The sequence below is a fragment of the Capsicum annuum genome, chromosome 8 (genome assembly GCF_002878395.1).
Source record: "Capsicum annuum cultivar UCD-10X-F1 chromosome 8, UCD10Xv1.1, whole genome shotgun sequence".
Lineage (NCBI taxonomy): Eukaryota > Viridiplantae > Streptophyta > Magnoliopsida > Solanales > Solanaceae > Capsicum > Capsicum annuum.
Genome location: NC_061118.1, coordinates 57,245,287 through 57,317,375, shown reverse-complemented (window position 1 = coordinate 57,317,375; position 72,089 = coordinate 57,245,287). Strand labels below are relative to the sequence as shown.

General features: G+C 33.7%; 1 long non-coding RNA gene across 1 annotated transcript; it reads right to left on the bottom strand.

Moving 5' to 3' along the window:
• Positions 1 to 20,385: 20,385 nt before the first annotated feature.
• On the bottom strand, positions 20,386 to 52,374 carry LOC124886731. The gene is made up of 2 exons (XR_007044011.1): positions 52,083 to 52,374; positions 20,386 to 20,882 (listed from the first exon to the last, which is right to left on the bottom strand). It is a non-coding gene; the product is annotated as an uncharacterized LOC124886731 (long non-coding RNA).
• Between the last annotated feature and the right edge of the window lie 19,715 nt (positions 52,375 to 72,089).

Here is a 72,089-nt window from a genome sequence, read left to right as displayed (position 1 = left end):
ATGCTGAAGGTTTCAACCAACTCTTTAGTGGAAGGGCTATTAGCATCTGCATCATCTCTTTTGAAACATTCCTTCTCCCCGTGTTCATCATATTCTACTCTCGATTGAGATAACGCTTGTAAAGCAAGCTCATAGAGTGGTGGATGTAGCCTAGCTGCTTCACTTGTTCCTTTATTTGGACTTGATTCGGTTTCTGTTCTTTTGGGAATCATATTATCTAAAATTAATAGGAAAATAAAATAATATATTATTGTTGAGTAATGCATCATTAAGAAAGGATAACAAAAAATCAAACAAGCAAAACAGTAAAATAACAGTTGCAACAGATCACCAATCTGTTGTACCAGGTAGTATATCTGTTGCAGTGGATGAGTAATTTATTGCAACAATACAAAATATATCACTCATCTTTTAAGATAGATAAATGGTCTGTGCAACAGATCACACAACTGTTGTGACATTATTTGTTGCAATATGTGAGTGATCTATTAGAATAGTTAAATAATTCGTGCTGAGTAATCTGTTGCGATAATACAAAATAAACCACTCATCTATTGAGAAAGATGAATGGTTTGTGCAACAGATCATACATTTGTTGCAACATATGAGTGATCTGTCAGAACAGTTAACTAACCTGCAACAACGGTTGAGTAATCTGTTGTGACAATACAAAAAATATCACTCATCTGTTGAGAAAGATGAATGGTTTGTGTAACAGGTCACACATCTGTTGCAACACATGAGTGATTTATTGGAATAGTTATCAACGATCAATATTGTTTAGATTTCTTCCAACATAGGGTCGTCTATCGCGGCAGATGAATGATTAGTTGGAAAAATCAAGTCTTGAACATTTCCTGTAGGAAGAGTTGATAGGATTTTATCCAATAGGAGGTTCATCTGTTGCATCAGATCATTAATCTGATGGTTCATCCATTGCACCAGATGATTAATTAGTTGTATCATATTTTTTATCTGATGCTTAATCTGTTGCAACATATGGTAAAGTTGTTGCATCAGATAGTTAATCTGTTGTATCAAATTATTAATCTGTTGCATTAGAATTGTAATCTGATGGTTCCTCTGGTGCATCATATGGTTGATTTGTTGCATCATATGAGAAATTTGTTGCATCAGATAGTTAATATGTTGCACTAGATGGGTAATCTATCGGAGGAAACAAAAAATAGTAGCACGATTTTATTCAACAAAAAAATAGCAATTTTACCATTTTTACCAAGAACAAGAACAGAACAAATCAACCCAAATTGTCTTTTTGTTTTTATAAACACAAATAATAAAAATCAAACTTTAAAAAAATAGAACAAACAATAAAATATCATAATTCACTTCTAAAAGAGAAGAGAAAAAATACTAGAAATTAGGGTTTTATTCAGACTGCATTTCAAATTAATGCAACAAATATTGAAATTGTTAACCAATACTATAAGAGAAGTTGGCTCAAGTTCCTCGTTTTCTTCAAAACTAAAAAGGCCATAAATTTTTACCTGTGAAAGAAGAAAAGGAACGATGAAAAATTCCAAGCTTTGTGGCCGGAGAGTAAGGCTGTCATGTCAATTGAAGGTTGAAGTCGAAAAGGAACTCGAAGCCCAACTATTTGTCGTCGAATGTTGAAGTTGTCGAGGATTGAAATGAGAAATTTACAGAATAGTTAGTTGGGAGAAAGTTTAGAGAAGCTATCGAGAGAGGGATGAGAGACAGGTTGATTTGAATTAAAGAGGGGAACTCGAAGCCCAACTATTTATCGCCGGAGGTAGAAGTCGTCAGGGGTTGAAGGGAGAAAATAGGAGAACTCGAAGCCCAACTATTTATCGCCGGAGGTAGAAGTCGTCGGGAGTTGAAGGGAGAAATTTTGTAGAACTGTTAGTTGGGAGAGAGTTGAGAGAAACTGTCGAGAGAGAGGAGAGAGTGGTTGATTTGGATTGAAGAGGGGTGTGGGTTGGGTTGATTTGTGTTTTTGAAAAGATTAGAAAGTTTTGAAAATATTAATCAAGTCCACAATTAACTTAATCAAGTTTCCTAATGAGGTTTGACCCTATCTGTTGGTCAATGTCACCAATTCTTCATTCAAGAATTAAAAGACACCTCTCCTTCAATTTTCTCAAGTATCTAAGTAGGCAACACAAACAAACATGTCGATCTGCTACTTGTTTATCATTTTATGTCTATTTTATTTTTTTATTAAATATCATTAATTTTTTAATACTTAGATGATTAATTAAGAGCAGTATTTAGTAAAATTACAATTGAAGTTGCTAAAATAGACATGTCATAAATGTCAATTTTTTAATTAAATATTATTATTTTTTAATACATAAATGACCTACAATAATTAATTAGGAGTGATACAGTAAAATCAAGGTTGAAGGACGCCGACTTAATTTAAGACATCAAGAGTTAATTTATCATTTGTCGATTTTATCATTTTATTAAATATTATTAATTTTTTAATACTTGGATGACTCATCATAATTAATTAGGAGCGATATTTAGTAAAATTATGGTTGAAGCAGATGCAACAAACATGTCATAAACGCATATTTTTCTTATTTTAATTAAATACTATTAATATGTTAATACATAAATGACTTACAATAATTAATTAGGGGTGATATAGTAAAATCATGGCGCAGCTCTTGAAGCAGCCATATCGAAACCAATGTTTTAATTAAATATTATGAATTTTTTAATACATAAATGACTTAAAATAATTAATTAGGGGTGATACGGTAAAATCACGGTTGAAGGAGGTCAACTTAATTTAATACATCAAAAGTTAATTTATCATTTTATGTTTATTTTATTTTTTTTAAATATTATTAAATTTTTAACACTTAGATGACTCATAATAATTAATTATGAGCGATATTTAGCAAAATTATGGTTGAAGCAGTTGCAGCAGACATGTCTTCTATTTTTTTTAATTAAATATTATTAATTTTTTAATACATAAATGACTTTTAATAATTAATTAGGAATGATATAGTAAAGTTACGGTTAAAGCAGCTGAAACAAACATCATAAATATCTATTTTTTAATTAAATATTATTAATTCTAATATATAAATGACTTATAATAATTAATTAGGAGTAATATAATAAAAAATATTATTAATTCTAATATATAAATGACTTATAATAATTAATTAAGAGTAATATTATAAATTACGAAATAATTAGAGATAATATAGTAAATAATAAAGCAGCTGGTCAAAACCAGCAATTCTATTATTTAGAAATATATATATATATATATATATAGTGGAGAATTCTTTATCTTCGTTACATATTAGACTAGTGTCATTTTTTTCTAAATTCATAAGTTCTGCTTCTAGATTTTCTAAATGTACCGCCTCTTGTGTATTTGTTTCTTCTATGGCGATTTTGATTTTTCCTTTTTCTAGGATAGTTAATCTTTGTTCTAAAATAAAAGATGTAGAAATAGAAACTCTAGCATTAGTAGATCCCGGATACATATACTAATATAAAATGTTTATATTCTCCAAATATGTTATCCATTTTTTGTTGAAAAATGGGCGGAGCCGTCTTTAATCCAAACAGCATAACTAACCATTCAAAATGTCCGCCTGGACATGTGAATGTTGTCCATTCTATGCTATCTGGGTGCATTTTGACTTGTCAGTAACCTGACTTACAGTCAAATTTACTATAAACCTTTTTATTTTTTATTCTATTAATTAACTCACTTTTATCTGGTAGTTTGTAAGCATCTGTTCTGGTGTTATCATTTAATCTTTTGTAGTTAATTACCATACGTGCTTTGCCTCTTATTTGTTCACTATGATTTCTTACCATAAATGCAGTCGATCTATGTCTAGAGGTAGATCTTCTTATTACTTCTAATTGTAAAAGTTCCTTTATTTGTATATCAAATTCTTTAGTATCTTCATTATTTGCTTCTATAGGTGCTGTTTTTATAGTGTATTCTGAATTAATTGTATGTAATTTACACATTATCTCATTAGCGTCCCAATGGGCTAACGGCCTTTCTCCTATTATTTTCATTCTATCTAATATAGATATTATATTTTCTAAATCTTTTGGACTATTTATTATTCCTATTTTATCCATTCCTTTTCTGAAATTATAGAACTGAGTTTCTATACTTATTAGGGTATAGTCTTTTTCGATATCTGTTAAGCATTCCTGTCCTTCTGCATTAAACAAAGTATAATTTCTAACTTCTTCTAGGTTTTCTTTTATATTTTTGTTTTCTTTTGACAGGTTGCTATTTTGGCATTGTTTGTTTTGGCAATTGTCGCAACATGGTTCTGGAAGCAATCTTGTTTTACTGGTGTTTAGTGTTCTATATACTGTTGGCAATGTTATTGTTTGTACTGGTGTATAAGTTAAATTTTTAAAGAGCATTATTCTGTCTCTTGTTAAGAGACATCCTCCTTGATTCTGTATACAAAATCTTAGTCCGATAACAAAATCTGATCCTATATTTAAATCTCGTGCTAATATTTTATTAACATTGTAAACTGGGTTATAGAATTTATTGCATGTATCTTTTTGTGTAAGTCTAATAATATTATGGTATTATTTTGTTTTAGTAGAATTTTATCTGTTTGACTTGAAGGTATATGCCTCGATAATCCTTCAGGTTCACTATGATAATTTCTTGATTTTTCTAGTGCTTTATTGTAATTTATATCTTCTTCACTCATGAAAGTGATATTTCTTCTAATATTTTTGTTATTTCTTGCAAATCTTGGTTCTGCTCCATATTAGGTTGTCTTCTGCATATTCTAGATAATATATTATTATTTCCTATTCTATTCTCTGAAAAACTTATTCTTTGTCTTTCTTCTCCTTGTCTTTCATTATTTTCGATGGTTCTCCGTCTATTTGATAGAAAGTCCATTTTTGTGGTTTTCTTATTATATTTTTTCGCTCTTGTTTAGGAGTTGATGTGCTGCTATATTCAGAATTTTACCTTTGCTTCCTCCTTCTTGTAGTTTAATTGGTTCTTCTATTGGCATTCTTTTACCGACTGGTTTTATATTATCTCCCCTAAACTCTGTATCTGGGTTTATCTCTCATTTGTTTTCAGCATGAGACCAATAGGACAACCTCCTGCAGACAAAGGCAAAGGTGTAGCTTCGTCTTCAGAGTCTTACCAACAGACAATGTTAGGTAATTTAAATTTTAGACCACTAGAATCCTGGATTAACCGAAGTAGATATGACAAATAATGGAGGAATATTCTATATAAGTCCAGACTTCCTAATGAATTTAAAAGAATTTGAAAAAAACATTAAAATAGGAATCCAAACTAAAGGATACGAAGAAATGAATAGTGAAAATAATTTATTAATGTGCATAGGTTTTATTGGAAAATTAACTTTAGTTTCTTTGCCTTTAATTAAAATGTCTATCTTTTTGTGTAAGTCTAATAATAATTCTATTATGGTATGGCCTTTGTTTCTTTGGAATTCATGTACACATTTTTGAGTAACATTTATTAAATTATTGATTACTATGTTGTTTAAATCTAAATCCTCTATCTCTTGTCCTAATTCATTAACTAAGTTATCTTCTTCTGATTCTGAAGAATCATATTTTGAATTATTTTTGTCATTTATATCAATTTAAAAGGTCAGGAAATCAAAAACTAATGGATACGTTATCTTTCTTTTTGTTCACTCCAGTATCTAAATGCTGAACAATTATATATTCCCATATATCTTTAGTCTTGTCAAGGTTTAAATAAAAAGCAAAAAATAACAATGATTGACTGAAATTTTCCATTAAATTAAAACAAAAGAACAAACGCGAAGATCGAATTAGGCCAAAACTTTGAGCCCATCACTCTCGACTCTTGAGTCTTCAATCTCCGTTATACCGCCAACAAACGTGACAGAATAAATAACATATTTTCATCCTTAATTAGAGGTCTTATGTTCGAGTCTTGGGATAAAAAATACTTTAATAAAAAAAAAAAAAAATTTATTTATTTAAATGAGACTTACTGACCACAAATTTAAATTAATCTAGCTAATATATTCCGAATATCAAATGACTAAAAAATGAGAATTACTGATATTACTTGCTTGAAATTCTTTTTCCATCGATTGGTACTCCCAAATTAAACGACGCTCTAACTAATTGAAGCGTATTACACATTTTACAATTTTAAATAATCATGATTAATGACCAGTCGATCTCCTCTTAAATTTTGATTGGAGCTAGTTAACTAGCTTGATGTTACGTAACTACATGATTTTACTTTTGATAGGTAATAACATATAAACTTTATTAGATTTGAAAGCTCATTGCTAGAGGCCTGTGTGTAGACACATAAATTAAATTTCAGAGTAATTGAACACCAATTAAGAACATGCATGGTTGTTGTTATTGGTCCCAATGGGGTGTTGTGTATATGTGTTGCATTGAACAGTGATAGTTTGAGGGCGTGTGTGGTATCTAGTAGCTGCAACACTCTTTCGTTCCCCCACTTTGAGCCACCAAGCACTAGTCACATCTTCACTTCTGTCCCCAATCTATTATCCTCATCCCCACCCCCATAACAATTTAAATTATACACACTGAGTTCAATTTTTATTGATTTTTAGCTTTAAAGTTATTGTAGTTTTAAAATTATGGAATACATTTACTATTCATAGAGTTTTTTTTATTTTTTTTTACACATAAATTTATGTTTTGGATCAAAAAAATCAGCGAACCCAGTACTACTAACTACTTGAAACATAGGTTTTTTTCTCTGCACATCAGTCGAAAATTTGTGTTATTAACATGTTTTTCATTCATTTCCCACAAATCAGCTTACCGAAAATACATATGATAGAAAACACTCTCCTTAAAATGTTGAGAAGCTTTTTAAATTTTCATGTAAAAATATTATATTATTTTTTCTCTTTCTCACTCATTAAATTAGAATGTTTATTAATTTAATGAGTGAGAAAAAGAAATATATATATATATATATATATATATATATATATATATATATATATATATTTATAACAATGAGTGATTTTTACATGAAAATTTAAAAAATATATACATATAACCTCTTGTACTGATTTTCATTAATTATCGTAGGTCATCTATATATTAGTGTAAACAGATATAATACCGCAAGTGCACAAAAGTTGATAGTATCATTCCCCAAAATCCCAATGAAATGGTAGGCCCAGCCTAGATACGTGTCCATGGTGAGCACATCTACATGCAAACAAATTTCGTTCAAAACAAGCGTACCTAAGAGATATTTAGGATAACTAGTTTAGGTTGACGTGACTCGCGTGTTTACTTTATTTTAATGAATTCAAAAATTACGTTAAATAGAAAATTTATTGAAATATAATAAAGATGAATACAATAATTAAATTCAACATCTTTTGAATATATAAAGATGGAGAATTTATTTAATTAAACCTAAGATTTATTAAAAATAAAATCTTAAAGCCGATCAACATTCATCTGCCTCCTGTAAACTGTAACAAAATAATAAACTAATGGAGATATTAAGACAATACAATTAAATCTAATCTTTACTTAAAAGAAATTCCTCAAAGTTGACCAACATTCATCTACCACTTATAAATTAAAATAAAACAATACGATAATAAAGAAATCAAAATAATATAATTAAACTTAACATTTATATAAGAAATCCCGCAAAATCAACCGATATTTATCTATGATCTGTAAACTATAAAAAAATAATACAATAATGATCACAAAGCTTCAATTTTGATGAAAATAATTCTTGTCTAAGCGAAAATCTTGACTCTAAAGGACTTGAACCAAAATAAAGAAGATATATATATATATATATATATATATATATATATATATATATATATATATATATAATTCTATTATATTGAGAAAAATAGTGAAGAAGTTGAGGGATAGAAAATTAAGCATTCACCAATCTAGACATGCAATCGAATCAAGTTAGATGAGCATCAATCATTTTCTCCCAATAGGTAAATTGGTTTCTTCTCTAGTGTAACCTAAATCTCAATATTTATAGAAGTATTTTTTTAATATAGTCCTATTTTAGGAGTATTTTTTAATTGATCAGTACAAAAAAAATATTAATAATTCTCTTTTCATATATTTTAGGAATCCTATATACTTTTGGTGTCTAGTTAATATAATAAATAATTAAATAATAAATTGAATAAAATAGTGAAAAGACAATTTTGTCTAAAAGAGATCACTTTTCTGAGGGGTTTCACACTTTTAATATATTATAGATTATAGATTATAGATATAGATTATAGATATAGATGTAGAGGTTCCAGGCCAAAAGTGACACTTTTTCTATTTAATTTAAAGAGAGGATATATTTTAATTAATGATAATTTTATTTTATTTTATTTCTAATAAAATAATTTATAGCAGTATAAATATCTATGATTTATTTTACTCTATGGGTGTGTTTGGTATGATGAAAAATATTTTTTGGAAAATGTTTTCTTATTTTCTCTTGTTTGGTTGTAGTTAAATGTTGAAAAAATGTTTTCCATAACAAATTACTTTCCACCACTTGAGGGAAAATGACTTCCCTCAAGGATTAAGGAAAGTTATTTTCCGAAAAATGACAAATGTGACTTATGCCCCACCTCCACCCGTTTTCCCCATCCCATCAACACTAATAATCACATTACTTGAACATATTTTGTCACTGTGCGTTGCTTCAATTTTCACTACTTGAAATAAAAAGTAGTGAAGCCGATTTTTTTTCTTGTTCAATGCTCGTTGAATGTATTTTTATTTTCATATGCATAGGGGAAGACTTAGCTATGTTACTTTTGCTAATTGCATATTTCATTTTGTCATCAATGTAGCTTGTTTCACAAGGTTGAATATGCTTGTCGTTCCGTTGTATTTCTATTGATTGTAGTATCCTGAGATTTTCCTAACAAAATGTTAAAAAATGTCTCATATATTTGCTAATTAGCAGTTGATTAAATTTAGTGATTGTAATATTTTAATATTCGATATTCATATTATTTGCTATACTAAAATTAGTTCTTACAAATTGTTGAGTTGCTAGAGGCACTAATATACTAGTTAACAGTTAGTAATGTTTTCTAAAAAATATTTTCTACTCACTAACCAAACACCATAAAATATTTTTCAGAAAATATTTTCCACTCACCAACAAACATGAGAAAATAAGTAGAAAATCAACTTATTTTCCAGAAAAACATTTTCCAGGAAAACATTTTTCATGGAAAATATTTTCCATCATACCAAACACACCCTATAAATTTTAAAGTTCTTCCATATTTTTTAAATTTATGTCCAATTAAACTACGCCATATATATATTGGACGGAGGAGGTAGTAAGTTAAATTTTTGGCTACTAATGAAATTTAATTAGGGTACCCTACAAATTCTAATATTTTGTGGCCATGGTTTTCTTTCAGCCTAAATCAAGGGGCCCTTTATACGAATGAATATTAAAAGATCCGTATCATTGCGCATTTTTATAAATCACCATCATCGTGATAACGGATAAGTCATTTACTATACAGTGTACACGATTTTATAAAGAAACTTATGAATGTGTATATATAGTTGTTTACACATACATAAAAGTTCTTAATTGATGGCTTCTCTTTTCTCCTTTGTGTGGTTTGTCTGAACCAAAAATGGATAAAATTTCACGGAGATGATATCTCCACATTAATCTCATATATAAGTCCTTTGTACCTAGGGAAAATTAAAAACTTTAAATACTGTATATTATCATTGGAATACAGTTAGTAAATAAGGATCGATCATGAGAAGAACAGTATGCACTATAATTGGACTACAATAAGATAAGGAGTACCAAAATTTCCGCTATCAATGAAAGAATAACACGAAATAGATGTCCAAAATGACATTACCAAATAATTAATGATTGTTTATGTACACATCATGCAAACAATCAAGTATTGTCTATGAACTGATAATTCAAATATATACTATCTATCGGCTCTACTCTACGTGTAAGCTTACTAATGGGAAGAGAAAACATAAAAGAACCAACAAACGTTTAAGAAGATTTATGTCCAAATAATCTTTTTGTTTGGCTCTTAAATATAAATTATGTAACTAAGATAAATAACATATTACAATCATTTGTTTCTTAATTTAATCTTCATACAATCAATCCAAGGTCATTTTTAATTAGAGTAAAACCAGAAGAGGTATTTAGGCATATGTGTATTTTCCTTCATGTGTCTTACGCGTCAATCGTGTATATATGCAAGGTTTGGTGTTGATGATATCGGCTTATTATCACAATTCAACTAACTTGTATGTTCGAATTTGGAATTTTGGCTGATACGAATTTTACTTCTCCAAAATTGATATTTACTTTGTATTATTTTTCAGTAACATCAATATTTTTATACATATGTTAGAGATAAATCAGGATAGATAAGTTTGGTTAGCTATATTTTAGGATAATGGCTTAGTGTCATACGTTAGCTATACTATCTTCCTATTCTTTTGCAGTTTGTTGTAAACAACCGTGTATATATTCAGTTATCCTTCTCAATAGAAAACATACAGAATTCTTTGAATTATCTCAACTTGTAACATGGTATCAGGGCCCACCATGGAATCTTCTTCTCAATTTTCAGATTCCACCTCTATAGCAGTAACGACATCAACCACTCCAAGTCTTTTTGCTACTTTATCTCATGCTCAGCTTTCTTTTTCCATAAAACTCAAACCAACAAACTACCTGACTTGGAAAACTCAATTTGTTCCTATCATCAAATGTTACAATCTATTCAATCATATTAATGGTACACCAGTACCTCCCTTCGCTATCATCAATACCACAACAAATCAATCAGAACAAAACTCTAATTATCTAAAGTGGTTGTAAGAAGAACAACTTTTGCTAAGTTGGATCTTATCATCTTTAACTGAGGAAATTTTTTCTTATGTGACTGGTTTAGTTATTGCCTTTGAAGCTTGGACCGCTCTTTCAAATGCCTTTGGCATAAGCAACAGTGCTAGAAGAGTCCAATTGCACATCATCTTGCAAAACATGACACTTGGTTACAAATCACTAGCTCAATTTCTTCGCGAAGCTAAAGCTATCGCTGGCAAGCTTGCCGCGGCTGGCGCATCTATATCTTCTGATGAATTCAATGCCATCATTTTTTTGCTTACTTCCCTCTGAATATCATCCTGTCATTGTAACGTTATCTGCAGAGAAGTCACAGGTATCATTTTTTGATCTTTCTGGTAGACTTATGGCTCATGAGATTCTATTGCAGAACTCTCACAAACCAATCTCTGTTGTTGCCAATGTTGCTCGACAACCCACTTCACCTGCATGTCCATCTAATCAAAGCTTCCAGAAAAATAATAGTTACAGAAATAATGATGCGTCCTCAACTGGAAACAAGAAGTGGTTTCCTAATTCTTGCCAGATCTGTGGACTGAACAATCATCAAGCTAAGTGGTGTCGCAAATGTTATAATCGTGATAATATCACAGTCAATGCCTCAAACGTTATTGCTTCTTCTAATGATTGGTTTCCTGACACTGTTGTTTCTCATCACATGACTCCGGATTTGTCTGCACTTGAAATCTCAGAGGAGTACAAAGAGCCTGACACGGTCAGTATAGGTAATGGACATGGTTTGCACATTAAAAACATTGGTCACAGTACACTGTCTTCTAGTAATAATCAGTTTCATTTGAAAAATGTTTTACATGTGTCTGCCCTACAACAACAATTGTTGTCTGTTAATAAATTTGCCAAAGACAATCACTGCTCTTTTAAATTTGACTCTGTTGGGTTTACTATGAAGCATCAGACAAATAAACAAGTGTTGTTGAAGGGACCAGCTGCTGACGGAGTATACAACCTTCCTATTGCTGCATTCAAGAACCTTATAGGCTAGACTAAGGCTTTTAAATCAGTTCGGACTGTTGCACCTGATTTCCATGCTCATCTTGGTCGTCCTCAACAATTAATTGTTTCCTTTATTGTTAATAAGTTTTGTTTGCCTAGTCATTCAATAAAATCATCAAGCCTCTGTGAAGCTTGTTGTTTAGGCAAACATTGTCAGATTTCCTTGCCTATCACTGGCTCTATTGCTAGTAAACCATTGAAATTGATTCATGGAGATGTGTAGGGACCATCTCCCAACTTATCCTTTTACGGAGAAAAGTATTTTGTTTTATTTGTGGATGACTTCTCTCGTTATTGTTGGTTATTTCCATTTAAACAAAAATATGAAGTTCTTTCTACTTTTGTCGAATTCCGTAATTGGTTGAAAAACAGTTTCAAACCAAAATCATTAATTTTTAATCAGATTGGGGTGGTGAATTTTGTCCCGTTAATACTTATCTGAAGGAAAATGGTATTCAATATCGCATTACTTGCCCTCATACCCACCAGCAAAATGGTCAAGTTGAAAGAAAAATCTGACACCTAGTGCATGGATACATGCCTCACTCTGCTTGCTCATGCTGCAATTCCATCCAGATTTTGGAACTTTGCTATTCACACTGCTGCATATTTAATTAACGTGCTCCCAACTCAAGTGCTTCAATATGTCTCCCCATTTGAAAAACTTCATGGAACTCCACCAGATTATGAATTTCTTCGCCTCTTTGGCTGCATGTCTATCCTTTGGTACGGTCCTACAATAACCACAAATTCTCTTACAAAACTGCGCCTTATGTTTTTCTTGGGTATGCCAAGGATCATCACGGGTATGTTTGTTTCAATCCTCATGATAATAAAATTTATCTCAGTAGACATGTACGTATTGATGAAACCCGTTTTCTATATAAGGAGAAAAAGTTGCCTGATTCCTCTATTCTAGGCGCTCCTTTAGAATAATTTAATTTCACTCCTTAGCTCACCTTAATTGCGTCAATACTGCCAACTAACTCCATTAAACTATTATCTTCTACACTTTCACCTAATTCTACAAATCCTTCTAACAATAGTAACTTTGGTTCTAGCCTATCATCTTCTAGTGCTTCTCAAGATCCTATTAGTCCTCCTGCACAATAGGTCATTCCTGTTCTTCCAACCCTTACCGAACCATCACAACCACCTGGTCGTAGTCACTCAATGGTTCTGAGGCCAAATCCTAAAAAAAAAGACATTGGCTTTCATGTCTGTTTTGGATGGTAAAGTTCAGTCTTCTCTGGTTACTCTTTTGGAACCAACATGCTACACAAAAACACTTAAAGTTCCATCATGGAGAGAGGCCATGAGCTCTGAAATAACTGCTTTGATACAACATCAAACATGGAAACTTGTTCTGAAACCATCAAATTCTAATATTATGGGTTACAAATGGGTTTTTCGACTCAAACACCATCTTGATGGCGGCTCGCTTGGTATCCAAAGGCTATAATCAAGTTGATGGAGTAGATTATGATGCCACTTTCAGTCTGGTTATCAAGCCTACAACGATCCGAGTTATTCTTTCCTTGGCAATCTCCAATAAATGGACTCTTCAGCAATTGGACATTTCCAATGCATTTCTCAATAGAACCTTAGAAGAAGATGTGTATATGTCTCAACCTCCCGGCTTTATTGATCAACGATGTCCTAATTATGTGTGTAAATTAAAGAAATCAATTTATGGCCTTAAACAAGCCCCACGGGCTTGGTTTCAAAGACTTAGTTCTTATCTTCTAACAATTGGTTTTGCAGGCTCTTATACTGACTACTCGCTCTTTATCAAACACCACAATAGTGATGTTCTTTATATCCTCGTCTATGTCGATGATATTATCATCACAGGGAGTAACTCCAATATAGTTCATACTAGCATAACTCAGTTGTCTAAAGAATTCAAGTTGCGAGATATTGGAAAACTTCACTACTTCCTGGAATTGAAGTTAGATATCTCAGCAATGGTATTATTCTTTCTTAACAAAAATACCTTCAGAATCTTCTCACCACTACTCACATGGAATATGCCACATCTACCAAGTCTCTTATGGCTAGCACATGCAATTTGCAACTTTATGATGCTTGTCTAACTCATCCTGACTTGGCATTTGCTGTGAATAAATTGTGCCAATTTTTATCTGCACCAACAACCACTCACTGGACAGCTTGCAAACGTGTTCTTTGGTATGTCAAAGCAACCTTACATCAAGGACTGTTTATTACTCACTCACCCAACTCCCAACTTCAGGCCTTTTGTGATGCTGATTGGGCGGGCAACCAAGATGATAGGAGATCCACAGAAGGTTTTGCTATGTATATGGGACGGAATCTAATATCTTGGTCCACGAAGAAGCAACCGACAATTGCTCGATCATCAACCGAGGCTGAATATCGATCCGTCGCCAATACCACAGCAGAAATAATTTGGCTTCGTTCTCTTCTTCAAGAACTTAAACAACCAACCCATTAACCCACGATCATCTGGTGTGACAACATTGGAGCTTCATATCTAGTAGTTAATCCATGTTTTAAGGCTCGAACGAAGCATGTTGAAGTTGAGTTTTAGAGAACAAGTAGAGGCTGGTCATATATCAGTGCAATTCATATCCTCTATCAATCAATTGACAGATATATTTACTAAGCCCTTATCCACCAGCCGGTTTCCATTCATCAAAGGCAAGCTAAGAATCTTGGACAAACCTTCTTAGCTTGAGGGGGATGTTAGAGATAAATTAGGATAGATAAGTTTGGTTAGCTATATTTAGGATAATGGCTTAGTGTCATACGTTAGCTATACTATCTTCCCATTTTTTTACAGTTTGTTGTAAACAACCGTGTATATATTCAGTTATCCTTCTCAATAGAAAACATACACAATTCTCTTAATTATCTTATCTTGTAACATGTGCACGTCTCCGCCACTAAATAGCTTGTCAATCATTTGTTTTGGTACCAACCTGCTAGACCCCCACCCCCATATCCTAGGCCCCCATCAAATTAATAAATCCTTGTTGTCAGAGGCAAGTATTTAGAAGAGTGGATGCATTTGACCATGAGAGTAATATAATTAATGAGGTAAATCAGTAATATGGCCTCCACAATATTCTCATGTTTCATGTTAAGTGTTGGAATAGTCTTAGTGCAGTACTTAGAATAAGTTGCAAATCATACAAACAATGCAGGAAAATGAGCTGTTGATTGTAACAAGAAATTTGACATTTAAACGCGTAGAAAATTAGTATTACATATTGTATCTTGGAAATCTTTCATTCTTTTATAAACACACTTATGGCCACATATTTTTTAATTGTATTTTATCTTTGAATAATTTTTATACTTGGGGACCTTTAATTATTTTGATTGACATTTAGACATGGCCACCTGACAAAAGGACAACGTTAGGTTTTGAATTGTTAGATCTATAGTTTGTGTAGGGCTTGTTAACTAGTACAATTAGTTTGGCAATATATTGATTTTGTAAGTTAATGTAAATCGAAGAACACTGATCAGAACTGTTTCATATCAAGGTTGGATAGGGCAATACTCTTCCTCTCATTGCTCTTTATACAATTGACAGTTGAATATGGTACTTGCTTAATAAGGGTCAAAGAGATAGAGCCGACCTGACTATATATATATATATATAAAACCAATTCTTGACTTAGTAAGTCTTATTCATAACAAACTTTATTTTAGAGCTTTAATGGTGCTTACACTACTGTCCATACTAATATATGAATTGATTCAGGCAATCGAATTAACAAAAAAGAGTGGCACAAGTCATATCAACTAATGGATCATTTTATAAGAGTAACCTTAGGTGGGTGAACTTGAACTTTTAACCTCACTTGCGGACTTGCCCCATGCCAAAACTTCCAATTTAACAATGTTTATACATGGGGCAAACCTTTTGACCATGAAGTTTTGCTTATTACAAGCGGCAGGGGTTTTCCCATTCAAGAATATTGTTGGCTGATATAATTTCCTGTCAACCAGCAATATTTGTTATGTCCGTTTATAAATTATAACAATCAAGTTAACGTTAGTTCACATTTATTATAGATTTCAATAGATCTTACTCGACATATTTCTTCCATTGTAGTGTTTTCACACCCTCTTTGTAAAAGTTTTGACATCTCTTGTCATTATTTCGTTAAGATACTCATCCTATTAAAAGTCACCACATCCAAAATGGTTTAAATATGTTAATGATGTATGATTGGAATTTCCAGAGCATGTAAACTTAAGTAATACTATATCATATCTATGAATTTGGCATTTCATACCCAGACTTTAATATAGTTAATCTTCAATCTTTTTTCTCTTGAAAATTCTGTTGTAGGTACATTTGGACAATAAGGATAGTGTAAATTAAACCTCCTATATCCATTTTTAGAAACCTAGTTCCCACTAATGGTAACTAATCTTCATTTTTAGACATTACTGGTGCTAACATTTAAGTAATTATTTTGACGGCAGCGGCCGACTTGGGATGTTTTCCCCAATAAGGCAATGGGTTGTTCTGTCTCAGTCTTACAACAGGAAAGAGATAATTTAACAAACTAAACCTTTGACTTTTTAATATTTAAGTTGCCCTTTCTTTCCCTTTCTCAAATTCTGAATTTTCAGTTATGTTTCGTGTTTAAATATATTGACTAAAATAAAGTCGAAATCTTCTTTATTTTTTTTGAGGTTCATTACTCGTGAATCCAAATCTTACTTTAGATATTGTTGTCTAAATCTTACAAGACAATTTTATTTTATTTTTAAATAAATATGATGATTAAAGATTACAAATTTAAGACAAAAATTTGTAATTCGAATCAGTCCATAGAATATTCAAATCTAGAATCAAACCCAGGGCAGGCGCCTTCCAATTTCTATTGTTTGTTTATTTGTGTCAAACTTATTGGTTCCAAACTCGAGAGTCGTGAAATCTTCTTCCTTCAAAGATTGATCGGATAGTAGCATATGTAAAATTTTACCTAACTAGCTAACATATTCCAAAGAAATGGTAAGAGTGATTACAATAAGCAAAAGATTAGAATTTGTCATTCACAAGTAAATCAAAAAGCGTGTTTGAAATACTATATAGCCAACATCCTTAGTAATTGAGCGTTTCTTACTTTTGAAATGAAATGATTGATAGAATTGATACTTTATATAATGATAACGAAACTAACTCATATTTAAACTGAATAATATGAATTTATCACATGCTCAATAAATTTTTACGTCAACAACGCCAGGTAATGATCATCTTTTTGCTTCATGAAGATCGAAGGAATCAAAACTCGAAATGGGGGTAAACCTAATGTTGTGTGCATACCCCTTATTTTCCATGTTGTGAATACATCATAAAAGGTGTTATAATGTCAACTTGAGAGACTTCAGTGGACTAAATTTTAATATATAGTTGGACTGACAAGGAGGTCGGCCGAAATTTAGCAAATAAGTGAACAATGACAAAAATATGGACCACCGATTCTATGCACCTTGATATTGGGAACGCAAAAAATGACTCCATGCTACTCTACTCCATCGTTCTATTCACTTCACTTGTTTAGAATATACTGCCCAACTGTTAGAGAATAAAAAAAGTATATATTTTATTATAATACTCACATTAATTGGTGAATGGTTTCACTGGGCTTAAAATATAAAAGTTAATCTTAAAGATAAAACAGGAAAAAAGTTTTTTTTTTTTTCTTAATATACGAATGTTGATAAGTAAAAGTGAGAATTTCTCTTTAGTACAGTAAACTGAGTAAAAGACAAAATAGATTCTTAGCTGCATTTTAGATGGCGCCAATTGAAAACACCTATAATAGTCACTCGTGTCAAAGAAAATGCTTGTTATTTCCCTTTCTGTGTAGTCCTAATGAACGTTATCACTATTACTTGAATAAAAATTGTTTAATTATTTTAAAATGAACAAGGAGTTCTATACAACTTACATTTACTCTATCCTCTATTTAATTTTTTTATAATATATTAGTCAAATCAAAGTGTTACTTACTTTCTTCGTTCATTTTTATTTGTCCACTTTTATTTCCCTTTCTGTGTAGTCCTCATGAATGTCGTCGCTATTACTTGAATAAAAATCGTTTAATTATTTTAAGATGAATTAGTCCAATGCTATATAAGTCCCTTGTTAGTATCCATTTATTCAATGTGTGACTCAAATTCTATTTCTTGTAATAAATCGGAATAAACCATCACACTTTGCATTCATCGTCCTCGACGCCCATTGCTAGCCCCGATCGACACTGTCATATCAAAATCACCATCCATGCACGGTTGGACATGGTGGGCGATGAGTTGCTCTGAAGTCAATGATGAACATCACAATCACACCCTAAATGCTAGCTATTGAAGCAAGAGAGTCCAAGGCTATACAAGCCCCACATCAATTCCTCATTTAACGTGGGACTCAAGTCCCATTTCTTGCAATAATATCACAACAGCTATGGCGATGGCGATGGAAGATTAGACCAGACATCCAATGGTCTCGGTTGAATAGCCATATCTAAAGCAGGAGGAGGGAACAGACTTCATAGTACCAGCATTCATTAATATCTATCAAGGACAGGAAGTATTTATGAGATTAAGGTCATTGGAGAAACTCAAGTCTAAGCCTCGCTAGCATGATATGATGTTATTAGTAGGATAAGAAGCCATAAAAAATTCTTACAAGAGGTGTGGAGCAGAAAAGGACCACTCACATAAAAGGAGCAGTAAATAATACCCTAAAACTTTGACTTGTATCATCTTATGTCTGCAACATCTCCATCAACCGAACCATTATAGATATTGATGTTTTACCCGATAATAATCCAACAATAAATGCTTTTAAATTTGTCCAGTCTAAGTAGTGGTCAACAATAATCAAGGACATTACAATTGACATACACACACACATATATATATATTTAAAAAATTACCTTGACTTTGAGACAATGAGAATATGTTGTCACGTTAACAATGAATCACTGGCTATCACTTTGTCAACAATTGACACTCTACCTTTCTTCCTTCTGATGACAGCAAAAGTAACTTGCCACCATCAACAGTGAACTTCATTGTTTTTAGCTTTATTTAATTTGCAAAACAACAGGATGCGGATAGTTGAAATTAATACATTTTAGTACTTGAAATGTCAAGAAGTGATAGAATATTCCCAAGTTTATCAAAGCATGAGCGAAATTGGTGGTATATATTGTTTTTAGCCTCCTACACATTCAATGCTTGCCTTGCACTTGCAATGGAGTTATTGTTCTTGTCTCCTGAATAAATGCACTAACAAAATTTCAATGCTAGCAATAAAACACTAAAGTCACAGCAGGTTGCCCCTGCACCATCTTCATTGGAGAATCCGCATGTTCAAATGTCCAAATGTTAAAGACCAGGAATAAGTAATAATATTTTTTTTTTTCTTGGTACGTAAGTGATATGGGTCATTTTCATTAGGTACATAAGTGATATGGGTCATGCCATCACATGAATAAGTGACATTTTCAAGATCAAACTTAAAATTCATCCATAGGAAAGAAGGAACCATGTTTCTAATTCAGAAAGATCTTTCTTTAGGAAATTCTAAGGGAAGCTTGGTAAACAAAGCATTCCACATATCATTGAAATTACTACCCTTTCCGGAACCCGCGGTCGTTGGAATTGCTATCCTTTCTTGCTATCCTTTCCTGAACCGTGCGTGAACGCAAAATGCTTCATGCAGCACACTACCTTTTTTTCCTTCCCCTTTTTTCTTATTTTGGTTTAAGAAGGGGCATCTTACAAATCTCCTATGACATTGCTTTCAAGGTAGATCCGTTGATTCATCTGCCCTATTCACATGCAAATCATGTGTGCTCATGTTGATGAATCTTATGGTATAGGTTCTCATTTGCATCATAGTCAAAGCTCCCCTTCTAGTAGCTAGTGCCCACACTGACACACATGCTATTCTATCATATAACAGAGTCCTGATGGGGTTACATATTCTCCTTTCTGAATGCAGCAATAACTATTCAGGTCATTGAATAATAAATATATGTAAGAACTACAAGTCACATGTCTGCACCACATTAATATGGAACGGCCTTAGTCTTGCTCATCTGTGAATTCACTGAATCCACAAAGCAGACCATCTGAATTAATCTTCAGGTACTCAATTACTCTGGAAATAACTTGTACATCCAGATTCTTTCGGAAAGGTTCAGTCAGAGATGGCAAGAGACTACATAAAATGCTATTTGGCCTGATGGATGCTATGTTACATTATAACAAGTGGAAGAAGAGAAACTATGATTTTAAATCTTTCTTGATTCACTTTTTTGGGTTGGAGAACAATCACTTGTGAGAAATTTGTAATGAACTCCAACAATTCTCTTTCTTGAACCTTGAAAAGTAACGGCACAAGGACGAACTAAACACAAGTCATATCAGATGTAGAAATTCAGCTATAAAACATTAAATTGGTTCGTATGCAACTACAATTCAATGAAACAGACTAGAAGCATTAATATTTTTTATTCATTTACCATCTCCATGGATCAAGAATAAAACAATGGACTCAAGAATCCTCCTTTTGCCAGTTTCCATGACTGGCGTGGTGCATCTAAACTCAACCAAATCCAAATGTCCCAAATTTCTACTCAATACATGACAGCACAAGCAAAGAGTGCTCTTTCTTACCCTTTTCTCCTCTTTGGACCAAGTACAAAATCATCACTATCTCGTTCTTTGATTTACTACACGGAACTTTGATGCTTGCTGCAGCACTTTGGAACTCAGAGGTTTCTTTAGACTAGCTGTGGCAGAGACTTAACCTGTTTCCCCCTGGGAATTTGATTTTACATTCCTGTTCGCCAGCGCCTTCTTTGCTCTCTCGGATGACAAACGGAGCATTTACCATCAACCTGCACTTTTGACTCAAGTGTATGTACTTCAACATTCTAGTAGAGTTGATTTATTAATTGTAGGAGACATTCCAAATACACGAATCATGGAAAGAGGTATATAAAGGTAGAATTTACGGGGAACCAAAAAGTGAAAAAGAACATGTCTAAAATCACTATGCGGTTGAAATCAAGCAAAGACATAAATTAAGCATTAACATGATCTGTGAGGTATGTAGTAAAAGTATAAACATATAAATCAAAAGCAAAGATCACAGAATTCCTCCTCCTAGAGCAAATATTGTATTCTAAAACATCAATATCTGGTTCACCATAAAACTCATGTTCACTGAATCAGGCTACTTTTTAAGTAAATTCAAGCTCACGAAAAAATGAAAACAAAAGAACCAAGACTATGCGATATTATCCCACTAAAGGTGTTTCAATACTCCAGTCCCACTTGGTTTCGGTCCTCGTATTAATTACACTTTACAACTTGTGAGCTAGTTTGGATCAAACAGTTGCTAAAAGAACTAAACTTTGGAGAAATCGATAAGATGAAACTTGTGTGTCGTAATCAAGCGGCCCTTCATATCGTGTTCATCTAGTATTTTATGAAAAGACTAAGCACATAGAGATTGATTGTCGCTTTGTCAGATATTCTCAAGAGATATTGTTATAAAATTTGTGAAGTAAAGTCATCAACTTGCAACATCAAGTCCCTCATCGGTCCTCGTATTAATTACATTTGTAACAAGCTAGGTACATATGATTTATATGCACCATGAAGAGTATTAGAATATGAGTAGGAATATAAATAGTATATCAGAATATGAGTAGAAATAAGAATAGGATATTAGAATATAAGTAGGAACAGGAATAATATACAAAACCCCACTTGAAAAAGAATTGTAATGTAGTGTCTATAAATAGGGTCTCAATGTAATTATATAGATACACATATCAATAGTCATATTTTTTTCTCTATTATTTCTCACACTTATCAACTTCAATTGACTCTTGTTGGCATTCCTAAAAGACGTCTTCAAGTGAGAGAACTTATAAATTTGGCTTCAGATAATTTTAATGGGCAAAATGGTCTAATGGACCCTTATACTTATAAGAGTTTGTATTTTAGACCCTCTTACTCACCCCTTTGCCAACTGAACCCCTAAACTCAATAGAACTCAACATTTTAAACCCTCTTTTCATCTAGTCAGTGGTGTGTGTAATACAACCGCTCCACGTTAATTTCCACGTCATTTTTAAATGCTATGTTAAATTCTACGTCATTTTAAAATGCAAAGTTTGAATATCTTTGATAAATCCACAAAAATCCATTTATTGCTCTTCAAACTTAAACTTCAAGCTTATCCACGAAGTGCTTTAATTTTTCAATATCCACTATCACTCATTTTCAATTCAAGTTCAAATTTTAACCCCAAAAAAATGAAAAGTTTGAATTGGGAAAGTGATTTGCAAAAAGAAAAATAAAAAAATGAATCTCAAATAAAGGGGAAGGAAATTTCAAATAAGGAAGATATATTGTTATTTTCTTTTGGGTGCGATGGGGGTGGGGGCTGAAGAAGAAGAGCAGTGGAGTGGGTGATGTGGACGGGGGTAGGGAAGACGTGGTGAGTACAAAGAAGTACAGAGAGTGGGATAGTTAATAAAAGAATAGTGGGTGGTTTGGTGAAGAAGATGAACAATAGGGATGGAGAATAAGGAAAAAAAAAGTTGGAGAGTGGGTGGGTAGGAGAGTGCCATAGGAGGTGTGTGTAGTTGGGGGTGGGGGGTGGGGGGGAGGAAGAAGTTTATTTTTTCCTTTTTAATTTTTTTTTATAATTTTACTATTAAAATGGTGTTCACTTGCTCCTAAACGCGTGTAGTCACACGCTTTGTCCAACTCAGCCATCTTAATACCACATAAGCTTGGTCAATGACCAGAGAGATTTAAAATATTAGAGTTTTATTGAGTTTAGGGGTTCAGTTGGCAAAGAGGTGAGTAGGAGGATCTAAAATACCAACTCAAACAAGTACAAGGATTCACTAGACCATTTCGCCATTTTAATGTGTTGGGAACTTCTTATAAATGTATGGATGAATATCGAGAATAAAAAAAAGGGCAGCCCGATTCACTAAACCTCCCGCTATACGTAGGTCCAGGGAAAGGCCCCACCACAAGGGTGTATTGTACGCAGCCTTACCTTGCATTACTGCCACAGGCTATTTTCTAGACTTAAACTTGTGACCTCCTAGTCACATAGCAGCAACTTTACCAGTTACTCCAAGGCTCCCCTTCTAAGATGAATATCGAGAATCTAAAAAAAAAAAAAAAAAAATCAAGAGGCTTTTGATATGGTGAGCTTAAAAAATGGTAGAGGCTTGCATCAAAAACTTGATATTTCTAGAGCTAGTGACCACACATCAAATTTTTTAATTGTTTTACTCTTTAGTTTAATATAATTATAGATATACTTGATAATATTGTTGAAACTGCACATTCTATGGAAGAAAAATCCAAGACAACAAAATATATTAGAGTTGCTCAAACGTATAAGGTTGCATTCATGCTATCCTCTTGAATTTCGTTTGGCGAAATTTGCTTTGCTTCTGCCAGTTGCCATTGCATCCGTTGAAAGAACTTTTTAGGCAATGAAGTTATTATGGTTCCTTTATGGAAAAAGATGTGTTTAGTGATGTTTCAACTGATGATTTTGTTTTATTTTTTCAAGCAATGAAACTTTGTCGAGTGGTATGTAAATGTCCTTGGGAAGTATTAGCAGTGATATCTTTTTGGAGTTTGTACTTAACACCCTAGATATAGATTGATACATTGTGAAGGCATAACTTTTTGCTCTACTTAGCACCGTAGTTCTAGATTGACACATTGTAAAGGGCTAATGTTTTGCATTACTAAAATTACTCCTGTTTGTTCCAAGTAGTTTGTGACAGAACTAATATTTTGTATATATAGACTATATACTATTGCATCCATTGAAATTGTGGTTTGTTGGCTTATTTGCACGTTTATATTTTTATTTTTCGAATCCTCTGAGAGAAAATTCTGGATCCGCCATTGCCTTAAAAACAAACAAATCCCATTTTTATCTTCCTTCAACTCTCGCAACCTTCTCTTGGCAACTTCAATAAGTAGCATGGTATTGGCAATATCTACTCTTTTTTTGTAAGCATGCACTAAGATTGTTTGTTATTCCTAAAATCTTTCATCAAATGCAAGATGAATGTAACCTCATAGGTTTGAGTAGCTTTAATATATCTTGTCACCCTGGATCTTTCAACCAAAGAATATGCAGTTTCAACAATATTATTAAATATATCTATAATTGTATCAAACTTAAGAATAGGACAATAAAAAGATTTGAAGTGAGATGCCCAACGAGTATCCTAAGCTCTAGAAATATTATGTTATTGATGCAAGCCTCTTCCAGTTTTAAGCTCACCCAAAAAAAGTTTCTAACACATTAAAAATATATGAAACCAAGTTCTCACACTTGAAGACATCTTTTAGAAACACCAATAGGAGTTAACTAAAATTGATGAACAAAACAAAGAATGGAATAAGTCGATCTATTTACTTTCTGAATCAACATGTTAAGACATTGATATCACATTGCATATTGCTTGTTCCATTATAGAATTGTCATGCACAAAAATAAACTCAAGGAATTTTGAGAAAGAAAATAAAACACTAGTACTTTGACATGAACAATGCCAAGAAATCTCTCTATCACAAATCTTCTCCCATCAACATAAACAAATGTCATTTGCTCCTTGTGTGAAATATCAAAAGATTCATCAACAAATAAGGAAAAAGGAAAAGTAGTCTCCATTTAGTTCCCTTTTATAATAGCCTTAATTATTTCAGTTTTGCAAGCAATCACAATTTCTTTTTGAATCATTAGACAAATCTTTTTATCATTTTGAAGAGCATTTTCCAACACAAAACTACGAATTTCATCACACTTTTGAGCATAAAATGAATCTGTTAAGTGATAAATGACTCCAACATATCAATCCTTAATTCGCAAGAAGCTTTACTATATCAATCGAAGCTATTAAGCAAATTCGATGTCCATGCTTATCTTGATTAGATTGTTTCTCAAATGAAGCATCAATAGATTGTTGTTGCCGCATTAGATACATTTCGTTTTTGTCTGATTATAGATGCTAGTAGTCCCACCCTCATGTGTTTCCAAACTAGCCTTTTTGTTCCAACTCCTAAAACCCAAACTCGAAAATACTTCACCTCCACCTTCACGATTGTTATTTCCCTTTAATAAATAATAATACAAAAGAAGAAATTGCACCTTTACTTACACTATACTCTAACAAGGGAATTCATCAAACCATTTACCATTAAAACGACACTTATTTCTAGAAATATTCGTCTGAGGAAACTCTTTTCATTGAGGTTGGCTAGGTTTTTCTGAAGATAAGCTCTACTAATCATGTCACAATGATTTGGATAAAATTCCAAGATTTGAGTTTTTTCACCCGGATCAACAGCCATTAAACAACTTAAACCAAATTCTAGAAGAATGCGATGGTACTTCTTAGTGATTCACATTTTCTTCTGGCATAATACAAAAGCATGCCCTTAACTTGACCTCGGTTCACAACGATGACCTCAAAATTTGGATGTGCACAAGTAGACACTTAAACTTGCATAAAGTTGAACAAATAGACACATGCATCCTATGTGACATAATACATGTTGGACGCCATGTAGGACCTGAATTGGCCACGTAAGATGCCACATAGGATATATGCATGTACTTGTTCAACTTTATACAAATTTAAGTGTCTACTTGTGCACACCCAAAATTGGAAGGACACATTTATGTATTACGCCGTTTCTTCCCAATTAGGTTGACTGTGAGCAACAAAACTTGAATTTGATACCTAAGAAAAATACTTTTTCATTGACTTTTGAATCTATATAAGATATAAAAAGTGTATAGTTTATAAATTAATCATAAGTCTGACCAAATTTGTCTGTGGTTCCAGACTTCCAATTAAATAGTAACAGTTTCAATTCTCTACTCTCTACTAAACAACTGGGAAACAACAACGGTGGCTGCTAAAGTGACGGTATTAGGCAACAACACTATAGCATAGACCTTCAAAACTAGTACAGCCTTTAAAAAATGGAGACTCATTTGTTATGTAAAACTTTTGCTGCAAAATCTGACTTTAATTTCAAGAAAATTGAAAGGAGGGAAAGGGTTTTAACTTAAGGTGAAGAAAATGATTCTAGGAATTGAGTCTTTTAATTTTCGGGATTAAAAATCCCTATTCCAACACTTTTTTTTTAAATAGTTGCAGTACGTAGTCCAATGGCAGACCCACATGGAGCTCGGGGGTTTCATCCGAACCCCTCACTCGAAAAATTATAGTGTATAAAAAAAAAAAAGGGCAGCTCAGTGCACTAAAGCTACCGCTATGCGCGGTGTCCGGGGAAGGGCCCCACCACAAGGATGTATCGTACGCAGCTTTACCTTGCATTTCTGCCAAACCTATTTCCAAGGCTTGAACCCATGACCTCCTGGTCACATGGCAGCAACTTTAACACATATTGTGTGTATATGTGGATTAAATTTGCAGGTTAGGTATATATCACATATTGAACCCCCTCAACACAGCATTAGTGCACAGTTCAACGATTAAGGGGGTTCAGATTTCCCCCAAATGTTACGAGTCAAATCTCGTTGGGTGGATAGGCCTGTGAAGTTGTGTTATCTACTAATATTACGCCATTATTGACATCACCTTCTTTCCCATTTTTCCTGTTAAAATTACTCTTTGTCAACTTTTTCAAATAGTTTTATATTACAAGTTTATGGGTTTCTTTAAAATGCTAAATTAATATATAATAAAAATTTAGTCAATAAATTGACTTCAAAGTAGATAGTATTATATATTTAGTAAACTTTTTAATAAAATTATTAAATTTAAGCTCGCTTATATATGATCCGACCCGTTCATATCTAATTCGACCTTTAATTTGCGAACACTATTAGCATGTTTACTTACTTTTTTCGAATCCCCTGAACGAAAATTCCAGAGTGTAGCCTACGGGATTCGAACCTAAAACTCTGGGGTTCATTAAGAAGGCCCAATATCATTGAGCTATCTTTCGTTTTTGGTTCATGAGGTTAAAAAGTAATGTATGAACATAAATATAGAAAAGCTAACCTAGAATGTGCACTGGTTCATTTCATAGGCATACTTTATATACAATGTATTTTTTTATCGAGGGGGTTCAAGTGAATCCCCCACTGCACTGCTAGGGTGGCTATTGGGTTGGTTGGGTCAAATTTGGATAGGGTAAAACGGCTTAAGATAACAAATGGGTCGAGACCCAACCCAATCCAAATTTGCTTGGGTCAGGTCAGGTAATCGGTTATAACCCGACCCGCACAATTTTTACCAAGCTTATTTGCTTTATTTACTCTTTTATAAATTTTTAATACTTAATAAAATTATTTTTTCTTTATTATGGAAATATATAAAATAACAAATAAAAAATTATTTAAAAATATATTGACAAGATTTCTCAAAAACCAATTTGGGCTACATATCAACCCAATTTTTTAAGGAGAAATTTCATTATATACAAAAAAAATATATAGTTTACAACAAAAATAGCCAAATTTTTATTTACAACAAAAATAACCATTAGGCCATTTTTTTTCCTTTTCCTTTTCTTTCGCAATAGTAATTTTAATAAAAGAAACATTTTTATTGTTTTTTTGTTGCAATTTTCTTCATCAAAAAAAACTTTTTCCTTTTTTTTTAAGAACCTTTTTCGTACAACCTTTTATCATGTATCAATATTGTATAAATGGTGTATAAACATGTATATATGAAATATAAAAAGTTATGTAGTGTGTATGTAATGTATCGATATAGTATAAATAATGCACAAACGTGTATCAATATTGTATAAACGATAATCGATATTGTACAAATAATGCACAAATATGTTCGACATAGTATAAATGGTGTATAAACATTTATCGATATTGCACAAATAGTGCACAAACGTGTATCCATATTGTGTAAATGTGTATAAACGTTTATCAATGTTGTATAAAAGTTATGTATCAATATTATAAAAACGGTATATAAACGTGTATTGGTACATATCAACATACACTGATTGTCTCTAGACCCCACAATTCACCTAAACAATTCCATTTCTCCTTCACACCATTAATACCAAACTACTCCACTCCAATTCTGATCCATTGGAGAAACACACAAACAACAACACTACACAAAAAATCAGCCAAAAAGATTCAATTCACCAATATACTCCCTGCGGGTCACATTAGGATATATGAAAACATAAATATCCCTTCATTAGAAGTCAAAATTTTTAGATGGCATGGTATACACCAATTTACAAAACACAATATTATTACTATTCGATGGATTTGTGTGCCACCCGTTAAATGGCTTCTCTTGTTTCTTTTCATTCTTTCTGAAACTGAATCAGCCAGTAATATTCCTTCACTCCATTTGTGAGAAATAATGGAGAAAATATTATTGAATTGTATGTCACAACATTAGACTCTTTTTTCAACTAGGATTCTATATCTAAGTTGATAGGACTTTCCAATAATATTGTCGCACCCGTGGCGAATCCTTCAAAAATACACTATTTTTTAAGGATCTGACACACACTCGAAGACATTTTTGAAGAGTCCGAGCAACTTACAACAACAACATGCCCAGTGTTATCCCACAAAGTGAGGTCTGAGGAGGGTAATGTGTACGCAGTCCAAATCATTACCTCAGATGAAGTAGAAAGGTTTTCGATAGACCCCTGGCTCAGGACAGAGAACAGTATAACAAACAAAAAACATAAAACATAATAATATAAACACATTGTTATCTAATTATGACAACAAGACAACCACAAGATAATACTATAAATTATCCATTCGAAATCATAGATATCACTGAAACACCATGAACAAGAAACTCCAGACACAGATACAAACAAAACACTCTTCCCTACTGTTACGGACGAACTCCTACCCACTAATACTCTACCCTAATTCGCATCCTCCATACCTTCCTATTAAGAGTCATGCCCTTCATAAGTTTTAACCACTCCTTATTATGCCTATCACCTCCCTCCAACATTTCTTCGACCTACCTCTACCCCATCTAAAATCATCTATAGTCAGTCTCTCATATCTCCGTATTGGAGAATCTGTGCACCTCCTCATCATATGCCCGAACCATCGTAACCTCACTTCCCGCATCTTTTCCTCTACCGAAGCCACTCCCACCTTCTCCCGAATATATCTCATTTCTAACCCTCTCCCTCTTAGTAAGTTTACACATCCATCGCAACAACCTCATCTCCACCACCCGTCAACTTTTGGATGTGAGAGTTCTTAACTAGCCAATACTCTGCTCCATACAACATAGTCGATCGACTGTCACTCTGTAGAACTTACCTTTAAGTTTAGGAGGCACCTTCTTATCACACAAGACTCCCGAAGTAAGCCTCTATTTCAACCACCCTGTACCAATACGGTGCGTGACACCCTCATCAATCTCACCATTTTCCTGAATCATAGACCCAAAATACTTGAAACTTTCACTCTTCTGAATGGCCTGAGAATCCAGCTTCACAACCACGTCAGCCTCGTGTGACAAATCAATAAACTTACATCCCAGGTACTCTGTCTTGGTTCTGCTCAACCTAAATTCTTTAGACTCAAGGGTCTGTCTCCAAATCTTCAGTTTATCATTAACTCCTCCCGAGTCTCGTCAATCAGTAGAACATCATCAACAAATAGTATACACCAAGAAACCTCCCCTTGAATACACTGTGTCAAAACATCTATCACCAAAGCAAATAAAAATGGGCAAAGAGTCGATCCCTAGTGCAAACTTGTCAAAATAGGAAAGTGCTCTGAATCTCCTCCTACTGTCCTCACAAAAGTCTTCGCCCCATCGTACATGTCCTGAATCGACCTAGTGTATGCCACGAGCATCCCTTTAACTTCCACAAAATCTCTATGGGACTGTGTCATACGCCTTCTCAAGATCAATGAACACCATACGCAAGACCTTTTTCCTCTCCCTAAACTGCTCCACAAATCTCCTCACGAGGTGAATGGCCTCAGTAGTTGAGCGACCTGACATGAAATCGAATTGATTCTTGAAAATAGTCACAATCCTCCAAAGCCTCTACTCTACCGTCCTTTCCCAAACCTTCATAATATGACTCAACAACTTGATACTCCTATAGTTGTTGCAACTCTGAATATCCCCCTAGTTTTTATATAAGGGAATCATTGTACTCCATCTCCAAGCTTCGGGCATCTTTGCTGCCTTAAAAATGATGTTAAACAACCTTATTAGCCACTCCAGACCTGCCCTGTCAGTGCTCTTCCAAAAATCCACCGAAATCTCGTCTGGCCCAGTCGCCCTACTCCTACGCATCCTATTAAAAACCCCCTAGACCTCCTCAACCTTGATACACCTACAATAACTATAATCATGACACCTCTATGAGTTCTCAAAGTCCCCCACATGAAACCTTTGTCTCCCTCATCGTTCAAAAGTTTATGAAAATATAACTGCCAACTCTTCCTAAAGAGGGCATCCTCAACCAACACTTTACCATCCTCTCTTTTGATGCACTTCACTAGATCAAAGTCACGAGCCTTCCGCTCCCTGGCCTTCGCAAGCCTAGACAACTTCTTATCCCCGCCTTTCTCCTTTAAAGTCACATACAAACTCTCAAAAGTTGTTGTCTTAGCCGTCATAACGCTAACTTAGCCTATCTTCTACCTAACTTATACTCCTGCCTATTCGTCTACCTCTCATCATTCTTGCTCTCAACCAACTTAACGTATATCACCTTCTTAGTCTCCACCTTCTTCTTAACTTCTTAGTTCCACCACCAGTCCCCCGGTGCTTGCCAGATCGGCCTTTTGAGACACCCAACACCTTTCTAAAGGTCTCCATAATGCAACTGGCAGTTGTCTCCCACATACTATCCACATCCCCTCTCTCTCCCAAGCCCCCGTAGTCGTCAACTTCTCCCCTATTTTCAAAACACTAGCCAAAGTCGAGCTACCCCACTTAATCGTGGGCCGATCCTCCACACCCCTCTTCTTTCTACCCTTTTTGATTACCCAATCAATCGCCAACGACTTATGTTGGGTCGAAAGATTCTCGCTAGGTATAACTTTACAGCCTTTACATAGCACTCTATTACCTTTCCTAAGGATAAAAAAAATTATCTGGGTCTTGACCATCGAACTACGAAAGGTAATAAGGTGCTCAGTTCTATATAACATTCCGATTCCTACTCATATTCTAACACTCCCCCTCAAGTTAGTGCATACAAGTCATATGTGTCAAGCTTGTTACAAATGTAATTAATACGAAGATCAATGAGAGACTTGGTGAAAATATCTGCAAGCTGATCACTCAATTTCACAAACTTTGTAATAATATCTTTGGAAAGTATCTTCTTTCTCACAAAGTGACAATAAATCTCAATGTGTTTGTACTCTTATGAAATACCGAATTTTATGCAACATGAAGAGCCGCTTGGTTGTGACACACAAGTTCCATTTCACTAATTTTTCCAAATTTTAACTCTCTCAACAACTGTTTGATCCAAACTAGCTCATAAGTGGCTAGCGTCATTGCTCGATATTCTGTTTCTACGCTAAATAGAGCAACCACACTTTGTTTCTTACTCTTTCATGACACCAAATTACCTCCTACTAAAACACAATATCCTAATGTAGAAAGTCTATCACAAGGTGATCCTGCCTAATTAGCGTCAGTATATCTAACAAATGGCTCATGACCTCGATCCTTAAATAGTAGTCCTTTACCTAGTGCCGACTTAATATATCACACAATGAGAACACCTGAATCTTAATGACTATCACAAGGAGAATCCATAAAGTGAATTACAACACTCATAGGATATGAAATGCCAGGTCTGGTCACTGTGAGATAATTCAACTTACCAAGTAAATACCTATATCTTCCGGGATCATTGAGTGGCTACCCCTATCCTGGCAGGAGTTTAGTATTCGAATCCATATGAATGTCAACAAGTTTACGTCCCATCATTCTTGTCTCCTTGAGAAAGTTTAAGGCATTCTTCCGTTGTGAAATAATAATACCTGATCTAGACTGAGCAACTTCAACACCTAAAAAATACTTAAGTGTGTCAAGGTCTTTAGTCTGGAAATGATGAAAAAGGTGTTGCTTCAAACAAACTTCTGAATTACTGTACTGAACTTTTCAAACCAGGCTCGAGGAGATTGTTTTCGACCATAAAGTAACCAACACAATCTACACACCAAACTAGACTCCTCCTAGCAACAAAACCAAGTGGTTTCTCCATATAAACTTCCTCCTCAAGGTCACCATAGAGAAAAACATTCTTAATATCCAACTGAAAAAGAGGTCAGTGTCGAACAAAACTATAGATAGAGAAAACGAATAGAAGCTATTTTAGAGAAAGTATCATTATAATCAAGCCCAAAATCTGAGTGTACCCCTTGGTAATACGGCGAGCCTTAAGTCGATCAATTTGGTCGTCCGAACCAACTTTCACAGCATAAACCCAGCGACAACCAACGATTGATTTACCTGAAGGGAGAGGAACAGCTCCAAGTACCACTCGTATGTAAAGCAGACATTTTATCAATCATAGCATGCCGCCACCGCGGATGAGAAAGTGCTTCTTTTGTGGACTTACGGATAGAGACAGAGGACAAAGATGATATAAAGGCATAATGTGGTGATGATAGACGATGATAAATTAAAAGTGTATAATGAGGATTAGTATTACGAGTGGACTGTATACCTTTTCAAAGTACAATCGAAGGAGATAAGTCTGTAATAGGTGTAGGGTCAGGTGTAGGGCGAGAATCATCTGATCCTGATGTTGTGCGTGGATGATGATGATAAGTCAGGAGTGGTGGCACTGTAGATAGAGTTATAGAAGGCATTGTAAATTCCTCAAAAGACTGTGCATGTAAGACTGGTGGCACTATGGAAGAAAATGTGGAAGTAACGGCAGGATCCTCAAAAGTGGAAATAGGTAAGACCTCGGGCATGTTAGGATGATCAGAATCAGAAAAAGATGTAAAGTAAGATTGAGACTCAAGGAATATGACGTCAATTGGCATAAGCTATCGTGGAAGACCATGTGAGTAGCAACGACATCCTTTTATACTCGAGAATAGCCAAGAAAGACACATTTGAGAGCATGAGGGATTAATTTAACTTTTCCTGTGGTGAAGTTATGAACAAAACATGTACCCCAAAGACACGAAAGGGATAAGAGTAGAGAGGTGACTAAGCAAACAATATTGAATCAGGAATTTGATTTTGAATGAAAGATGAGGGCATCCAATTAATTAAATAGCAAGATGCATTAACTGCATCACTCCAAAAACATTGTGGAACATGGGAATGAAAGAGAAGAGTGTGAGCAATCTCGATAAGGTGCATGTTCTTCCTCTTTGCTACTCCATTCTGTTAAGGGGTATACGAACAAGAAGTTTGATGAATAATTCCTTAATGAGTCATATATTGCTGAAATTATGAGGGCATATATTCTAAGGCATTATCACTACGAAAGGTACGAACAGAGACACCGAATTAAGTTTGTATTTCAGCATAATAACTCTTGAATATAGTAAACAATTCAGAGAGATCTTTCATTGAGAAAAATTCATGTCCATCTTGAAAAGTCATTTAATGAAGCTAACAAAATAACGAAACCCTAAGGTAGAACTGATTCTACAAAGAACCCAAATATTTAGAGTGAACTAAGGAAAAGATAGACTCTGCACGATTCTTAGTACTACGTTGAAAAGTAGTTCAAGTGTGATTCTCAAGTTGGCACAACTCACAATCTAATGTCGATAGACTAGACAAAGTAGGCATCATCTTTTGTAGTTTGGACAAACTAGGATGTCCTAAACTAGGTAGAACTGATTCTACAAAGAACCCAAATATTTAGAGTGAACTAAGGAAAAGATAGACTCTGCACGATTCTTAGTACTACGTTGAAAAGTAGTTCAAGTGTGATTCTCAAGTTGGCACAACTCACAATCTAATGTCGATAGACTAGACAAAGTAGGCATCATCTTTTGTAGTTTGGACAAACTAGGATGTCCTAAACGTTTGTGAATTAAGTCCAAAGAATCTGTAGTTAGACATGCTATGACGAGTTAGGAGAGTCAGGGTAGTAAAGGCCTTGTGATTTATATCCTACACCAATTGTTTGTCCCGTACTACGGTCATGCATGATAAAAGAGTATGCCATAATTTATGGCACGAGTTAACCGACTGACCGATGCAAGATTAAAAGGACAGACAAGGACATAAAGAACAAAATTTAAAGTGAAAGAGGATAGTGGAGTAGCTTGTCTTACTCCTTTTGCTTTAGTTTGGTTACCATCGACTAAAGTGACAGTTGGAAGAGATTGTGAATAAACGATATTTGATAGAAGTGATTTATCACCAGAATGTGAACAGAAGCGCCAAAGTCCACAACTCATGATCCAAAGGCAGGAGATTGTGCAGTTGAGACTACTGATAAGGATATCTGCTTACTTGCTCGATATTGGAGATACTCATTATATTCCTTTTACAGATAAATATTCATTGATTACATGTGGTGTTAGACTGAGAAACATGAGCATTTTTAGGTGGTCAACCATGCAAAGAATAACATATTCCACGAGTATGTCCAAGCCTATTACAATAACTATACTTGGGTCGAGATTTCCAAAACGACCTCCCCCTCATCGATTTTTCATGGACTGGGACGTTTGATTTTGTGATCTCCTCATTAAGGGTTCGGAAGTAATCATAAGGCTTGAACTTCCAATTCCCGTATTTTTGGAGCCAAAAGTATCACACCCAAAAAACATTGTGAAATCAGAATTTTGTAGCCAAGACATTCTAGAAATCTGAAAAAAATATTGATGTCACCGAAAAACTCTGAAAGTCACTAAAACCCTAACTCCAAAGGTTTAAATCTAGAAAATATGTCGGAATTTGGTCGGAAGACCTAGGAGACTACAATAGATAAAGAAAAACCATGAAACTCAATCTAAATCTCCCGGCACGTGACAAAGGTCTCCCAAAAAATGAAAATGCACTGCCGTTGGCGCGACTTAATGTTTTTGGTGGTTTTGGTTGGGGTTTTGTCGCTTGAAAATTTTGAGCCTCTTGATAGTGTTGGTTTTCGCACAACACTCACAAATTAGAAGATGACACAATCGATTGTACAGTAGCCGGAATCTGACTAAATTTTTCAAATGTTTCTCACCGATGCTCTAATACCATGCGAGAAATAATGGAGAAAATATTATTGAATTGTGTATCTAAATTATTATATTGAAACCCTATTTATAGACACTACATTAGACTCCTTTTTCAACAAGGATTCTACATAATATCCCTATTCCTACTCATATTCTAATTGTGTATCTAAATTATTATATTGACACCCTATTTATAGACACTACATTAGACTCCTTTTTCAACAAGGATTCTACATAATATTCCTATTCCTACTCATATTCTAACACCATTAACAACCAATACCATGAATAACCACCTTGATTAATTCTCCGAACACTGGCTGGGAAAACAGCAACACCCATTTCCGGCCATCACTGAAACAACTAGTCATCTACCAAATGAGCCCCACCATCAACAATTGTCGACCTTCACTCAACCAAATCACCCCAACTCCCGGCAAATCCCCATCTCCTTGAAAGTTCGACAAAACATTAACAGCTCCTTGAAAGTGCCTATCTCCTTGAAAAGCCAACTGACCCTTCCCTATTAACAACAAATGAGACTCGCAGAAAAAATCAATTGGGCAGTCTGGCTTTCGCAATTAAAAATAAAAACAAAAAACATGAAATCAAAGGCAGTTGGCCTACTGGCCATTTTTGTTGTAATTAATTTGGCCAAAGAGCTAGAGTTGGTAACAACTTTGGCCAAAAGGCTATTTTAGATAATTAATGATAAGTAGGCTATTTTTTGTGTAAAAATTTAAGTCAAGTGATATTTATATAACTTTCAAGTGATATTCATATAACTTTCCCCATTTTTAATGGGTAGATGGGCAAGTCAATAACTAACCCAAACTTGGGCGGTTAGGGGGGTTGGGTTTGATTTTGCCACCCCTACCTGCCGCCCTCCTAGATCCGCCCGTATATGGTAATCCCTCTAGGGTAAAGAAGTTATGATCTTGATTGTTGATACTCCACTTGGCCAATTTCATATTCCCACAATTGAGAAAGACATGTTTAAAGTGAAGCAACTATAATAGCTTAAGAGCAATACATTTTCATATTGTAATGTATTTAATTTTATGTATTGTCATCTTGTGGATGTTTGACAATGTTATCACGTGTCGATTCCAATGGACATGGTATGAAAAACGAGTCCCATTTGCATCTTTGCAAATATCTGAAGGCCAATGTGAAAAATAACCTAAATGTCATGGATTGGGGACTTGAGTATCTGTTATTATAGCTTACTAGCTCGTATCAATGGCCAAGAAAGAGGTAGAGTGCTAGCTGGACGCAATCACCACAGTCTTTCCTAACTGACCAAGACTATATTTTTCACCTTGAATGTGTCATTTGAAAAGTGATCTTCATTTGATATTTAAAAAAACCTCTCCACCCGATTGTAAGAACGGTCACTCTTGCCCATTGGGGGCGTCTAAAACCCACGTGCAGTTGTATGGGAACGCCAGTCGTTCTTTGCCGACAGAGGCAAGTGTGCCTATTAGGGAGAACACCACTGTAAAGGAAGGAATTGCATCAAAGTCTTTCTATAACGTAGGAGCAAACATCCCGACAACTGTGTGCCTTAAATTGCCCTCCGAAGAGAAAGCTAGACACTTCTGCCATAAAGGCATATCGAATATCATCTTCAAAGCTTTTGATTACTATGGGGTTATGGCCGAAGAGTGTTGATTCACTATCATCGCAAAATTTCTCAGAACCTAACCTCAAATAGAGAAAAGTCGATTGAAATTTGCCGAAAAGTCACTATACGAGATTACAGTTAAGATTGGTGTTTATGATTTTAAAAGAGTTTCTATAGATTGTTTAAACAAGGAAGATTTCACTAATGTTTGGTTTACAAGATCTATTGAAATTGAAGGTCAAGTTATGTGGTTAGAAAAATGGACTCCCAACTTAAATGGATGAGGATTCTCCCATTTTCCTGTATAGGTCTTATTGCCTGGTTTGTCGTTCCATTGTCACACTTGGAATTATGTCAAACAAATAGCGAGACCTTTGGGCACATTGCTATCTATGGATTTGGCCATGGATAACAAACTAGACAGAGCATGGCAAAACTGCGGGTTGAATAGACCTTACTAAGCCCAAGCTTAATTCGATTTGGGTTGGGCTTGGAGGATGAAGCAGACCTATTGAAAGGACTTACTCAAAAACATAAATAAGAAAATGTTCCTAAATTTTGTCGACCCCATAAGTTGCTGGAACACTCTATTAATCAATGTCAACATGTTGATTCTAACAAGATTCTGAAGGAGAGAATGTTGGTATGAAAAAAGGGAAGATGATCAATAGAGATGTATCCACAAAGAAGCTGGTAACAGGGGAAATGCAGTTGAGCAAGGAAAATCCGAGGAAGAGGCAGGGACAGTCAGTTAAATGAAGCTACAAAAGGCTTTACCAGAGAAAAAGCTACTGGTTCTAATACAACGGATGGCCAACAAGAACTCATTCAACAGGAAGATCCTGGAAAAAATGAAACTGCCACTTCCACCATTGGAAAGTCAGATAAAGAACCGAAAATGAATAATCCTGGCAAGAAAATAGAAGAAGAAGGAAGAGAATGCTGTAAAAAAAAGAGTAAGGTTGCTGACAATTTGTATAAAGAGGTTACTAACAAGTAGAGGAAAAGCATGAAGCCATTTCTTCCATAGAGAACAACAAAGGACTGCTAATTCCAAAAGAACTAAGCAGACAAATGATACTCCTCAATCAGCTTCCAAATGATCAAACCCAATTTTTGGAATATTAGAGGAGTTAGAACCAAGAAAGCCATTCACAGGCTTAAATATTTGATTCAAATCAAGAAAGCTCAATTTGTTGTTATGTCTGAGCCATTCATCAACAAAAATAAGATAAGTGTTCTACCAAAGATTTTTGGGATTCCACTCTTGTCATGCCAATGAAAGTGGTCAGCTATGATGTTTTTGGAAGAGAATTTATCCAGGGAAGTTTTCTTTATCATTCCTATTTATGCTAAGTACACTTCAGTCGAGGGAAAAAAATCTTGGGAAAGTTTGGAACTCAAGGATAACATTATAATGCTCCTTGGTGTATAAGTGGCGACTTTAATGTCATTACCAAGCCAAGTGAAAATCCGGTCCAAATTCAAGCCCCCCCCCCCCCCCCGGAAACCCCCCCCCCCACCCACAACCCCCCCCCCCCCCCCACCCGGTCTGCTGCCAGGTCCAGAAAGGGCAAGATGAGATCACTTTGATGGTAGACAAGGCTCGTTTTGTACTTTACTTACGAGCTTGTGTATTATTCACCCCGATCTCTAAAGGGGCTTATGCACTCCACTTGCTGTCTACTCAACGAGCGTAAGAGTGAGCAAGTGAAGCCCTCAATTTAGTGGCTTCCCTCAACCTCCTCTTTCATTTCCGCTTAAGCTTCTGCGGTTTGTGGGATTAATTGATTGGATACCCAAGACCCGTAATCTTTTCTAGGAGGTCAGTGACTTCCTTTTTTGGGTTTAAGGAATGGAGGTAAACACACAGAATGCATATGAGCATGAATTTTATCAACTGTATGGATAATTGTAGGGCAAGTGATATTGGTTTCACTGGCTCTAAGTTTACCTGGTGCAATAACTGAAGGCCTAGTAAAATATGGAAAACATTGGACAGAGTCTTCATTAATGACTTACGGGCTCAAAGGTTCCAGAAAACCTTTGCCAGTTATCTTGCTAGAAGCCTAGAATGGTCTCAAACCAAACCCTTATCGGTCACATGCCTAGTTGTTTCAGATTCCTTAATATTTGGGTGAACCTATTACAGACGAAGCTCAAGGATCGGAGTAGAAGACTAAGTCACTAGTCAAGATGCCACATTCTTGACATCCATGAACAAATCAAGGAATGGGCAGAACAAGTTAAAACTTTTGAAGAATAAGACACCTTATACAATACAGGATAGGGGAGAGGAGAAGCCAACAAAATTCATGTTGAATACATAAATTGGCTTGGCAGGCATGACTCAATTCTAATGCAAAAAGCAAAGTCAAATGATTTGGGGGAAGCAGACAGAATTACCAATACTTCCATAGTATTATGAGGGATAACAAGAGGACTTCACAAAGGATCAAGAATAGCAGGGGCAGATGGATTCAGAAGGAAGGAAAAGTTTCCAAGGCTGCAGTGAAATACTTTGAGACTATGTTGCTCAGACTCGGCGATTAAGCCGTCGTCCCGACGCGACACTGGTGCGGACGCCGGCGTGGGATTCATCTGGGATTCGTCTGGGTTCGGTCAAACGAATCCGGAGACGTTGACCAACATCAAGAAGAAAGTTTCCTTCGTTATCGAAAGGGAGAAACCGGTGAAGGGAGAAAATCGGCGACTGTGATTATTGTTGTCGGCGAAAGGGTTGTCGCCGGCGGAAGGGTTATCGTCGCTAGAATTTCGATGGGGAAGAAAGAGAAAATGATAGAATGCTCATATCTGTGATTGTCGATTGTCGCCGGCGAAACGGTTGTCTCCAGCGGAAGGGTTATCATTGCTGGAATTTCGATGTGGTGGTCCTATTTTTGAATAATAATATTTTTTAAAAAAATAAATTATATTAAAAAGTTAAACCTAATTTATTTAGATCTGGTGAGTGCTTGGCTTTTCAAATGCTACTTCTAATTAAAAAGAATTTATTTTTTCCCATATACAAAAATTACTACTATTAATTTAAAAAGTAAGTAAAAGAAATTACCTTAAAAGTGAAAAAAGTAAAGAATACTTTTTTAGGAATAAAATTTCCTTGACACATAGGAAAAAGTAAATTGAAATGACTGTTTAAATATGGAACTATATTTATAATATTTAATTTTTTTAGCCGAATCCCCGCGCCCGTATCCATAATCAGATTCGCACCCCCGAATCTTAAAAATTAATTTTTGATGAATCCGACTCTCGGATACGCACCGGTCTCGGATACCCGCACCCGAGTCCATGCAACTTAGCTTTGAGAAACTATTCAACCTCCCTAATCCAATTTTCAACTCTATCGTTCTTGATTGTATTCCATCTCTTATTACAGATGATGATAACTCTTTACTAATTAATCAACCCTCATAGGAAGAAATAAAAAATATGGCCTTGCATTTCAAATCATGTTTTGAATCGACCCGCACATGTGCTGAAGCTTGAGAGTTGGGTTATTTGATCCAAGGATCAGTTAGAAATTAGTTTGGAGTCACATAAGCAAGCTACGGGGGAACTAGGGGAGAAAAACCAGTTCAGGGAGGCAAAGCAGAAGCCAGGGTGCCGCCCAGGCCAGGGCACCGTCTTGGCCACCAAACTTTAGAGGGGCATCAAGGGGTCCTAGCTCCGCATGCCGTCTTGGACACCAAACTTTAGAGCCTTGATGATAACACTTAAATGCCCATTAAGCGGTGCAACACACTCAATAAATTTACGTCTCACTTCCGGCCTTAAGAATGCTTTAAGTGCACCTTTAGCGCTACCGAGACCCAGGTTGAATGGGCTTCTAGCTTATGACTTTAACTTAAAAGTCATAAGTTAGGATTTCTAACTTGTGACTTTTGGTTTATTTTTGTTATTTTTTGTCTTAAAAACAAGTGCTTAAAAACATTTTTTTAAATCTTAGCCAAACACTATAAAAGCGTTTAAATGCTATATGGCTTAAAAGCACCTAAATAAGCGAATCCAAACAACCTATAACTCTTTCAATATACTTGTTATATTTTAATGTGTATAATATATCTAGTCTTATTTTTGTTCTTCACTTGAAGAAGAATGGAAGAAATCACATCATCTTGGAGAGCATCAAGATGTCTTCTTATAACTTGAGCATCAAAAAATAACTTTTGCACCCTACAAGCTATATATAAGCTTTTCACATGATATCTCATAATTAGGGGTGTACATAGGTCGGGTTGGTTCGGTTTTATCATGTCGGTTTATTAAAACTATAAACCAAATCAAACCAACATAAAATTGATTTTTTTCGATTTAGATTTTAGTTGTTTTTTCCGGTTTTTCGATTTTTTCGGTTTTTTTTTATAATCTTATGTTTTTACAATTATATTGTGATTGAAGACTAGACCAAATGTGTTTTTACTCATGTGCTAATAAAAAATCATAATTATGAAAAGATGAGGAGCGTTAAACTCTCTTGAAACTAAAAAGTGAGATGAAGAGTGAAAAGTTTAGGTTTTAAGTTTATATAGGGTTTTCAATCATTTAATTAGCAATTAATGGACAAACATTACAACTTAAAGGCCCAAATCTAAATATATATCTACATCTGCTTTTAAATTATTGAAAATTACTAAAACTAGTTGAAAAAGTACTTAAAAAGTAGATTATAATTAATATTTTATCTATAAAAAAGTTCGAATATCATATAATATATATATATATATATATATATATATATATATATATATATTATGTCGGTTTGATTCGGATTCGGTTTGACTTTTTTTTGGTTAACACCAAACCAAACCAAGAATGATCGATTTTTTAAACCAATCAAACCAAACCATAAGTCATTTTTTTTTCTCGGTTTGGTTTGGTTCGTCGGTTCGGTTTGACTTGACGGTTTGGTCTATACACCCTTACTCATAATTTAGACATATTTTTATAGCTTTACTACAACAACAACATACCCAGTGTAGTCCTACTAGTGGGGTTCGAGCCTTACCCCTACATTATAAAGGTAAAGAGGTTGATACAGTTGAACTCTCAAGTTGCCCCTTATCAAATATTCCTAAAGCCGTGAATAGTCTTTCGGAGGAATATCATCTTTTTCTCAATAGGTCCTTAACAATAGAAGAGATTTACAAAGAGATTAACTCCTTTAAACCTCTAAAAGCTCCCGGTTCGGATGGACTCCACCCTATTTTCTTCCAAAAATTCTGGGAGGACACAAACTTCTCCAGTATTAGTACATGTATAAAAGCTTTTATCTACAAAACTATCCATCTAGATATTAATAAAATACATATAGTCCTTATTCCAAAAATTAATATTCCTGAGCAAGTTTCACATTATAGACCTATTAGCTTATGTAACACAGTTTATAAATCAATAACAAAAATTTTGGTAAATAGATTCGCCCATTCTTTGATAAAATCATAAATCCTACCCAATGTAGTTTTATCCCTAATAGAAGAGCTTCCGATAATGCCATCATAGTTCAAGAAGCAATTCACTCTTTTAATAACACTAAAGGGAAATATGGAAAAATGATGATTAAAATAGACCTACGAAGGTTTTTGATGGAATTGAATGGTCTTCCATTCATTTCTCTCTAAGTAGTCTTAATTTCCCTAAAGATATGATCAATCTAATAATGGAATCTATTACTTCATCTTCTATATCTATTCTAATTAATGGCAGCCCAACAAAGTTCTTCAACCCTACGAAAAGTACTAGGCAAGGAGATCCTCTATCACCGTATTTATTCAACATTTGCATGGAATCCTTGTCTAGAATTATAACCCAAGGTACACTCCAAAAGACTTGGTGTCCTATAAGAATTACTCCATCGTCTCCACAACCTCACATTTACTCTTTGCATATAACTTAATCCTCTTAGCAAAAAGCTAAAATTGTCAACACGAATACTATTATATCAATATTCAAAATATTTGGAGATATGTCAGGCCAAAAAAATTAATTACAATAAATCGAGAATTTTTATTCTCAAAAAACATGAACCATAGCACTTCAAATTCCATAACCTCTCTATACAAATAAAAACCACTCCAGATTTTGTATATATCAAGACTCAGATGGATAAACCCTAAAAAAAAAACATTACCAATTTATAATTGATAAAATGAACAACAAATTGAACGGATAGAAAGCAAAGTTTCTTTCACTTGCTGAAATAACCACATTCATCAAATCAGTACTTAATTCAATACCTACATATGCTATGCAAATCAACCTATTACCAAAGAATAGCATTAACATATGGATCGTATCCAAAAAAAATTCCTATGGGGTTCATCAGATGAAAAAAGAAAAATTCACCTTGTTAACCGGGACACAGCCACACTTCCTAAGAGTCGGGGAATCATATGGGAAAAATTCAGTTTTAATCTCTAGCCTCAATTGGCGGCTCATGAAAAATAAATCTCACCTTTGGGTAAAGATCTTACAAAATAAGTACAGAAATAGATTCATAAACAACGCTATTACCTATAAATCAAATGACTCCTACATTTGGAAGAACTTGAGTAAAAATAGTGAATATAGGAGATGGAACAAACATAAATCTTTGGATGGATAGATGGCTCTACACTAATAATAATTTGAGAGAACTCATTCAAACACCACTATCAATGGAAGATTTAAACCATAAAGTAGATCAAATATTGATTTTTGGAAGAGCACTGGCGGGGCATCTTTGGAGTAGCTGACCAGATTGTTTAACATCATTTTTAGGGTGGCAAAGATGCCCGAAGTGTGGAGATGGAGTACAATGATTCCTTTATATAAGAACAAGGGGGACATTCAGAGTTGCAACTTGCAACAACTACAGGGGTATCAAGTTGTTGAGTCATACTATGAAGGTCTAGGAAAGGGTGGTAGAGTTGAGCCTGAGGAGGATCGTGACTATTTCCGAGAATCAGTTTAGTTTCGTGCTAGGTCGCTCGACTACCAAGGCCATTCACCTCGTGAGGAGATTAGTAGAGCAGTTTAGGAAGAGAAAGGACTGCACATGCTGTTTATCGATCTTGAGAAGGCGTATGACAGAGTTCCCAGGGAGATTCTACGGAGGTGCTTAGAGGCTAGAGGGGTGTCCAGGGAGTACACTAGGTCGATCCAGGAGATGTACGACGGTACGAAGACTCGGGTGAGGACGGCAGGAGAAGATTCAGAGCACTTTCCGATTTTGACAAGGTTGCACCAGGGATCGACTCTTAGCCCATTTTTATTTGACTTGGTGATGGATGTTTTAACGCAGCGTATTCAAGGGAAGATGCCTTGGTGTATGTTATTTGTTGTTGATGCTGTAATGATTGATGAGACTCTAGGAGGAGTTAATGATAAGTTGGAGCCTGGGACACAAACCCTTGAGTTTAAATGATTTAGGTTGAGCAGGACTAAGACGGAGTATTTGGAATATAAGTTTAGTGATTTGTCGCACGAGGCGAACGTGGTAGTGAAACTTGATTCCTAGGTCGTTCAAAAGAGTGAGAGTTTCGAATATCTTGGGTATGTGATTCAAAGGAATAGGGAAATTGATGAGGATGTCACGCACCATATTAGTGCAGGGTGGTTGAAATGAAGGATCGCTTCGGGAGTTTTGTGTGATAAGAAGGTGCCTCTTAAACTCAAAGAGAAGTTCAATGGAGTCGTAGTCCGACCGGCTATGTTGTATGGGGCGAAGTGCTGGCCAGTTAAGAACTCCCGCATCCAGAAGTTGAAGGTAGCAAAGATGAGGATGTTGCAATGGATGTGTGGACTTACAAGGAGGGATGGGGTTAGAAATGAAATTATACGGAAGAATATGGGAGTGGCTTCAGTAGAGGACAAAATGCGGAAAGTGAGGTTGTAATGGTTCGGTCATGCGATGAGAAAGGACACGAATGCTCCAGTACGGAGGTGTGAGAGGCTGGCTATAGATAGTTTTAGGCGGGGTAGAGGTAGGCCAAAGAAGTATTGGAGGGAGGTGATTAGACATGACATGGAGCAGTTACAGTTTACAAAGTACATGACCTTTGATAGTAAGGTGTGGAGGATGCGGATTACGGTAAATGGTTAGTGTGTAGGAGACGCCTGTGGTAGTAGGGAAGAGTGGTTTGTTTGCAGTTGTGACTGTAGATTCTTGTAGTCTCTTGTTCGTGGGGTATTAGGGATATCTATGTTTTTTAGATAGACATTTTATAGTATTACCTTGTGCGTGTCTTGTTTCTGTTATTATCCTTTACTATCTAGCGGTGTGATATCCCTTGTTATTGCTTGCTTTTATGTGTTTTGTTTGTTATATTGTTATCTTTCCTGACCCAGGGGTCTATCGAAAACAACCTCTATACTATATCTGAGGTAGTGGTATAGACTACGTACACTTTATCCTCCCCAAACCCCACTTGACAGGAATAAACTGGGTATGTTGTTGTTGTTGAACATGGAACCGATCAACCATCTCCACTCAGCTACCTCCAGGTATAATAGAGATCATAAATAACACATACATCAAACTCAAATCCAAGATCAGATTCCTTTTTTTGGAACACTTCGTCTAAAAGGAATTTTTCATCAAAAGATGCTTACATAATCTCCATAAAATCTTTAGACATCATGAACTATAAAAGTACCTTCTTTGACCACTGGATATGGAGAATAAATGCAAGCAATAAAATAAAACATGTTATGTGGCTTCTCATATCAAACAAACTGCCAACGGCTGACAATCTTCATGGAAGACATATTATTAGTTCTAATACATGTTCATGTACAAACACTGGAAAATACTAAAACATACCTTCCTTCTGTGCCTAAAGGCAAAAAGAATTTGGGATCACTTTAATTTCATCCCCTCAAATGACCACTCGATTAGAGATATTAAAAACTATTGTGTATCGAAAAATTTAACCAAATTAAGTAGTACTCCCTCTATTTCAGAAAGAAAGACCTGCTTTCCTTTTTAGTCCGTTTAAAAAAAAAAGGCTCATTTCTTTTTTGGCAATACTTTAATTTTAACTTTCCACATGGTAAGGCCACAAGATTAAGGGTGTGTTTGGTATGATGGAAAATGTTTTCTGGAAAATGTTTTCCAACTTTTCCTTGTTTGGTTGTAATGAAATGTTGGGAAAATATTTTCCACAACAACATATTTTCCTCCATTTGATGGAAAATGAAAATGACAAATGAGACTTATGACCCCACCCCCATCCCTTTTCCCCACCTTAACAACACTCATATTCACATGACTCAAAAAATTTACATTACTCGAAAATATTTTTCACTGTGCTTTACTTTAATTAGGTGGGAATACACTGGGTTTGTTGTTGTTGTTGAAATAAAAAAAAGTGAAACCCAAATTTTTTCCATTTCCAATGTTCGTTGAATGTATTGTTATTTTCATATTCATAGAGAAAGACTTACCTATATTACTATTGCTAATTGCATATTTCAACTTGTCATCGATGTAACTTGTTTCACGAGGTTGAATAAGCTTGTCGTTCCGTTATATTTCTATTGATTGTAGTATCTTGAGATTATCCTGACAAAATGTTAAAAAATATCTCCTATATTTGCTAATTAATAGTTGCTTAAATTTAGTGATTGTAGTACTTTAGAATTCGATATTGATATTATTTGTTATGCTTAAATTATTTCTTACAAATTGTTGAGTTGTTAGAGGCACTGATATACTAGTTAACAATTAATAGTAGTATGTTCTAAAAAATATTTTTTCACTCACCAATCAAACATTAGAAAATATTTTTCTAAAAAATATTCTCTACTCACCAACCAAACACCATAAAATATTTTTCGAAAAATATACTTCACTCACCAACCAAACATGAGAAAATTAGAAAACCAACTTATTTTCCAAGAAAACATTTTCCATCTACCAAACACATCCTAAAGGAAATTTGGTACATTTGACACAACTTTAGTTTAAGGCCACAAAATCCAAAAGCCTTCTATATTTTCTTAAACTCCGTGTCAAATCAAAATAGGTCATTCTTTTTTAAACGGAGGGAGTAATATCTTTGTACCATTGTCAACTATCACTCCACTTATTCTTCGGACCATTTGGAGAAACCGTAACACAATCATTTTCAACAACTCGTCAGCACTAATCTCTCCAAAATTGATTGAAATTCAAGCTATTGAATATTATCACTTAGGCCTATCTAAGATCTCAAATAATACTAGCTGAACCTCTAAGTTAGTTAAATGAGAACCCCCACCCTAAGTTACTCGGACTCTTCACTTTCAGTGTCGCACCCATGTCGACACGACATGGGTGTGGGTGTGGGATCCGTACCTGTTCTGGTCAACCGATTTTGGGTACTTTGACCAAAATCGACTGGAAAAGTCCAGACAGATTTAAGAAATTTTGTAATCAAAACAAAAGCTAAGGTGACATTGAAGAAAATGGAATACCTTGTACATAAAAATTTCTATGTTATTGCTTTTCTTTTTATCTCCTTCCAAGATTTTCTTCTTGAACAATATTTTTTCCTCAATTTTTTCATGTAATAACTCATAATTTATGTTTTATAACTCTATTTTTAGATATTTATATAATTTTTTGTCGAATCCCCGCACCCATATCCATTCCTAGATCCATATCCCCGTATCTTGAAATTGAGACCGTGAAGGATCCGACCTCTAGATCCGTACCCGTATCGAACACCCGCACCCGAGTCTGAGCAACTTAGCCCCCACCAATGGGCTTCTTTAAACTAAATATGGATGGTGCTTTTGATGATTAAAATAAAAATGGTGGAACAGGAGGAGCGAATCGGAATCATAACGGAAATTGAATTTCTGGTTTTGCTCACTTTCAAAAGGCAATATCAACACTCCATATGAAAATGTTAGCCATTCTACTTGGGCTGAAGTTGGTTGTTGGTTGTGGGAAAGAATTTAACTCCTATAATGTCTCCACTCATAGGTACTTGTACAAATGCTAAAAGATAATAGCCGGAGTTTCTCAAATCTATTATTGGATTGCAGGTCACTCATCGCGGATCTAGATGAACCTCAAATTCGCCATGCCTACTGGGAGACAAATGTTATGGAAAATAAACTTGTTGTGTTTGGAAAGCGCCAAAGTCAAAGAATGCAAAACGATGTTGTAACATTTGATTCCCCGTCCCCCTTTATTTTGCAAGAACCATTTGGAACTTCCAGATAGTTCCTTGTGTGTAATAAACTCTATGTTTTGATTCAATAAATCATCATTCCGAAGCAAAAAAAAAAAAATGATGCCTTAACAATCACACAACTACATTATTATCAAAACTTTATATCCAAGAACAAACATCAAGAATCCCCAATTTCCCCAATTTCCCGGGAAATGATTTCCTATGACATGAAAATCTAACACTTCTACCGCAATACAAAATCGATATCTCTGTATTAGTACCTATTGTAGTAAGTGTTGTAAATGGATATGAAGATGTAAAACAAAAGTCTTACATAAACGACAACTTAAAGCGATGACACAACAATTTTACAATGAAAATTTTATATTGAAAAAATATATTATATCCTTTACTTCCTGGGACATCGATCACTGTTTCGGACATGAAAATTCTAACATCTGTCGTCACTTCCACACGTGACAAATAACTCCATAGTAGTACCTGTAAGACTTAAGCTATTCACACGATGATGTGGCCTGGATACTTTTGTAACAATTTCACTCATAGTTTATGATTCTTCTATACAGGTTGTTGAAAATATGTCAGAAATAAAGTAAAAGCAAATAATTATTAGTAGTTTTAAATTGTTAGAGTTTTATGTGGATTAGACTTAGAATTAGTTATCCCTTTTTTATTTGAATTAGGAATTAGTTATCATTATTTGAATTGAAGTCTAGTTAGAAATTTAAATATAAATATATGTCTTTGAGTTATTAATAAAATAATTCCCTTTGATAATACAATTGCAGTATCTTTTCTCTCCAAGTCTCTCTTTGTTATTTCTTTAATTTCAAAGCCAAAAACCAACAATTGGTATCTAGAGACAATTTTCTTGAAGGATCTGTGAGAGAGATGAATTCTGAAAACAACTTCTCCCAAACAGCTGCTCCTATCTTTGATGGTGAGAATTACCATCTTTGGGCAGTAAGAATGGAGACTTATCTTGAGGCCTTAGATCTTTGGGAGGCCGTGGAGGAGGATTATGATGTTCTTCCGCTGCCCGATAATGCCACGGTGGCCCAGATCAAAAGCCAAAAGGAAAAAAAATAAGAAAATCAAAGGCAAAAGTAACTTTGTTTGCTAGTGTGTCTCCAACAATTTTCACGAGAATTATGGCCCTTAAATCAGCAAAAGAATACACAGGAGATGGAAGAATAAAGGCATGAAGGTGTTGAATCTAATAAGGAAATTCGAATTGCAAAAGATGAAGGAATCTGAGACCGTTAAAAAGTACTCAGTCCGACTTCTTGACATTGTTAACAAGGTACGATTGCTTGACACAAAATTTAAAGATTCAAGAATTATTGAAAAAGTTCTTGTTATGGTGCCTGAAAGATATGAAGTATCAATAACTACCTTGGAAAACACAAAAGACCTATCCAACATTACCTTGGCAGAATTGCTAAATACATTGTAGGCACAAGAGCAAAGAAGGCTTATGAGACAAGATGGTATGGTTGAAGGAGCTTTGACAACTAACCACAAGACTCAAAGCAAGGGTAATAATTCAAAAAAAAACTACCCACCTTGTCAGCACTGTGGAAAAATAGGCCATTCTCCATTTAAATGTTGGAAGAAACTAGATACACAATGCAAGATCTGCATTCAACTTGGCCATAAAGCCGTGATTTGCAAAAACAAATCTAAAAAATAAAAAGCAGATGCCCAAGTCACCAAAGAAGAAGAAGAAGATCACTTATTTGTGGCAACATATTCTTCAACCAAGAAACCTGATTTTTGGATGATTAACCGTGGTTGTACAAACTACATGACATATGACAAAACTCTTTTTAAAAAGTTTCTGCCTTTGGAGAATAAGAAAATCAAAACTAGGAATGGTGACTATATTCCTGCAGAAGGAAAAGAGAATGTTGCAATCTAAACAATTTCAGGTACAAAAATAATTTCAAATGTCCTTTATGTGCCCGATGTTGATAAAAGTTTGTTAAGTATTGGTCAGCCAATGGAAGAAGGATTTAAACTATTGTTTGGAGATAAATATTGTTGAATCTTTGATTCCACTAATCATGAGATTTTACAAGTTGATATGAGAGGCAAAACTTTCTTATTTAATCCAACAGAAGATGCAACAAACCTTGCAAGACCAAAGATGAATTGGTAGATCTATTCAAGAGGTTAAAATCAACTGAGACTGCAATCTACAATTCCTGATCCAAGGAGGAGTATTGAAAATATGTCTCAGAAATAAAGTAGAAGTAAATAAATATTAGTAGTTTTAAATTGTTAGAGTTTTATGTGGGTTAGACTTAGGAATTAGTTATCCCTTTGTTATTTGATTAGAAATTAGTTATCCTTATTTGAATTTAAGTCTAGTTAGAAATTTAGCTATAAATATATGTCTTTGAGTTATTAATAAATAATTCTCTTTGACAATACAATTGCAGTATTTTTTCTCTCTAAGTCTTTATCTATTATTTCTTTAATTTCAAAGCCAAAAACCAACATTAGTTGTGATATACTATTCAAGATGAAAATTTTCAGAAAATTATTTTTTTCCAAGAAAGAGATTTAGAATTGAGGTAAGAAATGAAAAATATGCACGGAATCTTAGTAGCTTAATTGGTTAGTTAACTGAGCTCCCATCTTGTTGGTGAGGGTTCGATACCCCATATTGTAATCTCCTCCTCCATTCCCCTTCCCCCCCCCCACCCCCAAAAAAAAAAAGAAAATTAAAATAAGAGCTTTTGTTTGTAAAATTAATAAAGTTATCTTTCACCATTATGTTGTGACTAGTATATATACACTTGAGACGATGATGAAATTTGTGAGTTAGAACTTAGACCAATTTCTTTTTAAAAAAAAAAAAGAATTTAGACGAATGTATTTGAGTATACAACAACAACAACAACAAACCCAGTGTATTCCCACTTAGTGGGGTCTGGGGGGGTAAGATGTACGCAGTCCACACCTCTACCTCTGATGAAGTAGAAAGGCTGTTTCCGAAAGACCCCCGGCTCAAGTCACGAGATATCACACAAACACATAGTACAGCACAGAAGCAGGTGACATAACATAGATACGGCACCCATAAGGAATATAAAACAGAGTAAAGCAGGAATGCAGGAATATAAAGCAGAGGAAAGCACACAGATTCGTAATAAACATGGAACACGGAACACGAGTGAATTATTCAGAGTAGACCTCGATTTCTTGGATGTCCTAATCCTAGACATCTCTATTGGTTGAAGTTCATCGCGAAGAGCTATTGGTAAATCAATTAGATGAACACGTTGTACAGATGCTCGATGGATAGGAAGGTGAAAATTTTGTACAACAGAAATAATGTTTTCTTCTCTTTGTGGACTACTTTTTCCCTTGAGCCGAGGGTCTACTGGATACATCGGAAACAACCCCTCTAGACTCCAATTTATGGGATTATACATGTTGTTGTTGTACACCACGGTCATTAAATTAATGTTGCGATGAAAAAAGCCTTTCAATTTTACTTAAGCATTAAACTATTTTTGGAACCAAAAGGCATCCAACTTTGACTTAAAGCACCCAACTTTTTTTTTTCTTGGATATCAAAAAAAAATGCTTCATAGAATAATCTCAATAATTCTCACTGTTAAAGAGAAGAAGCAAAAATTAGAATAGACTAGGCATTATTGATGCTTTTGAAGAACTAGTTTACAAGTAACAGAGAAATGGATTAATCACCGGAGTGCAATCACCGATGATAATATTAGATGAACTTGAGTTTTTTTCTATCCTTTAACCTTCACTTGGATGATCATTGATAACCATCGCAATGACCAATCAATAAATTTGTGGTTATAAGTTTCAACATTTACAGAAAACTAACTGATTTTTTTCAAAAAAAAAAAAAAAAAAACACCAAATTAATGAGTTTATCCACAGGATAATAAATTCAGAGAAAACCAACTATATTAACAAGAATCTCAGACATCCAGATAAAAATAACAAAGCAAAAGTGAAATCTTGAAGAATTTAGAAGAAAAAGGCTATGATGTTTTTGCAGTGTACCTTAGTAACAAAAACCAAGGGTACATGAACCATTTTCTTGATGCATTGATACTGTTTCATTTGACCTTCACCACATGCACTACACTAGATTTGATCTCAGTACCCATATCTATTTGCTAAGAGAAATTTATTTTCTGTTGAAAAGCTAAAGGGCTTTAGAAGAAGTTGTAAATGCAAAAAGTGGTGGAATTTGGAGGGTTTAATTGGAGTTTGATCCACAGTGTGTTTTTCCCCTTCAGCTTACCACCAAAAAGCTGAAAACTGAAACAGTTGCAGGCTTCATTGAATTTATACATGGGAAACGAGTCAAAATGCCCCGAGTCAAATTTAACAAAAATACACTTAGGTGTGTTTGGTACGAAGGAAAACATTTTTTACAAAATATTTTTCAGTTTTTTTTTTTATGTTTGGTTAACTTATATGTTTTGAAAAATATTTTTCAATTCAACTTATTTTTCTTAAATTTAAGAAAAATGACTTTCCTTTAAAAAATAAGGAAAATATTTTTTAAAACTCTTTTTCAACCTCACTTTAAAGTTGAAATGTTCATACAATTCTCAAAATCATCTACCCGCCCCCAATACCCTATCACTCCGACACCACCCCTACCCCCACCTCACCCCTACCCCTACCCCTACTCCTATCCCCACCCCTCAAAATTCAATTGTTTTAAAAAATATTTCAAAAAAATTTCTTAGTCCATCCCCTACCCCAATCCCACCCCTACCCCTACCAACTAAATACTAGAAAATATTTTGCAAAAAATATTTTTTATCCACCAACCAAACATAAGAAAAAAAGTAAGAAATCAACTTATTCTTCAGAAAAACATTTTCTAGGAAAATATTTTTCATGGAAAAAATTTTCCTTCATACCAAACACACCCTTAGAGGAATACTAACTTGAGAAAATTAGGAGTACTAGAGAAAATTAGGTGTGACTTGACAAAAAAAGTCTTTAAATTAAAAATTGTGATAATTTTGACCAGCTAAGGTCAAAACTTTATTTAAATTCTGATTAAATTAATTGGGGTATAAAGTGTAATTTTTTAAAACTTTTAAATTTTTTAAAAAATCCTCCAACTTCAAATTTCAAATTTTAGAATTTTCCCCTTTTCTAATCTTTCTTTTTTTTTTCTTTCTCTCTCCAAATTTCTTTCTCCCCACCTTCTTCTTCTTATTTTTTTCCTCTTTCTCTAGATTTTCCTCTTCTTTCATCTGATCTGTTTCTTTTTCTTTCTCATTTCATTTCATTCTTTTTCCTTTTTTTTAATCTTCGTGGACTATTTTTAAAAAAAATTGAGAAGTTTGATGAGAAATATTTTAATTTCTTTTAAAAATGAATGAAGAAATAATTCAGCAATTACGAGAGTTGCTTCAACAACTACGAGAGTTGCTTCAGCAATTGCCATAGTTGCTACAACAGTTACGGTAATTACTGTAACAACTACTATTAGTTATTATGTTACAGCAATTACCAAAGTTGTTGTAGCAACTATCAAAATTGTTGCGGCAACTATCGAAGTTGCTTGCTGTAGCAACTTCGACTATTGCTGCAGCAACTTCGATACGCACTTAATTTCGGGGAAAAAATGTAGTTGAAGGAGGAGCATATGAAAAAGTGATATTTATGATAAAAAGGGAGGTGGAGGTGCTGGTGGTGATGTCGAATGAGAAGATGGCATTTGTTGCGGTGTTGATAACGACGGTGTTGGAGGAGAAAGAAGAAAAATAGGCGATAGTTATGTAGAGGGAGGAAATAATGGTGAATCTGAAAGAGGTGACAATGGTAGTGATAGTAATAGTAGAGGAAGAGGAGGTGGCGGCGGTGGCGGTGGTGGCGACGATAAAAAGGGTGTGGAGGAGGAGGAGTGGTGATAGTGTAGGGATCTTTGTGTAAATATGGTGTAAGCATCTTTGTGTAAATAATAAAACTTGAGGGTTTTAAAATTAGAGTCATTAACACTAATCTTAAAATTGTCACATCTACTCAATATTTAAGACTTGTGTCAATTTTCTTTAGTTTTGAAACTTTTTTGTCACCTTAATTAATTTGCCCTACTAACTTTGGTTTACAAATATGAAAAAAAAAATATAATACCACAACTTATCTTTATTAAATTACATAAAATTATTATCTGTTATGAAATATAAAGTAAGAATAACAAAAATAAATAGAGCGAAGAGGAGAGACTTCTCTAATTTTCATGAGGATGAGAGATCATAAGATTGAGGATACAATGAACAAAAGGAAAAATACTCCTAGTTTCTCTCTAAAAGATAGATACTTCATATCCTAGTAGATATCAAATAGATCTTAATAGATCTTATCTATATTCTTGATAGACATTCAGTATAATGTATATAAATTCATAACACTCCCCCTTAAATGTCTGATTTATAGATAATGTGCCTTGTTAAAATTTTACTAGAAAAAAATTCAGTGGAAAAAAAATCTAGTGAAGGAAAAAGAGTACACATCTCTAATAATACGCATTTAGGTTGCCTCATTAAAAACCTTACAAGAAAAACTCAGTGGGACAAAACATCGTAAGGGAAAAAGAGTACAACGTGTAGTAACTCCCCCTAATGAGAACATCTTTGAGTCTTTGCATCCCAATCTTGTGCACCATCTTCTTGAAAGTTGAAGTTAAAAGAGACTTGGTGAATAAATTAGCTACATTGCCACTTGAATGAATTTATTGCACGTTAATATCACCATTCTTTTGGAGCTCATGTATAGAAAAACTTTGATGAAGTGTGCTTCGTTCTTTCTCCTTTTATGAATCCCCCCTTAAGATGTGCTATGTATGCTACATTATCTCTATATAAAACTGTGGGTATATTGTCCCATTTCAAACCACATTTTTCTCGAATGATATGTATCATGAACCTCAACCATACACATTCTCGGCTAGCTTCATGAATAGCTATTGTCTTATCATGGTTCAATGAAGTGGCTAGATAGACTACTTGGTATATTTCTAAGATATAACACTATCCCCACACGTGAACACATTACATGTTTAAGATCGAGATTTATGCGGGTCAAATAAGTACCCACCATCAGCATGATCAATAAGATTGGGACTGCAATCTTTAGAATAAAATAAGCTCATGTCTTTGATCCTATTTAGATATCTCCTGGTAGGGGGGAAATATACATTGCTAACAAATTGACTGAAAAGGTTATATCAGGTCTTATAGTATTTGTAAGATACATTAGTGTTGTGCATCAGTGACACTAAGATATGATACTTCATATTTCTCATTTTAACAAATAATTTATTGCTTTTGAAAACTCTCCAAGAGTTTCAACAATATTCAGACCATCAATTTATCCCTTATAAGGATAATAAATAAGTTTTCCAAAAACTTTATATGCTTCAGGCATTTTGAATCCTTTAGGGATTTTTATATGGATTTTTGGCAAGTGACAATATCAATATGTGTGACATCTTCAAGTGTCTGGACTACAAATTAAATAAGTGTTATGATTACCAAGATGCATCCTTTCATGTCACTTGATAAATATTTCTACGTCAGTATACTTAAATAAACGTTGAATTCAGATTCTCATAATCTTTACACTAATATTGTATCAAAGATATTAATGATATATCATTTCGTATCGGTTCATAGTGTGACATAATATTTTGAGATCTCATCACTTCATTATTTTCAGATACCTAAACCACCTATAAGGTTTCAAGAAGTGTTATGTCGTAGGCTTTTCAAGAGCATATTGCCTTCTTATTATGATTATTTGCTTCTTATCCTTTTCAAGAATTATTTCATTTAGAATCGATTAGTCTACCACGCTTCATGCATGCGTAGACTTTGTCCTTTAAGAATGCAAAATAGGAGCACTTATAGCTTAAATATGATACTAAATTTGAGTCAACAAATGCTTCCGGCATTTGACTTGAATTATCTTTTAAATGAGGATTTGATGATAATTCCTAACATATTTCATAGCTACTTATAATCTCCCATTTATGTTAGGAAAACTAACATTCATCCTCTATCTTCTTTGAGAAATTCATCTTTGTACATCATGGTATATTCATTAATCATATACTGCACATCAAAACTATTAGATAGAATAGCTTGTTCCTGATCTTGAACCAATTGAGAGGGAAAAAATAATCATAATTTATTGGTCTAATGCATACAAGATCTATTGTATGCAACATATCATATTTCAGACCAACATATGAAGTTTTATTCTCCTTAGCAATGGTTTATCTATTTATCGAAGACATTCAATGCCAAACTATCATCATCAAGATTGTCTTGATTACACAATCTGAAAGTTATGCTCTTAACTCAATTTTATTCAGCAAACAACTTTATAAATGTCAAACTGCGGGTTGACAGTGAATGTATATGTGCTCATCTTATTGATGCATCTTTTCAACATATCACATGATAGGTGAACAGGCTCTTATTCACTTTTATACTTTTCAGATTATAAGAGATCCAATCTCAATATCAGTTGGTCCAACCAACTTATCATGAGAAAAAGGAATATCAACAATTCTTGAAGAATTTTCTAGTTCTTCAATACATGTCTAGTACTCAATATGCACATCTTCAAGATGTCACAATCGTTCATATCAACTTATGAACTTTTATACTAGTAAACTTCAAGTTTACCATAACATGTGCTTTTTACTTTAGTAAATTTTAGATTTACTATTACATGAATAAATTTCATATTACTACTTTAGAAACAGATTTCAAAATAACTCTTCTCAATTATTCAGCCTCTTTCGGAGGTGAATTGTGATTATCATCACTATTAAGTGCATGTTTGCATTACTAAGCTTCTTATTCCCCGGAAATGAAATATAATCGTGCCTTAAGCCTATTAGATTTTGATAGCTTATAACCTCTTTCATGATACTGCTACTTCAGGAGCACATCGAGGCATATCATCTTTCAGACCTATCATATATTGCTACTATATTTAATTCATGGAATGGAGCATAATGGACAAGTTTCATGAATTTTCATCAAATACACATTATTTTTTCTTAGCCATCATAATATCATAAGTATGGTGCATTGAGATTCAAACTCAACATCGTATCCATATAAAGGCGTCTTAGGCATAAATCGATAAGACTTGAACTGAATATTTTATCATCATGGTGCATCGGGACTCTAACCCAATGTCTTACTCTTTTAATGCGATGAGATTTGAACCCACTGTCTTATAACCAATGACATAATATGTCAAATCACACAACAAGATTCATCAACAAACATAAAATTTGTAAATATCATAAATAAGCATTTTAAAGACAAACATATAAAAGAAATCATGACTTTTGATACTTATGTCACGTACTTAACCAATTCTTTGGTTATACCTTGCATTAAATTTCATGGCAGTGTAAAACAACACAAACCTTCTACTGAAAACTTGAAAGCAATACTAATATAATGCCTTTTGAAATTCCAAGATTCTTTAAGAGTTTTATGCCTTATAATCCCAAAGATAATTATTGTGGAAACAATAATCATAGTAATTGACATATACCATACATATCATGTAACCAAGTAAAAACAAAGATTAAAATATCAAATCAAGAGTAAGCAAAAGGCTCGTACCTATGCATGCTTTTGTCATGTAATACGACTCACTAAAGCTACAGATTTCAAGAAGAATTGACAACAGACGTGGAATTTAATGTCCACAAACTTACAAAAATCAGTATTAGAGACTCGTGCTGATAACGTGTTATAAAATATAAAGTAAGAACAACAAAAATAAATAGAGAGAAGAGGAGATGCTTCTTTATTTCTCATAAAGGATGAGAGATCATAAGATTGAGGATATAATGAACAAAACCCCTCTATTGATAGGAGAAAATACTCCTAGTTTCTCTCTAAAAGATAGATACTTCATATCCTAATAAATATCAAATAGATCTTATCTATATTCTTGATAGACATTCATTATAATGTAAATACATTCATAACAATATCATTTTTATTAATTATTTAAATCTCTTTTTTAAGAACAACAAATATATCTAGAAATTCATAAACTTTCGGATACATAATTTTAATTATGTATTTCTCTTTGGTCTAGTTAATGTATGATGTATCTCGACCAAATAGTTTCAGAAATAGATGTATCTCAGTAATCAAAATTATGTATCCAATTAAAAATAGAGTAATTAACTGTTACATTCTTAAGTTATGTATCTCAATTTTAAAATTATGTATTCGGATGCTAATTATATATTCAAAAATTACAAAATAAGAAATTATTTGTAATTTAATAAAGAGTAGGATTGGAAATAACAAGGGGTAAACTTATTCAGATCTATGTAAGTTTTACTAAAAAATACGTCAGTCAATAATAGTTTGGTTGGAAAATAATTGTTACTTTGTTAGGCCAAAAATTCTATTTTATTAATAAAATATATTACTTATTTCTTTTTTAATAAAATTATTATTTTTAAAGAACTTGTTTCTTTTCTTCCAAAATTGAGAAAGGATTAAAAATACCCTTTATTTTCATATATCAGCTAAGTTTGTCCTAGTTATAGTGTAAGGCCAAATATACTCTGGTCGTCACCAAAATTTTCAAAAATATCCTTTTTAAAAAAATATTTTTTCATCATTGCATTTGGGTAAGGTGGATGTCATATGGAGTGTCACCTCAATGCAGTGATAATAGAATAGATAACTTGTCAATTACAATGACTATCACATTATTCAAGATGGTATCACAAAAACAATTTATGGTAATTCTAAGCATTAGAATCCAATTGTCTAACGAGTGCATTCGATGACATTATTTTTATATGCATCACTTTTGTATGTGATTTAATTAATGATATCGACTAATCTTTATATTATAAAAACCATGACATACATATTGATCTAATCGAATCATTAATTCATCATACGATCAAGAACAATTTTAGATTAAATTTTAAGAGATGAAACTCTCACTATTACCATGATCTCTATATCATGACAAGTCTCAAATATTAACCAAAGACATTATCATACTAATTAATCAATTTGAGTAATAACTATGTTAAAACAATATTATATGACATATAATTATATTAAGTAATATTTTTAGAACAGAAAATATGTTATGAAAGTACACGCTAAAAAGGGAACAACAAAGCCTGAGATGTATAGAGTGGCCCCAGACTTCTTGTGCGTATTTTGTCAGGCAACGACGTAATAGAAGAGTATTACTCTTGTACATAACTATTATTCTTAGATCAACAAAAACAAGGTAGTTGGATAGAGTTGCATGTTAAGCCTGACATGTTTTGGGTAGCAGGTTTTTTACATTAGCGAATAATTCTTTAGTTATTAAAAAGAATCATTTTTATGTGATAAACCAAAAATTGAATGATAATGGGAGAAACTTACTCCTGCTAGAGTATATTGTGATTCACATGGTAATCTATTTTTGATAAATCTTTGAATTGTTAAAAAATAATTGGTAGTGTCGATGGTTTCTCCACTGTCAGCATTGCCCTCATTTTCAAATGAAGATTTTTCATGCATAAATCAACTATTCTCATTGTTTGAAATGTTCGGCAAAATTGCCTATAAAGGCATGCCTTTGTTTTCATTTTGTACACAGATTAAAAATTAACAAAAGTCTACTATTTGTTTTTTAATTTTTTTACTCTGTTATTTTATTTTATAACACACTATCAACACGAGACTATACTGTTTCAAAATTTGAATGTTAAGGTATTATTTTTCTCTTTTTATTAATATGTCTAATCTTACGAAACTTGAGTTCATTGCCCTTCAAAGTTCGAAAAAGAACTACCTTTCATGGGTATTGGATGCTGAAATCCATTTGGATGCTATGGGCTTTGGAGATACCATTAAAAGTGAAAATAAAGCATCAAACCAATATCGTGCTAAGGCTATGATATTTTTGCGTCATCATATTGACGAAATTCTAAAAAATGAATATCTTACTATTAAGGATCCACTTATTTTGTGGAATAGCCTAAGAGAAAGGTATGACCACTTAAAGATGGTCTTCCATCCAAAAGCAAGATATGATTAGATGCATCTCAGATTTCAAGACTATAAGTTTGTTCATGAATTGACACGATCCAAACCAGGACTTAGTCGTGTCGGGTTCCTCAATCCCAACTGGGACCGTATACCACCTTCAAGACTCAACCATAACCGCCCTACAACTTATGTCGGATGAATTCTGAACATATAACAAGATATATCAAAATCAATTGAAAGATATTTAAAGAAGTCCGTAACCATAACCAACCAAATACCAAATCGGTGTCAGCCTCAATGCCAATACCAATACCAAGGCTGACACCAATACCAACACCGTCCATGTCCATAGTATTCACACAAAGCCTCTAGCAGAAATTCAAGAACATCTGGTCGAGACATGCCCCGACCATAGCCAAAACCAAAGTCCAAGAAACAAAAATATCCTAAAGAAGTCCACAACAAGAAATGAAATCTTTCGGAGTATGGAAGCTCATCACTTCAGTCCAACACAAAACTATTGTTGAATTTATGATCACTGAGCAAAAAGAGTAGTATGGTTGTTTCCCACATCGTGTGGGGATACAACGCCCGAATATGGGTTAGCGGGTGAAAGCTAGCATGTGCTCATGAGTAAGGATAAAATAATGCAATTATTTGAACCGAAGTAAATAGTCATATGCCATCACATACATACATATATATATACCATGCCAGAAAAGGAAATCAGGTTTAGCGTGCATTTAAAACCATAACCTAGACTGTGTAGCTTTATCGTCATAATCCACTCACTGGTTATATAGGTCCAGTATTACCCCCTGAACAGGCCCCAGTGCGTGTATCCTCATGTCGAAAAACATGATTTTTCAGTGTCTGTCCGTCAGAGTCACACCTCATGGTTAGCTACTACAATCAACCATTATTGCCTAATTAAAACATTTAGCACATAACCAAACCGGCAATTCCAAGAGTCAATTATCAAGGAATTTTGTGAAAAAATCTATCATTGTGTCAACTTGATCCACGTACTTTTATTTGTGAGCAAGAGGTACAAAAGATTATTCACTTGTAGAAAATTACAAATCAAATGCCAAACACATTTATATATATAAAAAGGATTACAAAATCATACTTTCTTGTAGTGAATGTCCCAATACGAATTGAGGTCCCTGTAGGACCACCTACTGGCCAATGAGTCCAAAACATACTTGAAGCATGGTAGACTATTCGATTTTAAGTATCAAAATCCTAGAAAAATAAAAATAAATGATCAAGATGATACTACGAAAGAATCTCGTATAAAAGTTCAAGATTTGAACAATTTTTATATCCCTGAAGGAACAATTTGAATCGATTAAAAATAGTGGTAGATCATACCTTTGCATATAATGTTGCAACAAACAACATGCAAGATAGCGAGGATCTCGACCTCAGTCAGTCACAGAATGCCAACAAAAAAAATAATTGGCTATAATGATAAGAAGCAATTCAATCTGAGTTGAATTTACTTATCAAGTGTGAAGTTTTTGGACCTATTATTCAAATACGAAATGGTATTAAACCTGTTGGCTATAAATGGGTCTTTGAGGGTAAAATAAATGAGAAAAATGAAATACAAAAATATAAGGCACACCTTGTTGCACAAGGATTTTCACAAAGTTCTGGTGTTGATTATGAAGAAACCTACTCACTAGTTATGGATGGAATAACATTATGTTATCTTAGTTTCACTGTTCATGAGAGACTTGAAATGCATTTGATGGATGTGGTGACAGCGCCCAAGCGCACACGCAAGTGTATGTGGTTTACTAAGTAATATAGTGGTCTTCAAGAAAGTTGAGTTATCGATCCCACAAAGATTAGATTTGGCAATGATTTGATTTCAGTTCACATTTAGATTCACATGATGCAAGAGTAACTAAATAAAGAGTTTGGAGTTTGTAAATTCCAAGGAAAGTAAACAAAGCATAGAATAAAGATCTTGAGACAATTAATAGGAGAAAACCCAGGGTTGAAGCACTCTGAACAATCATATTATGCTATTGGATTTTCATTAATTAACCTGCTTATATTGGTTGTTGATTCGTAGGGTTAATTGCATGATTACTGTTTTCCAATCTCTAATCTTTTACCTAAGTTGAACCTTATACCTACATCGTTGAGCGGGGATGTAATAATTCACTTAAGTTCTTAACAAATATCATCCTGCATATGAATCAAGTAAGGTATCTAAGTACATCCTTGTCCTAGATACTAATTCAAGTTTATTATTTTATAAGGAATTAAGAACCACACTCTGCTTATTCCCATGTTCTATCCCCTATTCTCTCTCCCGAGTTCACAAGGTTGACAATGGATGTATTTTAAGGGTCGCGAGTCCTTAAAATAGTTAAAATAAAAATAGACAAACAACCAATATTGATATGAAAATAAAAAAAAACTTAATCCATAGCAATAATAATCATGTTCCTGGCTTCAACCCCAGAAAGAGAGCGTTTAACCACACATAGTCATAATCACAATCACAAGGAGGTAATTAACGACTAAGAACATGTATGAACTAGTTTAAAACAATAAAAACCTAAGTTATGAAGTTGTAGCAGCCTTATTGATGCTCCAAGACATCCAACGATCATTAATAATGATTACAAAGTTGTATTTATAGTAGAAAACAAGTTCCAAGCCGATTAGGATTCAATTTTCACTTCTTGGCCGTGTTTGAAGTAGGGTCGCGACGCGAGGCTGGCTTGACTTGACTAGGGGTCACCACGCACTAGATACTTGGTTCAAGAAGGGGTTACGACGCAAAGATGGATTGACTTAAATGGGGGTCGCGACGCGCTCCTATCGCGACATCTCTCTGAAATTTGCTTCTTGAAATTTGATTAAGTATTGGACGTTCCTCCATTCATCCTTGACTTTGTGGTGTCTTTACCATGGTTTTCCAGCCTCCAAATCATCTATATATCATCATATTAAGCTTACAAATGATCCTACAAGAACACACCACACGAATTAGAAGCACAAACAACACTATATCCATAACGATGATTCAATAATAAGAGCTTAAACTAGGGTGATTTCCATGGTCTTCCACTCAATGTTTTGCCTCTTTCCTTGAATCAATTGAACTTTGTACACTTCCAACAAGTTGTTCCACATACCATAACACATTTAAAACCATAAGGAACACATATAACTCAATAGAATCCAACAAGATAGACTAGACAAGCAACTAGCTCAAACTAGGAAGACTAGTTTTCTATATTGAACTCAAATTGACTCTTTTAAGTACAAACTTACTTGGACTTCACTTGGAACCTTATAAACACATGATTTAACATATTTATCTCATTATCAACCATTATAGCTTATAATTATCCTCAAAATAAGGCTAAAAGGGCTAGAATATGAACGCTAGAATGTATAAATACACCCAACATCATGTGGTTACAACCTATCTTTATGGATCACTTGATAATGAGATATGCATGAAAAATTTTGAAGGATATAAAATGCACTAGGCATATCGGGAAGTATATTCAACCAAATTGCATCATTATATGGTTTGAAGCAATCTAGATGCATGTGGTATAACCGTGTTAGTGAGTATTTATCTAAAAAAGGTTATATAAATAATGAAATTTGCCCATGTGTTTTTATAAAGAAAACAACATCGGAGTTTGTTGTACTTGTTATTTATGTTGATGGCATGAATCTTATTGGAACTCCAATAGAGCTTCAATAGGCAATTGATTATTTAAAGAAGGAATTTGAAATGAAGGGTCTTGGAAGGACAAAATTATGTCTTGGTTTGCAAATTTAGCATTTGACGAATGACATCTTTGTCCATCAATATACCTATACAAAAAATATTTTGAAAAGATTTTATATGGATGGAGCACATCCATTAAGTATTCCAGTGGTTGTTCGATCACTTGATGTGACTAAGGATCCATTCCGCTTCAAGAAAAGAACGAGAAAATTCTTGGTGCTGAAGTACCATATCTTAGTGCAATCGTTGCACTAATGTATCTTGCTAACTCTACAAGGCCTGATATAACTTTTTTTGTTAATTTGTTAGCAAGGTATAGTTCTGCTCCTACTAGGAGGCATTGAAATGTAATCAAACACATATTGCGGTATCTAAAAAGGACTATCGATATGAGCTTATTTTAGTCTAAAGATTGCAGTCCCGATCTTGTTGGTTATGCTGATGCAGGGAATTTATCTGATCCACACAAAGCTCGATCTCAAACAGGCTATGTGTTATATGTGGGGGTACTGCCATAACTTAGAGATCTACAATGCAGTCTATCGTGGCCACTTCATCAAACCATACGGAGATAGTAGCTATTCATGAAGCAAGTCGAGAATGTGTGTGGTTGATATTAATGATACATCTCATTCGAGAAAAATGTGGTCTGAAATGTAACAAAGTGTCCATAATTTTATATGAAGATAATGCAGCATGCATAGCGCAATTAAAAGGTGGATTCATAAAAGGAGATAGAATGAAATATATTTCGCCAAAATTTTTCTACACACATGAACTCCAAAAGAATGTTGATATCAACGTACGACAGGTTCGTTTAAGTGACAATTTAGCAGACTTGTTCACCAAAGGATTGTCATCCTCAACATTCGAGAAGATGATATACACGATTGGGATTCGACATTTTCGAGATGTTAAGTGATGTTTTAATCAGGGGGAGCAAATACTCACTGCACTCTTTTTTTCTTTTTGTCCCATTGAGCTTTCCTTGATAAGGTTTTTAATGAGGTAGTTGAGGAAAAAAAATGTATATTACAAGACATGCATTGTTAAAGTTTCTTTTTATTTTGTGTTAGACGTCCAAGGGGGGTGTTAAGAAATAATCGATAGTGTGGATGTCTTCTTCACTATCAACATTGCCTTCATTTTCAAATGAAGACTTTCTATGCATAAACCAACTATTCCCATTGGTTGGAATGTTTGGCAAAATTGCCTACAAAGACATGTCTTTGTTTCCATTTTGTACATAGATCAAAAATTAACAAAATCTCTACTATTTGTTTCTTAATTTCTTTATTCCGTTATTTTATTTATAACATGAATCAAGATGTACCAATTTTAGGCATGCTACATTGATGGTTGCACGATAATTTAATATGTAAAACAATAGCTCTCTGAATTACAATATTTGAATAGATCCAAATCTGAATACTTGAAAAGTTATATAAAATATATAAGAATCAAACATTTTGAGACGTCCTAAATAGAATGATTGTCTCAAATGGATGGAAAGAGTTATGTCTTTCTCAAAAACACACCTATTTCAGTTTAGAAAAATGCTTATAAAAAACTTTATAATTCAGACGAGGTTAAATTCTTCGTGATGGACGACGGTAAAGTAGTGTTTAAGTTTTTTTTTTTTTAATTATTCAAGTTAGAATGTGATTTATTTGCACTTATTCATAATTTTCTTTTAGGTTTTGCAAACTTTTGACTAGATTGGTAAGAAGTGTGAACTCACAACAAGTTGAAAATCTTGTGCAAAAATACATTTTGGAAAGGTTCTTGATGGTCAAGCTGAAATTTCATCACTTTTGTGTCTAAAATTTGGTCAAATCTCAAATAAAAAGCTATATGATAAAATCTAATTAGTTGACATTCATTCCTTGCTCCTTACTTCCTGGTCAGAATGAAATGAAGAAGTAAATAAGCTTGAACATTCTTTCAATTCCATAGAATATATTCTTGCAAGAAGGCTACAGTACTGTATATTGTATTGAAAAGGGGACTTAAAGAATTTAATGAATTAAACAGACTGCAAATGGAAGGTTTCACACTTGTAGTGTGTTTGGTATGGAGGAAAATATTTTCTTAATTTTCTCATGTTCGGTTTGCCAAATGATTTTGAAAATATTTTCTCTAGAAAAATAATTTTAATTTCTTAAAAATAACTTCCTACAAGTGTGGTGTTCAACATAGATTATGTCTTCCCTCCTTTCTACACACCTTGTCTACAATTCCATGAGTTCCAATTCCATAGCCTCTCGCCCCCCTCCACCCCACACCCTATTTCCACCTCTCCATCTTTTTTAGTATTTGTTTAAATTATATATAAATATTTTTAAAATATTATAATTATTTACCTACCAAACACAAAAAATAAATAGTAAACCCACTTTTTATTTACTGGAGAACATCTTTCAAGAAAACATTATTCTTGTATTGAACACACCCAAAATTGGTGCAGTAAATGAATCGGACTTTTTATCAGTCTATAAATATAGAATCGAGAAGTAGCAAATAATCCACAACTCCGTCCGAGGCATTCATTCAGAGGTACTAAAAAAACTAGCCCCTCTATTTCATATTAGTTAATAATCTTACTAAAAATAATCGTCTCATATTAGTTAGTCATCTTACTGAATCAAGAAAATATTAATTAACTTTTTTTCATAATATCTTTACAATTAATTTTTTTTTTAAATTGTTCATACTTATTCGTATTTAAAAAAAATAAAAATTAAGGAGTGAATTAGTAAAATTACCTTCTTATTTATGATTTCTAAGTCACTATATAAAATAAAATGTATCCAACTAATATGCGATGAAGGGAGTAACAAGTTTAAAAGAGTGGCCTTACATGAAGTGAAGAGTCTTTGTTTATTAGCCTCCTTCCACAAGGGTATCATTTCTTCAAGTGATTTAAATCATTCTGTCTATGTAAAGTGAACACTTCTACTTATTCCTTTGTCATCTGAACCGTTCAACCTATCAAAATACAAGATTTTAAACCATTCTGACTATGTGTGTAGCTCACTCTCTCTAAAAAAATTTCACGTCAGATCCACGTTATATCCATGTCACATAAATCAATGACATGTCATAACATCTTCATTAATTAATTTTTAAGATTATTAATCAATAAAATTAAATAAAAATAAAATAATAAATTATTTTTTTAAAAAAAATAAAATTCATCTCCATCATTATTTAAAAATTAAAATTAACAATTTATATTCATTCCCAACTGCCTCCACGTCAATTTTTATGTCATTTTAAATATTACGTTAAATTTCATGTCCTTTTTAAATGTTACATAAAAAATTAAATATTAAAATAAATTTAATTAACTAAAAAACTTTTACAAATTATTTCAATAATCATGTTCTTGATGTTTGCTCACAAATTGAACATTAAATTCAATCCAAATAATTGAAATTCCTCTCCAGTTAATTTAAATTTTCAACTATAAATTCGCATATACAAACATAGTGAATTTTCAATTTTCAAATTTGAATATTTTTAACAAATCCACAAAAACTTCAAGCTTTTCCAAGCTTATCCATGGAGTTCATTAATTTTTCAATATGCACTATCACTCACTTTCAATTCAAGTTCAATTAATCCTAAAAAATAAAAAGTTTAAATTGAGAAAGTGAATTAAGAAAAAAAATTAAAAAGTGAATGGTGGGGGTTGTAATAGTGCACATGAGGAAGAAAGGGTTTTTTTGTGGGGGATGGGGGGGGGAGGGTTTTAATGGTGGTTCAATGAGGGGGTGGAGGCACAAACCACTGCACCATAGGAAACAAGAGAGATTTGGGGGAGGGGTGGAGAGGGGCCAGTTATAATGGTAGCAATAGTGGTGCCTTGGGGCTACAATCGTGCGAAGGAGAAGAAAAGGAATGCAGGGGGTAGGGGAGGGGCTTTTTTATATTTAATTTTCTTTTTAAATTGTTCTAATGTAAAAATGACCCTCACTCACACCCACACGTGTGCAGTCACACGTTTTGTCCAACTCAGCCACTTTAGTGCCACATAAGCTTGGTCAACAGTCAGAAAAATTTAAAATATTATGTTTTGATGAGTTCAGGAATTTAGATGACAAAGGGCTAAGTAGAGGTGTTCACTTTACAAACTCAGACAAGTACAAGGGTTTACCGGATTATTTCGCCTTGTCATATTGATAAGCTATTCTTTATTATGTTAGGTGTTTTCTTCTCACAACTGTGTAGTACATTAATTCAAATTCTAATCTTATTGGTAACTAATTGCTAAATAATTTTATCTGCTATTGCGTACATTTTTATTTAACAACACAAACAAATAATGTTGAATTCAATATATGTATTTTCTTTTTCTAGTGCTAATCATTTGAACTGAATCAAATCTTTTCAGAATCAAGGTAAAACTGTACTCTTATGTTTTTTTATGATACAGTAAGCTAGATGTTTTTTTCTCGTTGGCTCCTAGTGTATTGCATTTACAAAAATTTGGAAGCACCAGTATTCAACGGTGATGCCCAAGTTACACCTCCACTCTGAAGATGATGCGGTCGCTGCCAAATATAGTAACCAAAAAAAGTTTGGGGGCGAGTCCCAAGGAATACGTGGAATCGTGTCTCAACTATTGTAATCAACGGGCAGAACTTGAAAAATAAATGGGGGGATTTGAGTAGCAATATCGAATAAGTGGCAAATATCAACTTCGATTGTAATCAGTCGCAGGTGAACTCTAGGATTGTGTTTCCCCCAACTTCTTAACTCTGTAGGCTTATTATGCTTTATTGAACCAACCCAATACCTTGTATGCAAAATCGATAAGTTATGTACCATCAACAGTCTTTTGGACGAGCTGACAGATTTCACCCTTTAACTTTTGAGTCTCAGGATGTCGCCTTACTAACCCTTATCTTGACCCAGTTAACTATTACCTTTTGAGTTTCTAGTAATTAGATGATAGCTAACCATCTTACTTAGATAATACCTAGTAGCGTGGATCGACAACTAAACTTCAAATTACTATAGTCATTATCTTTTCCTAGGCACTACCCCCTTTTTGGAGTAAGTAGCAATAATCTAGGTAGGATCCTAACGTTTGCAACCACTAAGATAACTATTAAAGTAAAGATAATCAATTCATGCATGGGTATCGGTTGAGAACAACAATAGCACTTCCCCTACTTCGTTAATCCGCCAGGGTTTTCGCAATCATAGCTAAGGGTTTTTAGCCGCTAATGCTTGTGAAGTAATCAACAACATTCATGATTAAAAGCATAAGATGAAATCACAATAATCACAAGTAAAAACCCAAAGCCGTAATTGAATAAATCGACCAAAATCAATACAAGAGAAATCATACAAGAGAATTTCACGACCAAAATTGCATCTCGAAATCAAAATATGTTTGTAAGTATCAAGAGTGCATAACTTCTACTAAAAAACACATAAGCGGTATTTATAGTTCATGAGGAAACCCCAAAACTAAAGATCGAATGAAAAAGGACAAAAAAGGTTGGTGACCACATGCAGTGTCCACATGCAGCCTGACTTTGGGCGCATGTAGCCACCACATGTGCTTAGACCAAAATTCTTGCAACTTTACTCTCGGGATTTCAGACTTCTGACATATGCTTTGCCCACATACGATCCACATGTATTACATGTGGTCCGCATGTTGACATAAGTGCCAAAAGTTATTTTTCAGCTCTTTCACTCTCTGGATCTTCAATTCTTTAATTCCAGCACTTACCTTAGTCTGATATAGACCACATGTGCTACATGTGGTCCACATGTAGACATAGGTAAGTATCAGACCCTTCAACACTTGCAACCAAGCTTCAAATCTTCAACTTTCATCACATACATTGGTCACGTACAATTTGAAAAGTGTCACGAATACCCAAGATTGATCAAATAAGTAGCGAAAAATACCATTTTTGATCTTTTTCACGCACTTAGCATTCAAAACCTAGTTTCCTGCAAAACATACCCAAAACGTATCATATCTAGCAAAACAACCTAAGAAACTTGCATATTTTCATAGTTTTAAGCATCGAAAGTGTTATACTTCTATAGCACATCATTTAACAAATAAAAGATCAGCTCAAGAAGATTAAATTTTGCCTTTTTCTCTTTGCTTTTATGTTTATTGTAACTATAATTAATCATTTTTTGTTTAGGTAGTTTGAATTTTTTTAAGAAGACAGAGTGAATAATTTTATGTTAATTCACACCTCTAAAAATCAGTATGCGAAAAATATTTTTTACCTGTTTAACTATGATTGCACACTTTTCATCACAAATGGAATGTAGTATATGTATTGGGGAAAATAGCATATATACCTGCTCGCATGCTGAGTGGGCATATGGCATCAGGACGATAATGATGTGGCATAAAGAATCGAGAAGAGGTTGTGTATATAAAGGTTTTAGTGATCGAGTGTCTGAGTCAAGGACTATCCAATTAACTTGAGCTTGTTTCATTACTGGATGGTTGCTATCAGGAATAAGGTGGAAACTCGTGGCTTAAAGTTGGTGAAGGACTCGTATCCCAAAGACTGAGTAGAAAGATAAAATGACAAATATGTCAGATATAATAGTACGAAGATTCTACAAATTACAAAAGAATATTAGTTGATACATGTAACGTTATTCTTAGGTGGAATGTTTCCCTTGTACGAGTTGTTACGATCCAAAATAGCATAGGTGATAGCACCCGTCACACCCTCCAATACAAGTAAGCCTATTCCAACCCAAACAAAATATTTAAAGTAAATCAAAAGAGGAAGAAGAAGAATAGAATGATCCCAAAATACTTAAAGATGAAATAATTCAAACATACATCCCAAGTCTGATTTTCACTAGTACAAGTTTCTAATACAAAATGATATTAATAATCGAAAGTATCTTAATGCGGATAAATCATAAGATGAATAAGAAAGATTCAGGTAATCTTCGTGAAACGCTAGTCACTACCTCGATCTACACAACGCCAATAGTCTAGGGGTGACAAACGGGCGGATTGAATTGGATTTGGACGGGTTAAATATGGATTAAGCAAAAATGGTTTGGATTGTAATCCGCCCATATAAATATGGGTAAATATGGATTTGGTCAAATATGAATTGGGTAAAAATGGTTCCAACCCACTTTCACTCCTAAAGTCTAAAACTTAAAACTTCTATATCATATCAACTTGACTTTTTTTTTCCATTTTTTAAAGTTTTTTTTCTGTCTCTCTTCTATATGTAGCCTCTAGTTTTTTTTTCTTTTTTCATTTTTTAGATTTCCTTTTTTTCTCTCTTCTATCTCTACCCTTTGCTTCTCTTTCTTTTTTCTTTTTTCTTCTTTTCATTTTTAGTCTCCTTTTTTCTATTTTTTATTGTTTTTGTTTTTACTTCTTTCTCATTTTTTTGGTTGTATTTTATGTTTTATATTTTTTTTTATTATTTTCGAAGAACATGGTTAAGTCGAGCACAAATTATGGATGATGACTGAAATATCATAACCACTCAGTATATTTGTATTCACCATCATTTTTTTTCTTTTTTCTTTTCTCCTTTTTCATTATTTTTTTTGTATTTTTTTCTTTAATTCTTTTTGTACGCTTTTTCTCTCTCTTCTATCTCTAATTTCTACCTGTCTTTATTTTTTTTCCTTTTTTTATTTCTATTTTTGATTTTTTTTAGGATAACGAAAATACTATATATGAAGCTGAACTTTTCATTAAATCAAGGGCTATGTGGATCCTCAACCATATATGAAATAGAATAAAGATGGACCAAGCTACTTAATACAATTGTGTTTGTATTTGTTTTTTTAGACTTCAAACTTGTGTTTGTATTTTATAGTTTGCACCGTCATATATATTTTATATAATTTGCACTTATATTTTAAAAGGACTATTTTGTATTTGCAAGTTGATTGTGTATTGTATTTGTATCTATAATTGCATTTGTTTCACTTGTTTGTATTTGCATTCATAGTAGATAGTATCATTTGTATTTATAACAATTGAAAAACAATAGTTATTTTTCTTTCTACGAACACTTATATTTTTATATATCGATACAAATTATATTTTATTGATATAAATTAAACAAAAAAATTGAATGTAAAGAAAAAAGAAATAAAATTGAAAAAGAAAAAAATTGATGAAAAAGAAGAAAGAAAAAGTGTAAGAGATGAGTAAAAAATAAATGGCAAAAAACA